This window comes from Arachis ipaensis, chromosome B8 (assembly GCF_059453495.1).
Source record: "Arachis ipaensis isolate K30076 ecotype BB chromosome B8, ASM5945349v1, whole genome shotgun sequence".
NCBI classification, from domain to species: Eukaryota; Viridiplantae; Streptophyta; class Magnoliopsida; order Fabales; family Fabaceae; genus Arachis; species Arachis ipaensis.
This window is the reverse complement of record NC_142443.1, coordinates 124404360-124476448: the sequence shown is the minus strand read 5'-3', so window position 1 is coordinate 124476448 and position 72089 is coordinate 124404360. Positions and strand designations below refer to the sequence as shown.

Below are 72089 nucleotides of genomic sequence, written 5' to 3'. Positions count from 1 at the left end.
CACCAATCTGTACATGGCCAAACTCTAAGTTTGGTATTGCAACCAAAACCAAGAATGACGATGAAAAGAGCAACAAGGATAAAGAATAATTATGGTAAAACTTGTGTATGATGGTTAGTATTTCTTTCTTTTAAGTTTCCTTTTTATTTTTTCTTCTCCTTGTCTTTGCATCATGCATGTTTCCCTATTGTAATATCCATGCCTATTACTATGTTTATCCTCTGAGCTTTCTAATCATCATGAAAAAGAATGGATTTGATAGAGGAATGTTAAATCTATTAAATAGAGTCCTGTTATATAAAGTGGTGGTCCATGACTTGTGATTGTATTCCATGGAATGTGATAACATGTGAATGGTCTCAAATGAACAGGAAGAATGATTCTTCATAAACAAAAGTTTAGAGAAGTATTATGAGCTCTCTGAAAAAATGAAATATGAAAAGAGACAGTAAGAAAAAAATGAAATATGAAAAGATCAAAAGAGATTCAAAGATTAATAAAGTTCTAAGCATCAACGGCAAAGAGCCTAGTATGTGCCTGTGGTGTTTATTGTCCAAGGAAAGGTTTGGGCAATTAGATCATAGAGGTGCTTCATCTCCCGATAACTTGGGCCTACTAGCTCGGGATTATCAATCGAAAGCTCACGATCAAGAGCCGCTTTGAGACAAAACATTTAGAAGTCCAAAGAGGCTCTTGACATCGATGTCTGGGATTAAATCTTTAGCTATATGCTTGTGGTACACCCGTGTCAAGGAGAGACTTGGGTAGTTAGATCTGAGGAGTGATTTATCACCTAGTAACTTGGGCCAACTGGCACGAGATTATCAATTGAAAGCTTATTATCAAAAGCTTCCTTGAGACGAAGCACTTAGGGCTAACAATTGAAAATTCTCTCTCGGTTATAAATGTAAAGTAAGTGATTCAAGGATGAATCAAAACTTAAAAGAAGGATCTCATAATTCCATCACCTAAGTTTTTAAGAATTCTTCACTCCCAACATTTCAAGATTCATTAAAAAGAAAAAAATTCTTTTATGATCACAAGGCTATTAAATCCCGTTGATTAAGATGGAAACAAGCTTTCAAGGAGATTTAATTCTTCTTCATTAAATCCAATTCTTTTCTTTTCTTTTTTTTTTTGCTTGGGGACAAGCAAAGTTTTAAGTTTGGTGTTATGATGCTTCTCAATTTTAGTAGTTTTTCTTGCTTTAATTTCTTGTTTTCTTAGATTTAATTACAGTTTTATCTTCTAATCTCATTACTTTTAAGTATCTTTTTGCTACTAAGGTATTTGTTAAGTGTTCTCACAGAAACATAGTTAAAAGAAAGAGAAATCAAGTAGCAAAGGAAGCTTGTTCAAAGGGGCAAGCATTGCATCAAAAGCCAAGAGCCAAGCATGTAAGGATCAAAGCTATGCAAAGCCATGCAACAAGACAGCTGAAGTAGTGTGTCGCACCTCAACAGGAGCGTACAACGCTCCAAGGAGATGCAGAACAAGGCATGCCATGCACAGGAACAAGGAGCAGAGGCGTGCCACGCCTTTGAGGAAGAAAATCTAGGCGTGCCATGCCTTAGAACCAAGTGGAAGGGGATGCCACGCCCAAGAACAAGGAGCGAGCAAAGGCGTGCCACGCCTTGGAGGAAGAGAAGCTAGGTGTGCCATGCCTTAGAACCAAGTGAAGAGGAATGCCACGCCCATGAGAAGATCAAGAAGGGCGTGCCACGCTTGAAGAGGGGGTGTGCCACGCCCTTCAGAAGCAAACCCCTGGGAAGCAAATTTATAAATGCTGTCAATTCTGACCTCTTCATACTCAAGTGATAATAAATTGAGCTAGAGATGTCCAAATGAGGCAGTTCTAGCGGCATTAGAATGCTAACATTTGGTACTTCAAAACCATATACATATGTTTATGGTGGACATTCAGTTTGAGCCATGAACGACCCTCACCTTTCAGCTCTTAAAATCAACAAAAATGGGCATGGTATGTAACTCCTAAAATAGGCGTGTAACGCCTTTGAAGAATACCCATAGGCTATGTTACAAGCCTAGACAGCAAGTGGCACGCTCAGACAATAAGTGGCATGCCCAAGAGCCCAAATTACATACCAAGCAAGCTCATTCTCCCCTGGAAGATGTAATTTTGGTTAAGATTGTAGAAAATTCTATAAGATAGGATTTGATTTGAATTAGTTTTGATTAGGCTTTGAATTATTGTTATCAGTTATTTTATTCTTCCAAAAGGATAAGATAAAGATTTAGTTTTTGAATTTGAAGTTTAGGTAAACCTAGGATATAAATAAGTGAATATTGTTCACAAGGAAAGGCATCCGGGGGGAGGATCATCGGATCCCTCACGTGCCTCTCTTCTTCTTCTTTTCCTTTTCTTTGTTTTTCAATTCACTATGAGTAACTAATCCTTTTATTAAAGGGTTAGGAGGTATGTTTATGATTCTATGAATTATTAATCTAAGTTTTCTTCCATTTTAAAGTATTGCATTGATCTGTTTTATGATTGAGTGCTTCGTGCTTCATCCCTAAAGGATCAGTAATGTCGACAGGCATGCTAATTCCGTTTTGAATTTGCTTATTGCTTCGACAGAACTAATATCCGAATTATGCTTGAAAACTCTTTCACATGAATTTTTGGATCAACTAGACATAGTGGTTTTTAAAGTGTGCGACATAATACATGATTTTCAATCACCCTATTTTTGAATACGTGACATATAATTCGGAATAGGACAACTTTTGAAAATTGTCTTTTCTCATAAGATTCAATCGGACAGGACTAGCTTGAATATGTGACATATAATCTGACCTAAGGACTACTTTTGAATCTTATGAGGAACTAAATCAGATTTTGCACTTAACCTCTTTGATTAATTTATTAACCAAGACATTGGCTGTTAGTTAACTGAAGAAAAACCGAGGAGTCAAGATATTGGAAATCGGTTAATTAAGATTTGTTGTGAAAAGATCTCTGCATGCTTTAGAATAGGAAAACAAAGTTTGGTCTTTCTAAGGACTTAAACATCTTCGAAACCCTTGACTTCTCCATTATATATTCTCTTTCAATCAACCATACGTTCACTGTCCTCAAGCATATCTAACATTCAAGCCTTTTAAGTTTTCAGCAAGTTTTAACATTCATCAATCCAGGTTTTATTGATCTAATTAGTTATTCAACTCGACATTTGTGTGCTCAATTCGTTAATCCTTGTGGGAACAATATTCACTCATTGTGGTATTACTTGAACGATCTGGTACACTTTCCAGTATCCGCGAGCTTTACTTTTAGCTCATCAGTGCTAGAGAAAAGATTTGTAAAATTTGAAGTTACATAATTGGAGGCATCAGTGTTAGGGTGTTAGACAGCATTAGAGACAGATGAAGGAACAATATAGCATGCTTGTGGATTGTGGAATGATAAAGATGGTAGAGGTGGAGTAGAGGAACGAGAAGATGATCTAAGGGAAGGATTTTCTCTTGATTTTCGAGAAGAGATATAGGTGCTAGAACTTTGAGCAAGGAAAAGAATGATCAAACCTGTGATAACAATTCTAAGCAAAATGACTAATCTTGTCACATAATTGACGTTGCGGTCAAGTAGAGGTGAAAGAATTTCTTCCATCACAAAAAATGAAAGCATATGTCATGGTTTTGAAAACTGAACCAATCATCAAATCGCTCTAACAACTTATTTATCGATTTAGAGTTTTAACCAATTTGAATATATTTCAATTGAAATAACCAAATTATAGTAATATATAAAATTATAAATAAATACACACAATATAAATATATTCCAATATAAATCTTTAAAAACCTACAAGAAAACAACGTTTTTGCTACGCTTTTAAAGTATGGACAAAAGTTGAAAAAAGCATAGCGATAGCCACTCGTTTTGAGCTACTGGCACACTTTTGATAAGGTCACATCTACAAGCATTCCCGTTGCTCTATCACCACGCTTTTGTTGATCTATTGACACGCTTTATTTTTTGCCATGCTTTTATCGATTGCCATGCTTAAAAGCGTGGTCGTATATGGAAGATATGGCTACGCTTTTGAAGCGTGCCAATAGTCGAAGATATGGCTACTTTTGAAGCATGCCAATATTGTGGTTATGGCTATGTTTTTCGAGCATAGCTGTTGATGACTACTATATAATATGACCACTCCTTTTAAGTGTAGCTATAAGTTTGTTCAGTAACCTATTGTTTTCCTTTCTTTAATCTTCCTAATAAAACCTTACAAAATTCATATATAATTTTAGATCATAGTTTGAAAGAGTAATTTAGACAACGACAAAAAAAATTATGTATATAATTTTTAATCAACCAATCAAACATATATAAACTTGTCACCAAAAAAATAGACTTTAATCACATGACAACATTCTAACAAAGTACCATAAATTAAAGTCATAACAACTACCCATGAATTCCTAATACATGAATTAAAATTCTAACAACTATCAAATATCTACTTCCTTTACATACTTCATTACAAAATATTAAACTTCATAATTAGTGTGAGAGTTGTAACACCCTCATCACCAAAATGTCACGCATCTGATTGGGCCACTCTGATAGCGAGGATATTACGTGACTTATATATATAATATGTAGGAGTCTAACAAAAAACAAAGCTTAGCTAGAAGACATTTTTTTTCTAAAGACAAATCATACAAATATACATATACACATAAATACAACCACATAATCATAATATTCTTTATTTACAGGAAGAGTAGCTTATACAAGTATTATACATACATATATTATATAATTATAATTCCTATCCCTCTTTACAATAATTTATAACAATAACAAAGGCGAGGGAACATCTAAGAAAACAAATAAAGCATACCCAATACTCCATAAATTCTTTGAAGGCAATGTCATCTGTTTCTTGAAAAATATTGGATATAGAGGTAAGAACTAAACCACACGGTCTTCAGTAGGAAAAGGAAATGCCACAAAAGTGATAGAAATAAATACACCTTGTCAATGCCTGTCTCAAGAAAGCTTATCTTTATAAAAGCTTGCGCTCTTTATTTCTTATTTTCAAATCACTTTTCACTTATATACAATTTCATATTTAAATGTTCCTTAGTCATATGTGATTCAGAAAAAACATAATAAATATTTAAATATTTTCTTTAGGGGTCAAAGAAACACCTAAGGATTTTTATCCAATAAACTACTATCTCTTTTTTCTAATACATTCAACACACAAACTAGTTTAAGGGGAATCCTAAAGTCAATCCGCCTTAACCTTCATCACCTCTGTACACTAGCAAACACAATCAAATCAAACAATCAAAGCACACAAAGCAAGAACACATAAAGCACATAACACGTAGCACATATTTAGATAAAACACATAAACACAATACAATAATCAAATGCACACCCAAATAATTCAAACAAATGCATATGATGCATGCCTGTCCTACTGGCTGTGAGCTCATGTGTCGGTTATATTGCCAGACCTGACACATTCGGTAATTAACCCAGATATAGTCTTTCTATCATGCATTCCCAAGAGGAAAATATCATATTTATCACAAATCAGTCTCCAAGGGAGAGTGCCTTGACACCTTCTCTTGGAGGCTAGCTAATCCAGGGATTTAATGCCCGGCCACCTTTACAATCAGAAAGAATGTGGGCGGGACAAAACCACCATCTCCACATCTCCACTGTAGCACTGAGCAAGCAGGACAAAATCACCATCCTTGCCAGGTGCAGGTGTCTCATCAGTGACGCAAGCAGGACAAAACCCAAATCCTTGCCAATCAATAGTCATATCTCAGTCAAAATCACGCAAGCGTGAAAAACCTCCATCCTTGCCAATCAATAGTCATCCTCAACCAAAATATCATAATTAAATTCATCATTATTACCTGAAGTTTTGTAAATGGCCTAGAGAAGGGAGGTTGAATCTATAGCCTCTTTTTTAACTTCTTTTGCTTTTCGCTTCTTACTGGATTTGGAACTTAGTTGCTGTTAAGTCTGCCAAGTTGACATTTTAGGAGAAAATTTTAATTTTGTCTTTTCATGATGCAATCAGGAATAGAGAAACTCTTTGCTTTTGAATAGATGTGACTTCTATGAACTAGGCAATGCAAGAGACACTTTTATTTTGTCTCACATCGAAGGAAAACCAAAAAAGAGTAGAGAAGAGAAAATCACACAGCCATGTATCCTGATTTAGTCACCATGTGCAATGTGACCTACATCTAGTCTCCTTCACAATAGTGGTGGAATTTTTACTAACATTTACAATGATTATAAACATTAATTTTGCTAGGATTCAACCCAATCCTATCTGGGATAGATCCATCTTTTACCCAAGCTAGATTTGGCTAGGTTCACTTTCTAGACTTTTAACCATGAAGTGCTCATCCAACATAGCAAGAAAATCCCCTCAGGATCATGTGTACAAAACAGAAAAACATATAAAAGAGTTTGGCATAATTTTCTGGCTTTTTCAAATAAATCTCTTTGCCTTTTCTATCAATGGCTTTTACTAATTCCTCACTTAATGCCTTTTTCCATTGAAAAGAAACAAAGAAAGATGAACACTGAATACCAAAAAATTTAATGTAAACTCATGAAGGAGAAGAAATGATAGATTGAAAGCTATGAAGACCTAAACTTGTTGTGCTCACTCCTACTCCAATCTCTGATTGTTTACCCTTTTAATAGAGGAGTAAAGTTTCTAGAGCTTGAAACTTGGTTTGAACAACTTTGACTTCTTCTTTTCCAAATAACACAACAGCAGCAGTGCAGAAGAGAGATGGGACAGCAACAGTGATTAAATTTAACGTGCATTCTTACCTAGCTGCTTCTCTTTCTTTCTTTTTCAAATTTCTTCAAGGATCTAAGCCATTCATCAAGACTTTGGCTCTAAGTTTGGTTCTTAACCCTTGACTTGTAGCAGAGCTTCATAACCTTCATTTTCTTCAAGTTTTTCGTTCGGTGCATGTAGGAGAAAAGCATCTTCAACAAGCAACAATAAGCATAGAAATGGAAACGATTTTCTGATTTACCTTTGCTTTTGTGCTCTAGCTTCTGACTTTCTTCTTCTTTCCCTTTTGTTTTTTGATTTTGGTAATCACATTTTCTTTTTTATTTGAGTCCTAGTTCGAGCTACCTTTTCTTGCTTACTTTTAGAAGTAATCACGTGGGTAGAGAAAAAAAAGAGAGAGATTGAGTTTGGTTACATAAGATTTGGTTCAGATGGGAATGTGTTGTTATGGTTAGTGATCAACAACTATTCCCTTGGGCCATGAATAAGTGAGTTGAGTGCTTATGGGCCTAAAGCATTATTGGGCCTTATGACGGAGAAAAAATGTCGGTAAAGAATTTCTCAAAATAACTTCATTGCAAGTATAGATCTAAACCGATAATTAAACCTCAATCAACATTTAATTAGGTTGTCATAAGTATAAACCCCAATAAAAATAAACCGAAGTATTCAAACCTCGGGTCATCTCTCAAGAAATTACAGGGAAGTGTGTTTATTATTGGTTATGATGTACTTCTTTTTGGGGTTTTGAAATAAGGAACAAGAAATATAAATAGCAAGAAGGTAAGGAAAACTCAAATGGTAAAAAAAAGTCGTGGCAAGGGTTAATGGTTAAGGATCTCTATCCTTGTCACTAACCACAATATGATAGTTGTAGGGATCAATCTCATTTAGTCATCCTCTAACAATTGAAGGAAGGTCAAATGAGCTTCATCAATCCCAATCCATAAGTCCTAGCCACTCACTAATCGAATTAGTGAAAGCTAGTGTCAATGGACATCAACCATCAATCACTTGGGCATTAGCAACTCAAGATCACCCAAATTACCAACCCAAGCCAAGAATAGAAAAATCAACTCTATAGCTAAAAGAGACATTTCATCAAACACATAAAATGCAATAAAGAAAAACATCATAAAATGCAAGAATTAATAAAAGCTATAACTAACACAAGCAAGAAAGCAATAAGAGAAACCAAGGCAAACATAAAAAAGACATGGAAACATAAAATTGCATTAAAAAGGAAATTGAAAGTAACACAAGAGTTCATAAACTAAATGGGTAAAATAAAGGAATCAATGAGAGAAGTAGATAACTAAAGTGCTAGAACAAATAAAAGTAAGAGAAAACTAAATTAAAATAGGAATGAAATCTAAACCTAAGGAGAAATTGAAAGAAGAAACCCTAAACCTAGAGAGAGGAGAGAGCTTCTCTCTCTAGAATTCTACATCTAAAACCTAATAATGCGTGAATGAAAAGGTGAATCGAATGCCTTCTCCCAGCTTCACTCTACAGCCTCTTGTCTTTATTTTCGGGCCTGAAACTGGGTCAAAAGCAGCCCAGAAAGCACCCCTAGCGTTTTCTGTTAATTGCAGCATGTGATGCTCGTCACACATACGTGTCAGCCACGCGTACACACCATTTGTCTACTACACCGGTCACACATACACGTCATCCATGCGTGCGCGTCGAGGCCAGCTTTTCAAATCTCCAAATTCTTGTGTTTCTTCCATTTTTGCATGCTTCCTTTCCATCCTCTAAGCCATTCCTGCACTATAAAACCTGAAAATACTTAACACACATATCACGGTATCGAATGGTAATAAGAGAGGATTACAAATTAGCAATTTTAAGGCAAAAGAAGTATGTTTTCAATTATAGCACAAAATTAGGAAGAAAACTTAAAAGCATGCAATTTACATGAATAAGTGTGAGAATAATTGATAAAATCCACTGAATTCAATCCAAGATATACCATAAAATAGTGATTTATCATTCTTCCCATACTTAAACATTAGCATGTCCTCATACTAAGCTCAAGGGAACCAAAAGAGTGAAGGGAAAATGGTGAGACTTATGCAATGTAACTTATCTATATGAATGCAACTACATGTTAAATGCTTCTACCTACTTGGTTAAAAGTCAATAAATCTTCCAAGAACAAATATGAGCTGGATTCCACTAATTCAAATCATAAAATGAAGTACAAATAGACTTGCAAGAAGAAAGCTCGTGAAAGCTAGGAATAAAGAATCGAGCATCGAACCCTCACCGGAAGTGTATAAACTTTAATCACTCTAGTGTTTGAGGGTCGATTCTCTCGGTTCTCTACTAACCTTGCTTTCTAAGGCTTGCTCTTCTTCTACCAATCAACAAAAATTTAATGCATGAATACACATATCAAGATGTCTTTTCAAGGGTTGTAATGGGGTTAGGGTCAAGGCAAGAATGTATTTGGTTAAGTAGACTAAAATCTGAATCCTTGATTAACCTAAATTTTCCACCTAATCTAAGACACTCCATGTAATCAAAATACAAAACCTAACTACCCATTAACTATCTTTTGCACATATTCATGCATCCCAAATTTGATTACAATACATATGCATTGCTACCACCATTTACTTTGGGACATTTTGTCCCCTTTTATTGATTTTTTTTCTTTTTTTTTCTTTATATATATATATATATATATATATGTGGTGGATATACATATATGAGAAATCAATGCCTATGATTAAGGTATTAAATGCATGTTCATGTGCTCAACTATCTTTTTCACATTTTCACAAAAAGTATAACATACCCAATTCCTAAACCAAATGTTCCCAAACCCAATTTCTCCACACTTAAATCATGAACACTCTCACTAGTCTAAGCTAACCAAGGATTTAAATTAAGAATATTCATTGTTTTCCGCTTAGAGTTAGTGATGAGCTAAAATAAAGAACGGATGGGGTCAAATAGGCTCAACGTTGGTTTGCAAAGGATAATAAAAGGGTAAGGCCGTTTGGGTATATGAGCTTAGTGAAACAAGGGCCTCAATCACATAAGTGCATGCATACATCAAACAATGAAAATATAGAATCAAGCAAGACAAAGATCACAATTTTAGAGAGAACAACACACACCAAAACAAAACATTGGTTGATAAGATGCAACCAATCAAATAGGTTCAAAATCTCACTGGGTTTGTGTGTTCGAGCTCTAAAACCATGTTCCAAAAAAAACTTCAAGCAAATTCAAAGATTTTAATTCAAATTAGTGAAGTGCCAGAAAATAGTTTCTTGGAAAAGAAATTATTACTTCAACCAAGTAGTACCTAAATGCAAGCAACTAACTACACATACAATCTATCATGCAATGTAACAACTCACTAACAAAGAAAATTAAGAATTGGTGTTGAAAATAAAGTAGTTACCCATGGAAGTCGGTCCTCGACCTTCCCACACTTAAAGATTGCACCATCCTCGGTGCATGCAAATACGAGCTAAGTGGAATAGGGTTGCTACAACTGATGAGCATCTGCAAAGGATTGTGCAGAGGAACTTATTTTTTGCCTCATTTAGAAGTGTTCCATTTCCTTTCTTGGTGGCCATCCTGAAAGGGGAGAAAAAGACGGAAGAATAAGCCCAAAAATAAAGCAAATAGAATGTGGGTGGGGCTAATGCCAAATAAGAATGGGGTTCTCAACTACATGGTAGCTACAACATGTCAGTGAGAAAACAATGGAAGCAAAGGGCATATCAACGGTGTAAGAATTGCAACAATGGGTAGGAAAAAGAAGGTCATGAAAGACAATGTGAGTTCATATCAATGCACAAAGAACACAAGTAGCAATAGAGATTAAGCATTGATCTAAAATTTTTATTACCCAATCAATATGAAACAAGTCATGAGGCACCAAAATAATGCATGTAGTATTCAACAGTTGAATAAGAAAATTCAACACCAATAGAAAAATAGCAAACTTAAAATGCAATGAATGAAAATATGCGAATGCAATAAGCAAAGGAAAAGAAAGAGGATAACAATGAGAAGTGGAATGTTGAAGAGAGGGAGAATAAAAAAGTAAGAAAGGGAGAAAAGAAATGGGAGGAAGGAAGAAGAAAGGAAGAAAGAAGCAGAAGAAGTAGGAAAGAAGTGAAGAAAAAAGAGAGAAGAAAGAAACGGGGAATGAAACAGCGCGGGGATGCGACGCGGACGCGTCACTCACGCGTACGCATGGGGTGCAAAAGAAGAAGGTAACACGTACGCTTCGCCCACGGGTATGCACGTCGCCCACGCGTACGCGTGGGAAGTAGAAAAGAGGAGACGACGCGTAAGCCTCGGTCATGCGTACGCGTGATAAGTGTTCGTGCTAGATGCACGAAAATGGAAGCATTCCAACACAACTCTCTGGTTTATGTACAAGGGATGGCAGCATTATCATACGACACGTGCGCGTCGTCCACGCTTACGCGTAGGTGGCCCGAAATGCAAATGACGCGTACGCGTCAGCGAGGCGCGCGGGTGGGTTGGGTTGTGCGCCTGGCACCCCACCCGCATGGTTCCAGCGCAACTCTCTGGTTTTTGTACCAAAGGTTGGAGCATTCAATATGACGCGTGCGCGTTGGCCATGCGCACGCGTGAGACTTTTTTTTTATAATAAACTAACAAGATATCAAAGTAATGCCAAACGTTAATAAACAAGCGAAATCACAATGTAAACTAAATAAACCTAACTAAAAATGAAAATTCAACTTATTATCAATATAAATAAAAGAGAAAATAGGAAGAATTTACCATGGTGGGGTGTCTCCCACCTAGCACTTTTAGTTATTGTCCTTAAGTTGGACATTTTGTGGGGTCCTTGCTAGGGTGGCTTATGCTTGAACTCTTTTTTGAATCCCCACCAATGTTTGCATTTCCAATATCAACCGGGATCCCAAACTAGGCACATCAAGCTTTCAAGAAAATTTGAACAAGTGACAAGGCCCCAGGATTGATGATGGTTGAGGTGTATTCCGCGGTCCCAAACCTTGTTTGTCATCACCCGTCCTTCTTTATCTTCATGCTTCCATTCGGGTGACAAAGTTGAAGAATTCTCATTTAAGCACCAAGACATCTTCCTAGACCCAATCAATTGAGAACTATACCTATCATTGCACTTAGACCATGAACTTCTAACCATAATGAACCTAGGATTGTGTTGCCAACTACTAACCATCTCCTTTTTACTCTTAAAACCACAAAGAGATCTAAGTTACTCATCCGTTTCTAACAAAGCATATTCAAGTGGAAAAGTAAAGTTTAAGGATAGGAATTTTACCCACTTGAATGTTGTGTTGGATGGTAATGGCTTGGGGAGAGGTGTTTCTAATGACCTTGCAAGCTCCACTCCCTTGTGCTCTTCTTTGAATTCTTCCACCTATTTGCAAGCTTCTTCTACTTCAACTGCTCCCTTTTTAAGTTCTTCTAATTCTTCCCTGTCACTCAAGTTATAAGTTGGAGGTTGAGAAAGGTCTACCTCAACATCACTTTCAAATTCAATCAGAGAAGGTTCTTCAAACTCAAGGAGTTCAATTGCAGATGCAAATTCATCACTATGAAGACTTGATTCATGGTCATCATCACCAAGGAAATTTGCCTCTTGATCTATTCCGCCCAATTCTTCATAGGGAACATGCCTCGGAGGTTGTGCCCTATTCTCCTCAACATCAATTTCAAGCTTCTTGGAGGGAGGTTCTATGACTTGGGATTCCCATGGAGGTTCCACATTTCCTAAGTCTTCAACCACTTCTTCCTCTTCAATAATTATAGCTTCCTCCAGTTGTTCCAATACAAAATCACACTCCTTGTTCTCCACCGGAGTTTCTAATCTCTCCTTCATGTTACACTCTTCTATTGATTCTCCACAATTGGCAATGGGAGTGCTTTGAGTGCATGAGTATTAGAAGGCCAAAGTGTTTACTACCTCGGTCAAGGTAGCCACGAATTCTAGTGTCCTCCTTTGAGTTTCACGTTGCTCTTGAAGTAATAAAGTGGGAGAATCATCCATTGGGGCTTGGGGTGGATAGGAGGGTTCATTATTTGGGAGAAAGAGTTCATAACAGGAAGGTGTTATTCTTCTTGGTGGAAATATGGAGGTGGTGTATATTGAGGTGGTAGTTCTTGGGAGTAATTGTGTTGGAATTGTTGTGGTTCTATAGATTTTCATTCATAATGGTCACAAGGGTGAGGTAAGGAAGGTTGGTTGTATGATGGATATGGGTCATAGGATGGTATTTGGTAAAATGGGGCTTGTGAGTATAGTGGTTGAGGGCTATATTGAGGAGAGGGTTCACAGGTATATGGTGGTGGTTGTTGATTATCACAAAGAGGTACACCATAACCGTTGTCTTGGTATGCATCATGTAATGGTTGTTGCTCATAGTACATTGGAGGAGGTCGTTGCCAAGAGGGTTGATCAAATCCTTGTGGCTCCTCCCATCTTTGATTGTCCCATACTTGATGCAAGCCTTCATTGTAATCTCCACTTCCTACAACATAATTATAACCACACTCATAGCTAAAGGGGTGAGAATTCATGATGGCGAGAGAAAATAAAAACAAATACTAACAAAAATTAAGCAAACAAAGTTCTAAAACTAGCAAAAACTAACAAACACACCAAAAAAATCAAGATATTTACAATATTAACATATAACCAATAACAAGGCACACGTTTGCAAGTCCCCGACGACGGCGCCAAAACTTGACGGAGGAAAAATGTCAATAAAGAATTTCTCAAAATAACTTCGTTGCAAGTATAGATCTAAACCGACAATTAAACCTCAATCAACGTTCAATTAGGTTGTCACAAGTACAAACTCCAATAAAAATAAACGAAGTATTTAGACCTCGGGTCGTCTCTCAAGGAATTACAGGGAAGTATGTTTATTATTGGTTATGATGTACTTCTTTTTGGGGTTTTGAAATAAGGAACAAGAAATGTAAATAGCAAGAAGGTAAGGAAAACTCAAATGGTAAAAAAAGTCTTGGCAAGGGTTAATGGTTAAGGATCTCTATCCTTGTCACTAACCACAATATGATAGTTGTAGGGATCAATCTCATTTAGTCATCTTCTAACAATTGAAGGAAGGTCAAATGAGCTTCATCATTCTCAATCCATAAGTCCTAGCCACTCACTAATCGAATTAGTGAAAGCTAGTGTCAATGGACATCAACCATCAATCACTTGGGCATTAGCAACTCAAGGTCACCCAAGTTACCAACCCAAGCCAAGAATAGAAAAATCTACTCTATAGCTAAAAAGACATTTCATCAAACACATAGAATGCAATAAAGAAAAACATCATAAAATGCAAGAATTAATAGAAGCTATAACTAACACAAGCAAGAAAGCAATAAGAGACCAAGGCAAACATAAAAAAGACAATGGAAACATAAAATTGCATTAAAAAGAAAATTAAAAGCAACACAAGAGTTCATAAACTAAATGGGCAAAATAAAAAAATCAATGAGAGAAATAGATAACTAAAGTACTAGAACAAATAAAAGTAAGAGAAAACTAAATTAAAATAAGACTGAAATCTAAACCTAAGGAGAAATTGAAAGAAGAAACCCTAAACCTAGAGAGAGGAGACAGCCTCTCTCTCTCTAGAATTCTATATCAAAAACCTAATAATGTGTGAATGAAAAAGTGAATCGAATACCTTCTCCTAACTCCACTCTGCAGCCTCTTGTCTTTATTTTTGCACCTAAAACTGGGTCAAAAGCAGCCCAGAAATCACCCCAGTGTTTTCTATTAATTGCAGTACGTGACGCTCGTCAAGCGTACATGTCAGCCACGCGTACGCATCACTGAACGAATTCCTAGTCACGCATACGCGTCATCCACGCGTGCGCGTCGAGGCCATCTTTTCAAATCTCCAAATTCTTGTGTTCCTTCCACTTTTGCATGCTTTCTTTCCATCTTCTAAGCCATTCCTAACCTATAAAACCTGAAAACACTTAACACACATATTACGACATCAAATGGGAATAAGAGAGGATTACAAATTAGCAATTTTAAGGCCAAAGAAGCATGTTTTCAATTATAGCACAAAATTAGGAAGGAAACTTAAAAGCATGCAATTTACATGAATAAGTGTGAGAATAATTGATAAAATCCACTGAATTCAATCCAAGATATACCATAAAATAGTGGTTTATCACCTTATCAACTTGTTGTTGGGCCTGTTTTGATTTCTATAATTTTCTGCACAATAAACAAATCAATCACACACATAATTGGGCTTTTAACCCAAGATAATCATGTTTAATCATCATCAAATAATTGTTCTTGTTTCCTTAAACTCAACATTACCAATCGTGTCATCAATAATATAATCATCACCATCAATCATAATCTCTTACATATATCTCAACTTAATCAAAGTTCCCATCATAAATCTGATGTCAGTCTCACTTTTCATGGTAAGCCTCTAATCAAATCTCATTTTTTATTATTAATCTCATAACCAACATCACAACTCAACTTCCTACTCCACATACTTTAATATCTGTCGGGTTAGGCTTAGGCCATTACATACGGTTTGCGGGTATGAGGTCTCTAATACAATACCCTTGACTTGAGGTTATGGTTGAAAACTAACTCAAATACAACATATTCTCATTCACTCTCATAACATCATTCTTTAATTATTTACTTTATGCACTAACAAATCAAACCTTCATGATTCTCAAGTTCCATTTAGAATAGACCTAAAGCTCCTTAATATTTATCTCATGACTCTTGGAAATCATAATCTTGTGATCACATTCTTTAAATAACTCTTTGATGAGCGGATAATTTATACGCTTTTTGACATTGTTTTTAGTATGTTTTTAGTAGGATCTAGTCACTTTTAGGGATGTTTTCATTAGTTTTTATGTTAAATTCACATTTCTGGACTTTACTATGAGTTTGTGTGTTTTTCTGTGATTTCAGGTATTTTCTGGCTGAAATTGAGGGACTTGAGCAGAAATCAGATTCAGAGGTTGAAAAAGGACTGCTGATGCTGTTGGATTCTGACCTCCCTGCACTCAAAGTGGATTTTCTGGAGCTACAGAACTCGAAATGGCGCGATTCCAATTGCGTTGGAAAGTAGACATCCAGGGCTTTCTAGAAATATATAATAGTCCATACTTTGGCCAAGAATTGACGACGTAAACTGGCGTTCAACGCCAGCCTTCTGCCCAAATCTGGCGTCCAGTGCCAGAAAAGGATCCAAAACCAGAGTTGAACGCCCAAACTGGCACAGAACTTGGCGTTCAACTCCACAAATGGCCTCTGCACGTGCTACACTCAAGCTCAGCCCAAACACACACCAAGTGGGCCCCGAAAGTGGATTTATGCATCAATTACTTACTCATGTAAACCCTAGTGACTAGTTTATTATAAATAGGACCTCTTACTATTGTATTAGGCATCCTGGATTGTATTTTGATCCTGTGATCATGTTTTAGGGGGCTGGCCATCTCGGCCATGCCTGGACCTTCACTTATGTATTTTCATACGGTAGAGTTTCTACACTCCATAGATTAAGGTGTGGAGCTCTGCTGTTCCTCAAAGATTAATGCAAAGTACTACTGTTTTCTATTCAATCCTTCTTATTTCGCTTCTAAGATATCCATTCGCACCCAAGAACGTGATGAAGGTGATGATTATGTGTGACGCTCATCATCCTTCTCCCTTATGAACGCGTGTCTGACAAACACTTCTGTTCTACATGAAATAAGCTAGAATGAGTATCTCTTAGATCTCCTAACCAGAATCTTCGTGGCGTAAGCTAGAATGATGGCGGCATTCAAGAGAATCCGGAAGGTCTAAACCTTGTCTGTGGTATTCCGAGTAGGATTCAATGATTGAATGACTGTGACGAGCTCCTAACTCGCGATTGCAGGGCGTTAGTGACAGACGCAAAAGGATAGTAAATCCTATTCCAGCATGATCGAGAACCGACAGATGAATAGCCGTGCCGTGACAGGGTGCGTGAGCATATTATTCACTGAGAGGATAAGATGAAGCCATTGGCAAGGGTGATGCCTCCAGACGATTAGCCGTGCCGTGACAGGGCATTGGATCATTTTCCCGTGAGATGACCGAAAGTAGCCGTTGACAGTGGTGATGTATCACATAAAGCCAGCCATGGAAAGGAGTAAGACTGATTGGATGAAGATAGCAGGAAAGCAGAGGTTCAGAGGAATGAAAAGCATCTCCATTCGCTTATCTGAAATTCCTTCCAATGATTTACATAAGTATCTCTATCCCTATTTTATTATATAATATTCGAAAACACCATTATCACTTTATATCTGCCTGACTGAGATTTACAAGGTGACCGTAGCTTGCTTCATACCAACAATCTCCGTGGGATTCGACCCTTACTCACGTAAGGTATTACTTGGACGACCCAGTGCACTTGCTGGTTAGTTGTATCGAAGTTGTGACAATTATGTATTGAGATCAGCGCACCAAGTTGCTCACGTTGCCAGGGATTGTTTGAGCCTGGACATCACAATTTCGTGCACCAAGTTTTTGGCGCCGTTGCCGGGGATTGTTTGAGTTTGGACAACTGACGGTTCATCTTGTTGCTCAGATTGGGTAACTTTCTTTTCGTTTTCTTTTCAAAAAGTTTTCAAAAACTCTTCTTTTGTTTTCGAAAAAAAAATGTTTTCAAAAATTCTATTCAAAATTTTTAAGAATGAATTCTAGTGTTTCATGAAGCATGTGAAGCCTGGCCGGCTGTAAAGCCATGTCTAAATTTATTTGGACTGAGGCTTGCAATTTGTTATCAAGAGCAAGCTAGTTGTTGCTAATCAACCTGCTGCTGATCCTCAATCACCTGCTGAAGCTTGGCTGGCCATTGGCCATGTCTAGTGTTTTGGACCGGAGCTTTCTTTGAAAAGCTTGGCTGGCTAGTGAGCCATGTCTAATTCCTGGACTGAAGCTTTAGACTAAGAATGCAAGATTCCTGGAATTCATATTAAAAATTTTGGAATCCTTATTTTCCTTTTTCAATTAATTTTCGAAAAAAAAAATCCAAAAAAAATTAGAAAATCATAAAAATCAAAAATATTTTTCTGTTTCTTGTTTGAGTCTTGAGTCATATCATAAGTTTGGTGTCAATTGCATGTGTATCTTGAATTTTTCGAAAATTTCATACATTCATAGTGTTCTTCATGATCTTCAAGTTGTTCTTGGTAAGTCTTCTTGTTTGATCTTGATGATTTTTTGTTTTGTGTCTTTTCATGTTTATCATATGGATTCTTGAATTCTTAGTGCCTAAGCATTAAAGAATTCTAAGTTTGGTGTCTTGCATGTTTTCTTTGCATTAAAAATTTTTCAAAATTATGTTCTTGATGTTCATCTTGACATTCATAGTGTTCTTGGTGTTCATCTTGACATTCATATCATTCATGCATGCATTCATTGTTTTGATATAAAAATTTCATGCATTGCATAATTTTCATGTTTTTCATAAAAATTTCAAAAATCAAAAAAATATCTTTCCCTTTTTCTCTCATCAAATTCGAAAATTTGGATTGACTTTTTCAAAAAATTTTTAAAATCAAATTGTTTCTCATAAGTCAAATCAAATTTTCAATTTGAAAATCTTATCTTTTTCAAAAAATTAAATCTTTTTCAAAATTCTTAGTTATTTTTGAAAATTCCAAAAATATTTTTCAAAAAATCTTTTTCTTATTTTTATACCAAATTTTCGAAAATAACATAATCAATTAATGTTTTGATTCAAAAATTTGAAGTTTGTTACTTGCTTGTTAAGAAAGATTCAAACTTTAAGTTCTAGAATCATATCTTGTGATTTCTTATGAATCAAGTCATTAATTGTGATTTTAAAAATCAAATCTTTTTCAAAACTAATTTCAATCATATCTTTTCAAAAATATCTTCTTATCTTATCTTTTTCAAAAATATCTTTTCAAAATATCTTTTCTAACTTCCTAACTTCTTATCTTTTCAAAAATTGTTTCAACTAACTAACTAACTTTTTGTTTATTTCTTAACTTTTTCAAAACCACCTAACTAACTCTCTCTCTCTAATTTTCGAAAATATCTTCCCTCTTTTTCAAAAATTTCTTTTTAATTAACTAATTATTTTTTTAATTTCAAAAATTTTCGAAAATTACTAACATTTTTCAAAAACCATTTTCGAAAATCACTAACTCTTTTTCAAAATAATTTTCGAAAATTATCCCTCCCACATCTCATTCTATTTATTCATTCATTACTAACATCTCATCTCACCTCTCTTCCATCCTCACAGTTGTGTTTCTTCCATTATATTACATTCTTTGTCTCCCCATCTTCTTCTACTCACACAGGGATCCCTATACTGTGGTATAAAGGATCTCTATTATTATTACTATTTTTCTGTGCCTTCTTCTTTGTCATATGAGCAGGAGCAAGGATAAGAACATTCTTGTGGAAGCAGATCCAGAACCTGAAAGGACTCTGAAGAGAAAATTAAGAGAAGCTAAAATACAACAATCCAGAGATAACCTTTCAGAAATTTTCGAACAGGAAGAGAAGATGGCAGCCGAAAATAATAATAATGTAAGGAAGATGCTTGGTGACTTTAATGCACCTAATTCCAATCTACATGGAAGAAGCATCTCCATTCCTGCCATTGGAGCAAACAACTTTGAGCTGAAACCTCAATTAGTTTCTCTGATGCAGCAGAACTGCAAGTTTCATGGACTTCCATCTGAAGATCCTTTTCAGTTCTTAACTGAATTCTTGCAGATATGTGATACTGTTAAGACTAATGGAGTAGATCCTGAAGTCTACAGGCTCATGCTTTTCCCTTTTGCTGTAAGAGACAGAGCTAGATTATGGTTGGATTCTCAACCCAAAGACAGCCTGAACTCTTGGGATAAGCTGGTCACGGCTTTCTTAGCCAAGTACTTTCCTCCTCAAAAGCTGAGCAGGCTTAGAGCTGATGTTCAAACCTTCAGACAGAAAGAAGGTGAATCCCTCTATGAAGCTTGGGAAAGATACAAACAGTTGACCAAAAAGTGTCCTTCTGACATGCTTTCAGAATGGACCATCCTGGATATATTCTATGATGGTCTGTCTGAGTTATCTAAGATGTCATTGGATACCTCTGCAGGTGGATCCATTCACCTAAAGAAAACGCATGCAGAAGCTCAAGAACTCATTGACATGGTTGCTAATAACCAGTTCATGTACACTTCTGAAAGGAATCCTGTGAGTAATGGGACGCCTATGAAGAAGGGAGTTCTTGAAGTTGATACTCTGAATGCCATATTGGCTCAGAATAAAATATTGACTCAGCAAGTCAATATGATCTCTCAGAGTCTGCATGGAATGCAAGCTGCATCCAACAGTACTCAAGAGGCATCTTCTGAAGAAGAAGCCTATGATCCTGAGAACCCTGCAATAGCAGAGGTAAATTACTTAGGTAAACCTTATGGAAACACCTATAACTCAACATGGAGAAATCATCCAAATTTCTCATGGAAGGATCAAAAGCCCCAACAAGGCTTTAATAATGGTGGAAGAAACAGGTTTAGCAATGGCAAACCTTTTCCATCATCAACTCAGCAACAGACAGAGAACTCTGAACAAAATGCTTCTAATTTAGCAAATCTAGTCTCTGATCTATCTAAGGCCATTGTAAGTTTCATGAATGAAACAAGGTCTTCCATTAGAAATCTGGAAGCACAAGTGGGCCAGCTGAGTAAAAGGATCACTGAAATCCTTCCTAGTACTCTCCCTAGCAATACAGAAGAGAACCCAAAAGGAGAGTGCAAGGCCATTGACATAAGCACCATGGCCGAACCTGCAAAGGAAGGAGAGGACGTGAATCCCAAGGAGGAAGACCTCCTGGGACGTCCAGTGATCAATAAGGAGCTTCCCTATGAGGAATCAAAGGACTCTGAGGCTCATTTGGAGACCATAGAAATTCCATTGAACCTCCTTATGCCCTTCATGAGCTCTGATGAGTATTCCTCTTCTGAAGAGAATGAGGATGTTACTGAAGAGCAAACTGCCAAGTTTCTTGGTGCAATCATGAAGCTGAATGCCAAATTATTTGGCATTGATACTTGGGAAATTGAACCTCCCTTGTTCATCAATGAACTAAGTGATCTGGATCAACTGACATTGCCTCAGAAGAGACAGGATCCTGGAAAGTTCATAATACCCTGTACCATAGGCACCATGATCTTTAAGGATCTATGTGACCTTGGTTCAGGAATAAACCTCATGCCCCTCTCTGTAATAGAGAAACTGGGAATCTTTGGGGTGCAAGCTGCTAAAATCTCATTAGAGATGGCAGACAGCTCAAGAAAACAGGCATATGGACAAGTAGAGGACGTGTTAGTAAAGGTTGAAGGCCTTTACATCCCTACTGATTTCATAGTCCTGGATACTGGAAAGGAAGAGGACGAATCCATCATCCTAGGAAGACCTTTCCTGGCCACAGCAAGAGCTGTGATTGATGTTGACAGAGGTGAAATATTCCTTCAATGGAATGAGAACTCCCTTGTGTTTAAAACTCAAGGATCTCCCTCTGCAACCATGGAGAGGAAGCAGAAAAAGCTTCTCTCCAAGCAGAGTCAACCAGAGCCCCCACAGTCAAACTCTAAGTTTGGTGTTGGGAGGCCACAACCAAACTCTAAGTTTGGTGTTGAACTCCCATATCCAAACTCTAAGTTTGGTGTTGGAGAGTTTCAACAAAGCTCTGCACATCTGTGAGGCTCCATGAGAGCCCACTGTCAAGCTATTGACATTAAAGAAGCGCTTGTTGGGAGGCAACCCAATGTTTATCTAATTCTTATTTTTATTGTTTTTCATGTTTTCTTAGGTTCATGATCATGTGGAGTCACAAAATAAATAGAAAAATTGAAAACGGAATCAAAAACAGCAGAAGAAAAATCACACCCTGGAGGAGCATCTGTCTGGCGTTCAGCGCCAGAACAGAGCATGGTTCTGGCGCTGAACGCCCAAAATGGGCAGCTTCTGGGCGCTGAACGCCAGAACAGGCATGGTTCTGGCGTTCAACGCCAGAAATGGCACACAAATGGGCGTTGAACGCCCAAAATGGTCACCAACCTGGCGCTGAACGCCCAGAGTTGGGTACAAAGGCATTTTTATATGCCTAATGGGTGCAGGGATGTAATTCCTTGAACACCTCAGGATCTGTGGACCCCACAGGATCCCCACTTACCTCTACTCACTTCTTCTCACCACTCTCTTTCACACAACCCCATAAACACTTTTACCCAAAAAAACCCTTCACCAATCACCTCAAACTCTCTTCCCCATCACCTCTTCACCACTCACATCCACCCACTCCTCCCAATAAACCTACCTCATAAACTCCACCTACCTTCAAAATTCAAAACCAATTTCCCACCCAAACCCACCCATATGGCCGAACCTTAACCCCCCCTCCATTCCCTATATAAAGACCTCCATTCTTCACCAAATTCACACAACACACCCCTCTACACCCTTCTTGGCCGAACCACATCACCCTCTCCCTCTCCTCCATTTCTTCTTCTTCTTCATCTATTCTTTTGTTTATTGCTCGAGGGCGAGCAATATTCTAAGTTTGGTGTGGTAAAAGCATAGCTTTTTTGTTTTTCCATTACCATTGATGGCACCCAAGACCGGAGAATCCTCTAGAAGAGGGAAAGGGAAGACAAAAGCTTCCACATCCGAGTCATGGGAGATGGAAAGATTCATCTCTAAAGCCCATCAAAACCACTTCTATGATGTTGTGGCCAAGAAGAAGGTGATCCCTGAGGTCCCTTTTAAACTCAAAAGAAATGAGTATCCGGAGATCCGACATGAAATTCAAAGAAGAGGTTGGGAAGTTCTAACAAATCCCATCCAACAAGTCGGCATCCTAATGGTTCAAGAGTTCTATGCCAATGCATGGATCACCAAGAACCATGATCAAAGTAAGAACCCGGATCCAAAGAACTATGTTACAATGGTTCGGGGGAAATACTTAGATTTTAGTCCGGAGAATGTGAGGTTGGCGTTCAACTTGCCATACATGGAAGAGAACGCACGCCCCTACACAAGGAGAGTCAAATTTGATCAAAGGTTGGACCAAGTCCTTATGGACATATGTGTAGAAGGAGCTCAATGGAAGATTGACTCCAAAGGCAAGCCGGTTCAACTAAGAAGATTGGACCTCAAGCCTATAGCTAGAGGATGGTTGGAGTTTATTCAATGCTCAATCATTCCCACTAGCAACTGGTCTGAAGTCACTATAGACCGGGCCATCATGATCCATAGCGTCATGATTGGAGAAGAGGTGGAAGTTCATGACATTATACCTCAAGAACTCTACAAGGTGGCTGACAAGTCCTCCACCATGGCAAGGTTAGCCTTTCCTCACCTCATTTGCCACCTATGCAATTCAGCTGGAATTGACATAGAGGGAGATATCCTCATTAAAGAGGACAAGCCCATCACTAAGAAAAAGATGGAGCAAGCAAGAGAGCCCAATCATGGAGCTCAAGAGGCGCAAGAAGCTCATTTCCATGAGATCCCGGAGATGCCTCAAATGCACTTTCCTCCACAAAATTATTGGGAGCAAATCAACACCTCCCTAGGAGAATTGAGTTCCAATATGGGACAACTAAGGGTGGAACATCAAGAGCACTCCATCATGCTTCATGAAATAAGAGAAGATCAAAAAGCAATGAGGGAGGAGCAACAAAGACAAGGAAGAGACATAGAAGAGCTCAAGGACATCATTGGTTCCTCAAGAAGGAAACGCCACCATCACTAAGGTGGATTCATTCCTTGTTCTTGCTTTCTCTGTTTTTTGTTTTCTGTATTATGTGCTTATCTATGTTTGTGCCTTCATTACATGATCATTAGTAGTTAGTAACTTTGTCTTAAAGATATGAATGTCCTATGAATCCATCACCTCTCTTAAATGAAAAATGTTTTAATTCAAAAAGAACAAGAAGTACATGAGTTTCGAATTTATCCTTGAACTTAGTTTAATTATATTGATGTGGTGACAATGCTTCTTGTTTTCTGAATGTATGCTTGAACAGTGCATATGTCTTTTGAAGTTGTTGTTTAAGAATGTTAAATATGTTGGCTCTTGAAAGAATGATGACTAGGAGACATGTTATTTGATAATCTGAAAAATCATAAAAATGATTCTTGAAGCAAGAAAAAGCAGCAAAGAACAAAGCTTGCAGAAAAAAAAAAAGAAAAAAATAGGCGAAAAAGAAAAAAAAAAGAAAAAGCAAGCAGAAAAAGCCAATAACCCTTAAAACCAAAAGGCAAGGGCAAATAAAAAGGATCCCAAGGCTTTGAGCATCAGTGGATAGGAGGACCTAAAGGAATAAAATCCTAGTCTAAGCGGCTAAACCAAGCTGTCCCTAACCATGTGCTTGTGACGTGTAGGTGTCAAGTGAAAACTTGAGACTGAGCGGTTAAAGTCAAGGTCCAAAGCAAAAAAAAAAAAAAAAGAGTGTGCTTAAGAACCCTGGACACCTCTAATTGGGGACTTTAGCAAAGCTGAGTCACAATCCGAAAAGGTTCACCTAGTTATGTGTCTGTGGCATTTATGTATCCGGTGGTAATACTGGAAAACAAAGTGCTTAGGGCCACGGCCAAGACTCATAAAGAAGCTGTGTTCAAGAATCATCATACTGAACTAGGAGAGTCAATAGCACTATTTGAAATCTGAAGTTCCTATAGATGCCAATCATTCTAAACTTCAATGGATAAAGTGAGATGCCAAAACTATTCAAGAGGCAAAAAGCTATAAGTCCCGCTCATATGATTGAAGCTCTGTTTCATTGATAGTTTGGAATTTATAGTATATTCTCTTCTTTTTATCCTATTTGATTTTCAGTTGCTTGGGGACAAGCAACAATTTAAGTTTGGTGTTGTGATGAGCGGATAATTTATACGCTTTTTGACATTGGTTTTAGTATGTTTTTAGTAGGATCTAGTCACTTTTAGGGATGTTTTCATTAGTTTTTATGTTAAATTCACATTTCTGGACTTTACTATGAGTTTGTGTGTTTTTCTGTGATTTCAGGTATTTTCTGGCTGAAATTGAGGGACTTGAGCAGAAATCAGATTCAGAGGTTGAAAAAGGACTGCTGATGCTGTTGGATTCTGACCTCCCTGCACTCAAAGTGGATTTTCTGGAGCTACAGAACTCGAAATGGCGCGATTCCAATTGCGTTGGAAAGTAGACATACAGGGCTTTCTAGAAATATATAATAGTCTATACTTTGGTCAAGAATTGACGACGTAAACTGGCGTTCAACGCCAGCCTTCTGCCCAAATCTGGCGTCCAGCGCCAGAAAAGGATCCAAAACCAGAGTTGAACGCTCAAACTGGCACAGAACTTGGCGTTCAACTCCACAAATGGCCTCTGCACGTGCTACACTCAAGCTCAGCCCAAACACACACCAAGTGGGCCCCGGAAGTGGATTTATGCATCAATTACTTACTCATGTAAACCCTAGTGACTAGTTTATTATAAATAGGACCTCTTACTATTGTATTAGGCATCCTGGATTGTATTTTGATCCTGTGATCACGTTTTAGGGGGCTGGCCATCTCGGCCATGCCTGGACCTTCACTTATGTATTTTCATACGGTAGAGTTTCTACACTCCATAGATTAAGGTGTGGAGCTCTGCTGTTCCTCAAAGATTAATGCAAAGTACTACTGTTTTCTATTCAATCCTTCTTATTTCGCTTCTAAGATATCCATTCGCACCCAAGAACGTGATGAAGGTGATGATTATGTGTGACGCTCATCATCCTTCTCCCTTATGAACGCGTGTCTGACAAACACTTCTGTTCTACATGAAATAAGCTAGAATGAGTATCTCTTAGATCTCCTAACCAGAATCTTCGTGGCGTAAGCTAGAATGATGGCGGCATTCAAGAGAATCCGGAAGGTCTAAACCTTGTCTGTGGTATTCCGAGTAGGATTCAATGATTGAATGACTGTGACGAGCTCCTAACTCGCGATTGCAGGGCGTTAGTGACAGACGCAAAAGGATAGTAAATCCTATTCCAGCATGATCGAGAACCGACAGATGAATAGCCGTGCCGTGACAGGGTGCGTGAGCATATTATTCACTGAGAGGATAAGATGAAGCCATTGGCAAGGGTGATGCCTCCAGACGATTAGCCGTGCCGTGACAGGGCATTGGATCATTTTCCCGTGAGATGACTGGTGCACGAAATTGTGATGTCCAGGCTCGAACAATCCCTGGTAATGGCTCCAAAGCTTGGTGCTTTGATCTTAATTCATAATTGTCACAACTTCGATACAACTAACCAGCAAGTGCACTGGGTCGTCCAAGTAATACCTTACGTGAGTAAGGGTCGAATCCCACGGAGATTGTTGGTATGAAGCAAGCTATGGTCACCTTGCAAATCTCAGTCAGGCAGATATAAAGTGATAATGGTGTTTTCGAATATTATATAATAAAATAGGGATAGAGATACTTTTGTAAATCATTGGTAGGAATTTCAGATAAGCGAATGGAGATGCTTTTCGTTCCTCTGAACCTCTGCTTTCCTGCTATCTTCATCCAATCAGTCTTACTCCTTTCCATGGCTGGCTTTATGTGATACATCACCACTGTCAATGGCTACTTTCGGTCATCTCACGGGAAAATGATCCAATGCCTTGTCACGGCACGGCTAATCGTCTGGAGGCATCACCCTTGTCAATGGCTTCATCTTATCCTCTCAGTGAATAATATGCTCACGCACCCTGTCACGGCACGGCTATTCATCTGTCGGTTCTCGATCATGCTGGAATAGGATTTACTATCCTTTTGCGTCTGTCACTAACGCCCTGCAATCGCGAGTTAGGAGCTCGTCACAGTCATTCAATCATTGAATCCTACTCGGAATACCACAGACAAGGTTTAGACCTTCCGGATTCTCTTGAATGCTGCCATCATTCTAGCTTACGCCACGAAGATTCTGGTTAGGAGATCTAAGAGATACTCATTCTAGCTTATTTCATGTAGAACAGAAGTGTTTGTCAGACACGCGTTCATAAGGGAGAAGGATGATGAGCGTCACACATAATCATCACCTTCATCACGTTCTTGGGTGCGAATGGATATCTTAGAAGCGAAATAAGAAGAATTGAATAGAAAACAGTAGTACTTTGCATTAATCTTTGAGGGACAGCAGAGCTCCACACCTTAATCTATGGAGTGTAGAAACTCTACCGTTGAAAATACATAAGTGAAAGGTCCAGGCATGACCGAGATGGCCAGCCCCCTAAACGAGATCACAGGATCAAAATACAATCCAGGATGCCTAATACAATAGTAAGAGGTCCTATTTATAATAAACTAGTCACTAGGGTTTACATGAGTAAGTAATTGATGCATAAATCCACTTCCGGAGCCCACTTGGTGTGTGTTTGGGCTGAGCTTAAGTGTAGCACGTGCAGAGGCCATTTGTGGAGTTGAACGCCAGTTTCTGTGCCAGTTTGGGCGTTCAACTCTGGTTCTGGATCCTTTTCTGGCGCTGGACGCCAGATTTGGGCAGAAGGCTGGCGTTGAACGCCAGTTTACGTCGTCAATTCTTGGCCAAAGTATGGACTATTATATATTGCTGGAAAGCCCTGGATGTCTACTTTCCAACGCAATTGGAAGCGCGCCATATCGAGTTCTGTAGCTCCAGAAAATCCACTTTGAGTGCAGGGAGGTCAGAATCCAACAGCATCAGCAGTCCTTTTTCAACCTCTGAATCTGATTTCTGCTCAAGTCCCTCAATTTCAGTCAGAAAATACCTGAAATCACAGAAAAACACACAAACTCATAGTAAAGTCCAGAAATGTGAATTTAACATAAAAACTAATGAAAACATCCCTAAAAGTAACTAGATCCTACTAAAAACATACTAAAAGCAATGCCAAAAAGCGTATAAATTATCCGCTCATCACAACACCAAACTTAAATTGTTGCTTGTCCCCAAGCAAATGAAAATCAAAATAGGATAAAAAGAAGAGAATATACTATAAATTCCAAACTATCAATGAAACAGAGCTTTAATTATATGAGCGGGACTTATAGCTTTTTGCCTCTTAAATAGTTTTGGCATCTCACTTTATCCATTGAGGTTCAGAATGATTGGCATCTATAGGAACTCAGAGTTCAGATAGTGTTATTGATTCTCCTAGTTCAGTATGATGATTCTTGAACACAGCTTCTTTATGAGTCTTGGCCGTGGCCCTAAGCACTTTGTTTTCCAGTATTACCACCGGATACATAAATGCCACAGACACATAATTGGGTGAACCTTCTCAGATTGTGACTCAGCTTTGCTAAAGTCCCCAATTAGAGGTGTCCAGGGTTCTTAAGCACACTCTTCTTTTGCTTTGGACCTTGACTTTAACCGCTCAGTCTCAAGTTTTCACTTGACACCTACACGCCACAAGCACATGGTTAGGGACAGCTTGGTTTAGCCGCTTAGACCAGGATTTTATTCCTTTAGGCCCTCCTATCCACTGATGCTCAAAGCCTTGGGATCCTTTTTATTTGCCCTTGCCTTTTGGTTTTAAGGGTTATTGGCTTTTTCTGCTTGCTTTTTCTTTTTCTTTCTATTTTTTTTCGCCTTTTTTTTTCTGCAAGCTTTGTTCTTTGCTGCTTTTTCTTGCTTCAAGAATCATTTTTATGATTTTTCAGATTATCAAATAACATGTCTCCTAGTCATCATTCTTTCAAGAGCCAACATATTTAACATTCTTAAACAACAACTTCAAAAGACATATGCACTGTTCAATCATACATTCAGAAAACAAGAAGCATTGTCACCACATCAATATAATTAAACTAAGTTCAAGGATAAATTCGAAACTCATGTACTTCTTGTTCTTTTAAATTAAAATAGTTTTTCATTTAAGAGAAGTGATGGATTCATAGGACATTTATAACTTTAAGACAAAGTTACTACTACTAATGATCATGTAATGAAGGCACAAACATAGATAAGCACATAACATAGAAAACGAAAAACAGAGAAGGCAAGAACAAGGAATGAATCCACCTTAGTGATGGTGGCGTTTCCTTCTTGAGGAACCAATGATGTCCTTGAGCTCTTCTATGTCTCTTCCTTGTCTTTGTTGCTCCTCCCTCATTGCTTTTTGATCTTCTCTTATTTCATGAAGCATGATGGAGTGCTCTTGATGTTCCACCCTTAGTTGTCCCATATTGGAACTTAATTCTTCTAGGGAGGTGTTGATGTGCTCCCAATAGTTTTGTGGAGGAAAGTGCATTTGAGGCATTTCCGGAATCTCATGGTGATGAGCTTCTTGCGCCTCTTGAGCTCCATGACTGGGCTCTCTTGCTTGCTCCATCTTTTTCTTAGTGATGGGCTTTTCCTCTTTAATGAGGATATCTCCCTCTATGTCAATCCCAGCTGAATTGCATAGGTGGCAAATGAGGTGAGGAAAGGCTAACCTTGCCATAGTGGAGGACTTGTCAGCCACCTTGTAGAGTTCTTGAGGTATAATCTCATGAACTTCCACCTCTTCTCCAATCATGATGCTATGGATCATGATGGCCCGGTCTATAGTAACTTCAGACCGGTTGCTAGTGGGAATGATTGAGCATTGAATGAACTCCAACCATCCTCTAGCTATAGGCTTGAGGTCCAATCTTCTTAGTTGAACCGGCTTGCCTTTGGAGTCAATCTTCCATTGAGCTCCTTCTACACATATGTCCATAAGGACTTGGTCCAACCTTTGATCAAAGTTGACTCTCCTTGTGTAGGGGCGTGCGTTCTCTTCCATGTATGGCAAGTTGAACGCCAACCTCACATTCTCCGGACTAAAATCTAAGTATTTCCCCCGAACCATTGTAACATAGTTCTTTGGATCTGGGTTCTTACTTTGATCATGGTTCTTGGTGATCCATGCATTGGCATAGAACTCTTGAACCATTAAGATGCCGACTTGTTGGATGGGATTTGTTAGAACTTCCCAACCTCTTCTTTGAATTTCATGTCGGATCTCCGGATACTCATTTCTTTTGTGTTTAAAAGGGACCTCAGGGATCACCTTCTTCTTGGCCACAACATCATAGAAGTGGTCTTGATGGGCTTTGGAGATGAATCTTTTCATCTCCCATGACTCGGATGTGGAAGCTTTTGTCTTCCCTTTCCCTCTTCTAGAGGATTCTCCGGTCTTAGATGCCATCAATGGTAATGGAAAAACAAAAAGCTTATGCTTTTACCACACCAAACTTAGAATATTGCTCGCCCTCGAGCAATAAACAAAAGAATAGAAGAAGAAGAAGAAGAAATATGGAGAGGGAGAGGGAGATGTGGTTTCGGCCAAGAGGAGTGTAGAGGGGTGTGTTGTGTGAATTTGATGAAGAATGGAGGTCTTTATATAGGGAAGGGAGGGGGGTATTGGTTCGGCCATATGGGTGGGTTTGGGTGGGAAATTGGTTTTGAATTTTGAAGGTAGGTGGAGTTTATGAGGTAGGTTTATGGGGAAGAGAGATTGATGTGAGTGGTGAAGGTTTAATGGGGAAGAGAGATTGAGGTGATTGGTGAGGGGTTTTTAGGGAAGAGTGTTTATGGGGTTGTGTGAAAGAGAGTAGTGAGAAGAAGTGAGTGGAGGTAGGTGGGGATCCTGTGGGGTCCACAGATCCTGAGTGGATCCTGTGGGGTCCATAGATCCTGAGTGGATCCTGTGGGGTCCACAGATCCTGAGTGGATCCTGTGGGGTCCACAGATCCTGAGGTTTTTAAGGATTTACATCCCTGCACCCCTTAGGTATGTAAAAATGCCTTTGTATCCAACTCTGGGCGTTCAGCGCCAGGTTGGTGGCCATTTTGGGCGTTCAACGCCCATTTGTGTGCCATTTCTGGCGTTGAACGCCAGAACCATGCCTGTTCTGGCGTTCAGCGCCCAGAAGCTACCCATTTTGGGCGTTCAGCGCCAGAACCATGCTCTGTTCTGGCGCTGAACGCCAGACAGATGCTCCTCCAGGGTGTGATTTTTCTTCTGCTGTTTTTTGATTCCGTTTTCAATTTTTCTATTTATTTTGTGACTCCACATGATCATTAACCTAAGAAAACATAAAAATAAGAATTAGATAAACATTGGGTTGCCTCCCAACAAGCGCTTCTTTAATGTCAATAGCTTGACAGTGGGCTCTCATGGAGCCTCACAGATGTGCAGAGCTTTGTTGAAACTCTCCAACACCAAACTTAGAGTTTGGATATGGGAGTTCAACACCAAACTTAGAGTTTGGTTGTGGCCTCCCAACACCAAACTTAGAGTTTGACTGTGGGGGCTCTGGTTGACTCTGCTTGGAGAGAAGCTTTTCCTGCTTCCTTTCCATGGTTGCAGAGGGAGATCCTTGAGTTTTGAATACAAGGGAGTTCTCATTCCATTGAAGGAATATTTCACCTCTGTCAACATCAATCACAGCTCTTGCTGTGGCCAGGAAAGGTCTTCCTAGGATGATGGATTCATCCTCTTCCTTTCCAGTATCCAGGACTATGAAATCAGCAGGGATGTAAAGGCCCTCAACCTTTACTAATACATCTTCTACTTGTCCATAAGCCTGCTTTCTTGAGCTGTCTGCCATCTCTAGTGAGATTTTAGCAGCTTGCACCCCATAGATTCCCAGTTTCTCTATTACAGAGAGGGGTATGAGGTTTATTCCTGAACCAAGGTCACACAGAGCCTTAAAGATCATGGTGCCTATGGTGCAGGGTATTATGAACTTTCCAGGATCCTGTCTCTTCTGAGGCAATGTCAGTTGATCCAGATCACTTAGTTCATTGATGAACAAGGGAGGTTCAACTTCCCAAGTATCAATGCCAAATAATTTGGCATTCAGCTTCATGATTGCACCAAGAAACTTGGCAGTTTGCTCTTCAGTGACATCCTCATTCTCTTCAGAAGAGGAATACTCATCAGAGCTCATGAAGGGCATAAGGAGGTTCAATGGGATCTCTATAGTCTCTAGATGAGCCTCAGAGTCCTTTGATTCCCCAGAGGGAAGCTCCTTATTGATCACTGGACGTCCCAGGAGGTCCTCCTCCTTGGGATTCACGTCCTCTCCTCTCCTCAGAGGTTCGGCCATGGCGCTTATGTCAATGGCCTTGCACTCTCCTTTCGGGTTCTCTTCTGTATTGCTTGGGAGAGTACTAGGAGGGATTTCAGTGATCCTTTTACTCAGCTGGCCCACTTGTGCTTCCAGATTTCTAATGGAAGACCTTGTTTCATTAATGAAACTTACAGTGGCCTTAGATAGATCAGAGACTAGATTTGCCAAATTAGAAGCATTTTGTTCAGAGTTCTCTGTCTGTTGCTGAGTTGATGATGGAAAAGGCTTGCTATTGCTAAACCTGTTTCTTCCACCATTATTAAAGCCTTGTTGGGGCTTTTGATCCTTCCATGAGAAATTTGGATGATTTCTCCATGTTGAGTTATAGGTGTTTCCATAAGGTTCACCTAAGTAATTTACCTCTGCTATTGCAGGGTTCTCAGGATCATAGGCTTCTTCTTCAGAAGATGCCTTTTGAGTACTGTTGGATGCAGCTTGCATTCCATGCAGACTCTGAGAGATCATATTGACTTGCTGAGTCAATATTTTATTCTGAGCCAATATGGCATTCAGAGTATCAACCTCAAGAACTCCCTTCTTCATAGGCGTCCCATTATTCATAGGATTCCTTTCAGAAGTGTACATGAACTGGTTATTAGCAACCATGTCAATGAGTTCTTGAGCTTCTGCAGGCGTTTTCTTTAAGTGAATGGATCCATCTGCAGAAGTGTCCAGTGACATCTTTGATAGCTCAGATAAACCATCATAGAATATATCCAGGATGGTCCATTCTGAAAGCATGTCAGAAGGACACTTTTTGGTCAACTGTTTGTATCTTTCCCAAGCTTCATAGAGAGATTCACCTTCTTTCTGTCTAAAGGTTTGAACATCAGCTCTAAGCTTGCTCAGCTTTTGAGGAGGAAAGTACTTGGCTAAGAAAGTCGTGACCAGCTTATCCCAAGAGTTCAGGCTGTCTTTGGGTTGAGAATCCAACCATAATCTAGCTCTGTCTCTTACAGCAAAAGGGAAAAGCATGAGCCTGTAGACTTCAGGATCTACTCCATTAGTCTTTACAGTATCACATATCTGCAAGAATTCAGTTAAGAACTGAAAAGGATCTTCAGATGGAAGCCCATGAAACTTGCAGTTCTGCTGCATCAGAGAAACTAATTGAGGTTTCAGCTCAAAGTTGTTTGCTCCAATGGCAGGAATGGAGATGCTTCTTCCATGTAAATTGGAATTAAGTGCAGTAAAGTCACCAAGCATCTTCCTTACATTATTATTATTTTCGGCTGCCATCTCCTCTGCCTGTTCGAAAATTTTTGAAAGGTTATCTCTGGATTGTTGTATTTTAGCTTCTCTTAATTTTCTCTTCAGAGTCCTTTTAGGTTCTGGATCTACTTCCACAAGAATGTTCTTATCCTTGCTCCTGCTCATATGACAAAGAAGAAGGCACAGAAAAATAATAATAATAATAATAGAGATTCTCTTTACCACAGTATAGAGGTTCCCTTATGTAAGTGGAAGAAGAGGGGGAGACAAAGAATGTAATGTAAAGGAAGAAGCACAACTGTACGAATGGAAGAGATGTGAGATGAGATGTTAGGATATGAATGAATAAATAGAGTAAGATGGGGGAGGGAAATTTTTCGAAAATTATTTTGAAAAAGAGTTAGTGATTTTTGAAAATAGTTTTTGAAAAATGTTTAGTAATTTTTTTTCGAAAATTTTTTTGAAATAAAAATTAAAAATAATTAGTTAATTAAAAAGAAATTTTGAAAAAGGGGGAAGATATTTTCGAAAATAGAGAGAGAGAGAGAGAGAGTTAGTTAGGTAGTTTTGAAAAAGATAAGAAACAAACAAAAAGTTAGTTAGTTAGTTGAAACAAATTTTGAAAAGATAAGAAGTTAGAAAGTTAGAAAAGATATTTTGAAAAGATATTTTTGAAAAAGATAAGATAAGAAGATATTTTTGAAAAGATATGATAGAAATTAGTTTTTGAAAAAGATTTGATTTTTAAAATCACAATTAATGACTTGATTCATAAGAAATCACAAGATATGATTCTAGAACTTAAAGTTTGAATCTTTCTTAACAAGCAAGTAACAAACTTCAAATTTTTGAATCAAAACATTAATTGATTATGTTATTTTCGAAAATTTGGTATAAAAATAAGAAAAAGATTTTTGAAAAATATTTTTGGAATTTTCGAAAATAACTAGGAATTTTGAAAAAGATTTGATTTTTGAAAAAGATTTTGAAAAAGATAAGATTTTCAAATTGAAAATTTGATTTGACTCATGAGAAACAACTTGATTTTTAAAAATTTTTGAAAAAGTCAATCCAAATTTTCGAATTTGATGAGAGAAAAAGGGAAAGATATTTTTTTTTATTTTTGAATTTTTATGAAAAACATGAAAAATATGCAATGCATGAAATTTTTAGATCAAAACAATGAATGCATGCAAGAATGCTATGAATGTCAAGATGAACACCAAGAACACTATGAATGTCATGATGAACATCAAGAACATATTTTTTTGAAAAATTTTTAATGCAAAGAAAACATGCAAGACACCAAACTTAGAAATCTTTCATGTTTAGACTCTAAGAAACGAAAAATGCATATGAAAAACAATAAAAGACACAAAACAAAAAATCATCAAGATCAAACAAGAAGACTTACCAAGAACAACTTGAAGATCATGAAGAACACTATGAATGCATGAATTTTCGAAAAAATGCAAGATGCATATGCAAGTGACACCAAACTTATAATGTGACTCAAGACTCAAACAAGAAACAGAAAATATTTTTGATTTTTATGATTTTCTAATTTTTTTGGATTTTTATTTATATTTTTCGAAAATTTAAAAGAAAAAATAAGGATTCCAAAATTTTTAATATGAATTCCAGGAATCTTGCCATGTTAGTCTAAAGCTTCAGTCCAGGAATTAGACATGGCTCACTAGCCAGCCAAGCTTTCAATGAAAGCTCCAGTCCAAAACACTAGACATGGCCAATGGCCAGCCAAGCTGTGATATATGGAATTACATGCATTGAAGTTATTAGTTGAAGCCTCAGTCCAAAAGAATTTAGACATGGCTTTACAGCCAGCCAGGCTTCAACATGCTTCATGAAACACTAGAATTCATTCTTAAAAATTCTGAAGAAAAATATATTTTTTTTTTTGAAAACATTTTTTGTTTTCGAAAACAAAGGAGAAAATTTTAAAATATTTTTGAAAAAAATTTTTTTTTTGAAAAGAAAACGAAAAGAAAATTACCTAATCTGAGCAACAAGATGAATCGTCAGTTGTCCAAACACGAACAATCCCCGGCAACGGCGCCAAAAACTTGGTGCACGAAATTGTGATGTCCAGGCTCGAACAATCCCTGGTAATGGCTCCAAAGCTTGGTGCTTTGATCTTAATTCATAATTGTCACAACTTCGATACAACTAACCAGCAAGTGCACTGGGTCGTCCAAGTAATACCTTACGTGAGTAAGGGTCGAATCCCACGGAGATTGTTGGTATGAAGCAAGCTATGGTCACCTTGCAAATCTCAGTCAGGCAGATATAAAGTGATAATGGTGTTTTCGAATATTATATAATAAAATAGGGATAGAGATACTTATGTAAATCATTGGTAGGAATTTCAGATAAGCGAATGGAGATGCTTTTCGTTCCTCTGAACCTCTGCTTTCCTGCTATCTTCATCCAATCAGTCTTACTCCTTTCCATGGCTGGCTTTATGTGATACATCACCACTGTCAATGGCTACTTTCGGTCATCTCACGGGAAAATGATCCAATGCCTTGTCACGGCACGGCTAATCGTCTGAAGGCATCACCCTTGTCAATGGCTTCATCTTATCCTCTCAGTGAATAATATGCTCACGCACCCTGTCACGGCACGGCTATTCATCTGTCGGTTCTCGATCATGCTGGAATAGGATTTACTATCCTTTTGCGTCTGTCACTAACGCCCTGCAATCACGAGTTAGGAGCTCGTCACAGTCATTCAATCATTGAATCCTACTCGGAATACCACAGACAAGGTTTAGACCTTCCGGATTCTCTTGAATGCTGCCATCATTCTAGCTTACGCCACGAAGATTCTGGTTAGGAGATCTAAGAGATACTCATTCTAGCTTATTTCATGTAGAACAGAAGTGTTTGTCAGACACGCGTTCATAAGGGAGAAGGATGATGAGCGTCACACATAATCATCACCTTCATCACGTTCTTGGGTGCGAATGGATATCTTAGAAGCGAAATAAGAAGAATTGAATAAAAAACAGTAGTACTTTGCATTAATCTTTGAGGGACAGCAGAGCTCCACACCTTAATCTATGGAGTGTAGAAACTCTACCGTTGAAAATACATAAGTGAAAGGTCCAGGCATGGCCGAGATGGCCAGCCCCCTAAACGAGATCACAGGATCAAAATACAATCCAGGATGCCTAATACAATAGTAAGAGGTCCTATTTATAATAAACTAGTCACTAGGGTTTACATGAGTAAGTAATTGATGCATAAATCCACTTCCGGGGCCCACTTGGTGTGTGTTTGGGCTGAGCTTAAGTGTAGCACGTGCAGAGGCCATTTGTGGAGTTGAACGCCAGTTTCTGTGCCAGTTTGGGCGTTCAACTCTGGTTCTGGATCCTTTTCTGGCGCTGGACGCCAGATTTGGGCAGAAGGCTGGCGTTGAACGCCAGTTTACGTCGTCAATTCATGGCCAAAGTATGGACTATTATATATTGCTGGAAAGCCCTGGATGTCTACTTTCCAACGCAATTGGAAGCGCGCAATTTCGAGTTCTGTAGCTCCAGATAATCCACTTTGAGTGCAGGGAGGTCAGAATCCAACAGCATCAGCAGTCCTTTTTCAACCTCTGAATCTGATTTCTGCTCAAGTCCCTCAATTTCAGTCAGAAAATACCTGAAATCACAGAAAAACACACAAACTCATAGTAAAGTCCAGAAATGTGAATTTAACATAAAAACTAATGAAAACATCCCTAAAAGTAACTAGATCCTACTAAAAACATACTAAAAACAATGCCAAAAAGCGTATAAATTATCCGCTCATCAATGACCGAAAGTAGCCGTTGACAGTGGTGATGTATCATATAAAGCCAGCCATGGAAAGGAGTAAGGCTGATTGGATGAAGATAGCAGGAAAGCAGAGGTTCAGAGGAACGAAAAGCATCTCCATTCGCTTATCTGAAATTCCTACCAATGATTTACATAAGTATCTCTATCCCTATTTTATTATATAATATTCGAAAACACCATTATCACTTTATATCTGCCTGACTGAGATTTACAAGGTGACCATGGCTTGCTTCATACCAACAATCTCCGTGGGATTCGACCCTTACTCACGTAAGGTATTACTTGGACGACCCAGTGCACTTGCTGGTTAGTTGTATCGAAGTTGTGACAATTATGTATTGAGATCAGCGCACCAAGTTGCTCACGTTGCCAGGGATTGTTTGAGCCTGGACATCACAATTTCGTGCACCACTCTTTTTCCTCCAACTCTTATGTTTAGTCCTATCAAAATCTCATACTCACACTTTCTATTCCCAAACCCTTCAATTGATAAATAATTAACATTTAAACCTTTTGTTTGTCAAATCTTTTTCAAGTTAACTCTAGTTATTCATTTGTTCTTTTCGTTGTTAATCCAATCAATAAGTTAACTCACCAAACTATTTCACAAATTAACACAAAAAATCACTTTGTTTAACCAAGATTCTAAAACACAATTCTTCAATTAGAATCAATCAAATTAAATACAAAGATAAAATCTCTAGTCGTTATACAAGCAACAAGAATTCTCATCATTCTCATTATTCAATTTCATTCAAATTTTTATAAAATTTTGGCAAAACCTCTCCTAAAATTGAAAGGGTTCCATCCAAACTAACACTTTCCAACCTTTTCTCAATTTCTCATATACAAATCAAATTTTCAGTATCAATATATTTATTTTCTTATCTTAATTTATCTCTACGTTATTAAATTTTCACACATTAGGGCAACAAATAATTTGTCCAAATTCTATACCCACCGAAGCTTCAAGCATTGTAACTAATTAATTTTATTATTAGAGTTATTAATCTCTTTTTATTCCGTTATCGATTTCAATCAATTATGAAAAATAATAAAGATAACCAAGCCATAAGACATTAATCAACTTGTGCACCTATTTGGTAAACTTTCAAAGCATTCTAAATTTGTAAAACAAACATCTCCTACCTCAATGTGACTCAACTACGCAACTAGACTAGCATCAACAACATTCACAACAGCTCCACTAGAGCAGTAACAACACGAGGCAGCCACGATAACAACACTGGCAGTGAATCCAAAAACCTACGGTGGTTCGAGGCTGAGCAAAGTCATAAAGGGACATCAAGCAAAGTAGGACAGAGTCAAATAATGGAGCATTATGGCAAAACAAGGCAGAATAGAATCAGTCTTACCATAGGAAATAAGGGAGAATGAAGCAGTAGCAGCTCTGGCAGTCACAATCTGGTGACAATAGCATCGACAGACAGACAAGGTAAGACCAAAAGAGGGCAGAGTTAGGGTTATGTAATGGATGCAGAAGCTCAATGGAAAGGAGGATGACAGCTCGGCGATGGCGTCAGAGCAGTTTGGAATGGCGATCCAATTGCTCCTTCCTCCCCGTTAGCCTTCTTCCTTCTCCCTCTTCCGTTCTGTTCACACTTCTCTCTCCTTGTTCGGCCTTCATCCATGGACAACGATAGTGAGGTTCCCCTCTAGCGACAACGGCGATCTTAAAAGAGACGGCTTGGCAGTAACATAAACGGCCCTTCCTTCCTCTATTGTGTCGCGTCGTCTCTCTCAATGTCTCTCTCTCTTCCTGCTTGACGTCAACGGCTACGAAGGCTCCCAACCCCTCCAACAACATCTCTCTTCCCCCTCTCATTCCTTTCTTTTTCTTTCTTCCTTTGCAACTCTCTGCCTTTCTTTCTGTGATTCTTTCTTCTTGTGAAGAAAACAAGAGAGAGTTTAATAAAGTTAGGGTTAGGGTTTTAAAAAGGGGTAAGGGACAATATAGGTATTTTGATAAAATTAGAGAGTAGGGTAGTAATTAAAAATCAAATGTTATCCATTAGAATTACTTAAAGAACACTATGTATTTATCAACTGACTAATTGGTTTTCATATAAGTCATCTAATTTGAAACTAGAGATAATTTAATTAATTTTCTTTGAGTTCATAAATTAAACTAAAACTCTTAATTATTCAAATTAAATTATCAACCCCTCATTATTTCTTAATTACTAAAACTTTAAATTTTAAATAAGAAAATACTTAATTATTATAAAATTTATGAGTCCAAAATAATTCTAAACTTAAAGTATCATAAATTTAATTTAATTACTTAGTAAAATAATTTTTTGAAGATAAAATCTAAAATGAATATAATAAATCATAAATAACGCATTATTTAATTTTTAAAAAATTTGGAGTCTTATAAGAGTAAATTCTTATAATGGTTCATGAGATTCATTTGGACCCAATTTAATCCTTCTCCTATTTTATAACCATAATCCCAAATGTGTAGAGCGTGTTTTTCATTTTCTTCATCTCTTTTTTTCTTCTTCATGTTGTTGATATTGATGTAAGAAATACTTTTTTTGCAAACATAATAACCAACTTCCTCAGAACCTTTTTCATGCTCTACTTGCTCGGTGGCTTCTTAGCTGATACTTTTATTGAAAGGTAAAACGTTGCTTGCTTAATGCTTTATGTTCAATGATACTTCAATATCCTTGGAATATTTTACTTCCAAAAGAGAAAAAAGTTCTTGAAAGACAAGAGATGGATTTAATTATTTATTTATATATAATTTTCTTTATTCAGATTAACTTGACAGATACTTTACCATAGCCATCTTCACAGCCATTCAAGCAACTGTAAGATATTCCATTCCATCTCATATCTTTTAATCATCTTTCCAGTATGTTTATATTTATTTCCCAGGATATTAATCACTTTGCTTTGCTTTCACCACCAACCAAAATTGGATTCTATGAGCGAAGAGTATGGTCAAGGAGAATACTTTCGGGACTTGTTTGTGAGTTGGAGTTTAAAAGTTTGTACTAATAGAATTCGGACTCGTAAAGAAACCCTTAAAAAAATTACTTCGCTTTTGTTGGTGAAATAGAGCATGTCCTGCTTTCAATATCAACATCACAAAGAAGAAAAAAAGAGACAAAGAAGAAGATGAAAAACACATTCTACACATTTGGTATTAATGTTATAAAATAGTAGAGGGACCAAATTGGGTCCAAATTAGAATGAATCTAAGTCATCTAGCCATTGAGACTGTCCAGCGTGACAAAAGATGGCCATATCAGCATTCTGACAGCCGACTCAGCACTGAAAATAATGCAGGGACTACTATGGTACCCAGAGCTCTATCTAGGGAACTACTATAGGGAATTTATTTAGATCTCGAGGACCATTTCAGGTAATTGCATAAATATCAAGTACCAATATAGAAATTTACTCTTAGTGTGATCATCCATTGTGAGCTCCATTATTTTCACCACTGTCCTACATAATTTTTAGTATTATTATGTTAGTGCATCTTATATTTTACCAAAAACTGAGAGAGAAAATATTGAAAACCACGTTGTATTCTCCAATACACAATATTTATCAGTTTTCCATGAATAATACTACACAATATCTCTCTTTAATACCTCTCTTCAATATATCATCTTTTTAATTGTCCTATGTATACACTAACTACTAACACAGATTCTACCACATAATCTAAAGACATCGCTAACTAACAACTAACTGATTCCTAACAGAATCAACTAATAGAAGCAGTTGCACAATTTAATCCACTTTCTTGATTTTTTTTAATACATTAATACGAGTTACTTACATCATCGTTGGCTGGAAAGTGTATTGATTCGGAAGAATGGAGAGTATTTCTTCGTCTACTACTTGAAGCGTCCAAAGGAGAATTTTGGGCAGCTTACGCTAAGGCTGCTACCACTTCGTCATTCATTTCAGGGTTAATTTGGTGTAATATTACCTTCAATAGACCAAATACACCATCCATCTTCTTCTCTAATTATAAGACTTTGTCGTTGTATTCAACTTTGACTTGGCGAATCTCCTCATTCTTTTTAAGAGAGTTTTTTGTAATCGAAGCCCCCATATTAACGAACTCAACCTGGTTGGCCCTTCCCTAGCATTATTACAAATGCATCCTCATCATTTTCTCCTACCTTTATGTAGTTATAAAGTTCCGTTTATCAAAAGTGACAACCAATAAAAATACAAAGTCACATTAACTTAATAAAAATACAAATCTATTTAGAATATATTGTACAAATCCAAAAATGAATACAAATAACTCACAATTGTTGTTTCTATTTTAGCATCATTTTTTCCCTTTTTTACTTGTGTGAGCTGCTACGAAAACTTCAGCCCTTGATGGTTCTTCATTTCTCTCTATAGAGTTGCGCTAGAGTATGAAAAGAAAGGTTTACATGAACTAAACAACCACAACATGGATATAAAGGAAAAATCACAAAAAAAATAAGTTATATTACCAGCTGCTTGCACACTATTCCAAAATTTGTGAATCCCGTTCGATGAGGACATGTTTTCTTTGGCCTATTTTCAGTATTCTTAGCAAACATAACCTAAATATAAACATGAAGAAAGGATATTATTATTCTTAGCAGATATGTATTTTTTTTCTCTTTCAAAATCACATCACCTTTTTTGAAACACCAATTTTAATCACATAAAGTGATGCGTCCGCACCTTTAGTAGTTTTTCTTGCTTTAATTTCTTGTTTTCTTAGGTCTAATTACATTTTTATCTTCTAATCTCATTACTTTTAAGTATCTTTTTTTACTAAGGTATTTGTCAAGTGTTTTCACGAAAACATGGTTAAAAGAAAGAAAAATCAAGTAGCAAAGAAAGCTTGTTCAAATGGGCAAGCATTGCATCAAAAGACTAGATCCAAGCACGTAAGGATCAAAGCAATGCAACAAGGCAGGTGGAATGGTGTGCCGTGCCTCAAGAGAGGCATGCAACACTCCTAAGAGATGCAGGACAAGGCATGCCATGCCCAAAGGGAACATGCAGGGGAGTTCCACGCCCAGGAACAAGGAGTAAGGGCGTGCAACGCTTGGTGCAAGGCGTGCCACGCCTTAGAAGCAAGTGAAGGAGCATGCCATGCCATGAGAATATCAAAGGAGGGCACGTCACGCTTGAAGAGGGGCGTGCCACTTCCTAGAGAAGTAAACCTCTGGGAAGCAAATTTACAAATGCTTTCGATTCTCACCTCTTCATACTCAAGTGATCATAACTTGAGCTAGAGATATCCAAATGAGGTGGCACATCTAGAGCTTCAATTCACCATGAGTAACTAATACTTCTGTGAAAGGATTAGGAGTGCTATTTATGATTTTATGAATTATTAATCTAAGTTTTCTTCTATTTTAAAGTATTGCGATGATCTGTTATATGATTGAGTGTTTCGTTCTTCATCCCTAAAGGATTAGTAATGTCGACAAGCATGCTAATCCCGTTTTAAATTTATTTATTGCTTCGATAGAACTAATATCCAAATTATGCATGAAAACTCTTTCACATGACTTTTTGAATTGACTAGGCATAGTGGTTTTTAAAGCGTGCAACACAATACATGATTTTCAATCACCCTAGTTTTGAATACATGATATATAATTCAGATTAGGGCAATTTTTGAAAATTGTGTTTTCTTATAAGATTCAATTGGACAGGATAAGCTTGGATACGTGACATATAATTCGACCTAAGGACTACTTTTGAATCTTATGAGGATCTGAATCGGATTTTGCACTTAACCTCTTCGATTAATTGATTGACCAAGACATTGACGGTTGGTAAATTGAAGAGAAATTGAGGAGCCAAGACATTGAAAATTGGTTAATTAAGATTTGTCGTGGAAAGATCTCTACATGATTTAGAACAAGGAAACAAAGTTTGGTTTTTCTAAGGACTTAAATATCTCTGAAACCCTTGACTTCTCTATTATATATTTTCTTTCGATCAACTATACGTTCACTGCCCTCAAGCAATCCAACATTCAAGCCTTTGAAGTTTTCAACAAGTTTCAACATTCATCAATTCCAGGTTTTGTTGATCAAATTAGTTGTTTAGCTCGATATTTGCATGCTCAATTCGTTAATTCTTGTGGGAACGATATCAACTCACTATGGTATTACTTGAGTGATCCTATACACTTGCTGGTATCCGTAAGCTTTAGTTTTCGCTCATCAAGTTTGTGGTGCTATTGCTGGGAAATAACTGAGATTGACATCAAATGTTGGGTTAAATTGCAAAATTAGATCTTGTCTTTATTTTGTTTTCGTTTTTATTTTATTTCCTTTTCATTATTAGGTTTTATTTAATTCTGTTCTTTTTATTCCACACGTTTTTTTAATCAAGTTTGGTGTTCTTGTGTAAAAGAATGATGGAGTTTGATCCAATCCTAGAGCAAGTAAACTATATGGGATATTTCTCAAGGCTAGAGAATGAGCCATACTATCTTCGATGGAGGAATCACTCCAACGATGGCTGGTGGAACTAAAAACAAGCATTCTCCAATGTAGAGAAATTAGCTCAGACTGTGGTTGAGTTTTATCTTGAGAATAAAATAGAAAATTATCCCAAACCATTGCTAAGTTTGTTCAAGAAATTCAAGATTTTATGCAAGAAACAAGAATAAACTACAAAAACTAAGAAAGCTCCATCAACAATTTGGAAATGCAAGTGGGACAAATTGTCAAGCAATTAGCAAAGCAAGTAAATTCCTTTCCAAGTGACACAGTACCTAATCTTAGAGAAGAATACAAGGCTATCAACATTGAGAGTCCACACCCTAGTGGAGTGGAAGGTTGCATGAAGATTAAATTAATTAACCCATCAATCCTAGAAATTCTCAAGGAAGAATCCATTGAAAATTTTCCACAGCACTCAATGGTTGAAAAGAAGGGAATGAAGCCCACGATGCGCATGCACAAAATATCACTGAAAGAAGATTCAAAACCTGCAGTGCAAGCATAGAGAAGGCCTAATCCAACAACAACTGAGGTTGTTCACAATGAGGTAGTAATATTGTGGGAGGCAACCCAATCAATGAGTACTTTCTTCTCTCTCCCATTAAGGTCCTTTCTTTTAATCAATTGGAAAAAAATGAAAAAAAAATGGTTTAACGAATAAGTCAAGTCTTAGTTAAATTCTGCCTTCTACTCATGGTTTCGCTACCTTGATTGTTTTCTTCTTCTTCCTCTACATACATCACATAACACAATACATACTTTGCATTCTATGTTCCTCCATACTTTTCACCACCTGATAATATGTTCAAACCCTACGTTTGGTGTTTACCAATCTATACATGGCCAAACTCTAGGTTTGGTGTTGCAACTAAAACCAAGAATAAGGATGAAGAGAGCAACAACGACAGAAAATGAATATGGTAAAACTTGTGTTTTGTGGTTAGTATGTCTTTCTTTTAAGTTTCTTTTTTTACTTTTCCTTCTCCTTGTCTTTGCACCATGCATGTTTCCCTACTGTAATATCCATGCTTATTAATATGCTTATCCTCCGAGTCTTCTAATCATCATGAAAAAGAATAGATTTGATGGAAAAATGTTTAATCTATTAAATAAAGTCCTATTATATATAGTGGTGGTCCATAACTTGTTATTCTATTCCATGAAATGTGATAACATGTGAATAGTCTCGAATGAATAGGAAGAATGATTCTTCATAAACAAAGGTTTAAAGAAGTATTATGAGATCTCTGAACATTTAAAGATCCTTGAGTTGAATTGAAAAAAGAAAAAGAGAGAAAAGAGATAACAAGAAAAAAAATGAAATATTGGTCCACGAAAATTGAACTCGCACAACTTCACTGGCAAGTGCACCGGCCTATCCAAGTAATACCTCAGATGAGTGAGGGTCGATGCCATGAGGATTGTTGGATTGAGAAAGCAATAGCTATCTTGTTGAACTTAGTCAGGTAAATAGAAAAAGAGTGGTTGTTGTTGAATTTGCATAAAACGAAATAGTAGCAAAGAATTGGTGTAGAAACAGTAATGGGAAAATAGTTAAGGTCTGGAAGATATTTACCTTTCCGGATTAAGATTTCTTACTAACTATTTTAACAATGAATGATTCATTCTATAGCAAACTGTAAGTGATTAAAACCTATTTCCCTAGCAAATTAATCTCCCCTAATCCTGCTCAAAACGCTACAGATAAGGTCAGATCTTTCGGATCAGAGGGTGAAGTTCAGAAAACTAGTTTAGCGCCACAGAAACCTCAATTACCCAAAACTAACAAGATTATATGTCACATATCCTAATTAGCCTAGATAATTGCGATTTAGGAGGAATGTTTTCAAGCAGTAGCTCAAGTGACCTTGTTCTGAGTATCACAAGAACTCATGTAGAAAAAGGGACATACCCAGTCTCACTTGGATGAAGAACGAAAACACACCTTAGAACTGAATTAAACATATATTAAAATAAAATAGTAATGATATTAATCCATAGAGATAAGTAGAGCTTCTAACCTTAACCAGGAGGTTTAGTTGCTCATGATTTACAAAAGTAAAACTAAGATCTGAAAAATAATAATCTTTCCTCGTGTAAACCTTAGTGATCTCCTCTTTAAATAGGAGATGCTAACCCTAAAAGATGTTAATTTAAATTTAAAAAGTACAAAGGTAAGACTAGATAAGCTAAAGAGTGCTAAAATTCACTTTGGGGCCCATTTTGCTGTTTGCTTCGGTCAAGGCTTGGCATCCAACTTGGGAAGTGGGCGTTGAATGCCCATTAGGGGGTGAGCGTGTTGTTTCCTTGCTCCCTGGCTGGCGTTGAACACCAGCTTTGGTTATTCAACGATGGGCTTGCTCCTCTTTGGGCGTTGAACTCCAGATGTAGACGTTCAACGCCAATTCTGGGCAATGATTCTGGAAGCGAAGCATAGACTGTTATATAGCTGAAAAACTCTAGAAGTTAGCTTTCCAACACCGTTGAGACTGCATCAATTGGACCTCTGTAGCTCATATGCTCATTGGAGTGCACGGAGGTCAGGATTGACAGCATCTGCTGTCTTTTCTTCATCTCTGAACAAGAGTTTGCCAAATTTTCCCAAAAGTCTCCTGAAATCATAGAAAAAACACAAAAACTCAAAGTAGCATCCAAAAGATAAATTTTGCACTAAAACATACTAAAACTTAATAAAATATAACTAAAAACACTATGAAATGCTATGAAAAAAGGGTATAAGATATTCACTTATCACAACACCAAACTTAAAATGTTGCTTGTCCTCAAGCAACCAAAAACAAGATAGGACTAATTAGAAGAGAGAAAATTACATCAGGTTCTAGAGTTGTCAATGAAGCTCAATTCTAATTACTAAATGGGGCCATCAACTCTTTATTTCTGAACATCCTTGGCATCTCACTTTCCTTTGAAGCTCAGAAATATTGGCATCCTTTGGAACTAGAATCCGGATGATATTATTGATTCTCTTCTTTTTAGTTTTTCTTGATTCTTGAACACAGCTTCTTTTTGGCGCTTTGCACCTTTGAGTGTAGCCGTGACTCTATGCGTTTTGTTTTCAAGTATTATCACCAGATACATAAATGCCACAAGCACTTAACTGGGGAAACCCTTTGGGTTCGAATTTAGCTTTGCTTAAATTCCCAGATAGTGGTGCTCAGAGTTCTTAAGCGTACTCTTTATTGTATTGGATCACGACTTTAAATGCTTAGTCTCAAGATTTTCTTGACACCATCACACCACAAGCATATAGTTAGGATAGCAACTCATTTGAGCTTTTTAAGCCAATTACCCTCCTAACCATTGATGCTCAAAGCCTTGGACCCTTTTCTTGGTTTTCTTTTTCTTCTTGCTGCTTCTTTCGCTTCAAGAATCAATCTTTTTTTATTTTTCAGAGAATCAATAATACTTTTCTAAATTCACTATCCTTCAAGAGACAATATGCTCAACTTCAATGTTAATTATGCATAGTTAATTTATACATTCAGAGAATACAGATAAGACCATCACTTTGAGATAAGTAGAACGACTTGTAATAGAACTCAAGACCTTTTGTATTTTATTTCTTCTTAATTAAAATTTTATTTAAGTCCAATGGAGGATACATGAAACATCTTAAAATTTAACTAACAAAAATTGAAATTAACTACTGATGAGCGGATAATTTATACGCTTTTTGACATTGTTTTTAGTATGTTTTTAGTAGGATCTAGTTACTTTTAGGGATGTTTTTAATAGATTTTGTGTTAAATTCACATTTCTGGACTTTACTACGAGTTTGTGTGTTTTTCTGTGATTTCAGGTATTTTCTGGCTGAAATTGAGGGACTTGAGCAGAAATCAGATTCAGAGGTTGAAGAAGGACAGATGATGCTGTTGGATTCTGACCTCCCTGCACTCAAAGTGGATTTTCTGGAGCTACAGAACTCGAAATGGCGCGCTTCCAATTGCGTTGGAAAGTAGACATCCAGGGCTTTTCAGAAATATATAATAGTCCATACTTTGGCCAAGAATTGACGACGTAAACTGGCGTTCAATGCCAGCCTTCTGCCCAAATCTGGCGTCCAGCGCCAGAAAAGGATCCAAAACCAGAGTTGAACGCCCAAACTGGCACAGAAACTGGCGTTCAACTCCACAAATGGCCTCTGCACGTGCTACACTTAAGCTCAGCCCAAACACACACCAAGTGGGCCCCGGAAGTGGATTTATGCATCAATTACTTACTCATGTAAACCCTAGTGACTAGTTTATTATAAATAGGACCTCTTACTAGTCTTTTTGACCATCTTTGGACGCCTGGTTCTTAGATCAGAGGGGCTGGCCTCTCGGCCATGCCTGGACTATCACTTATGTATTTTCAACGGTAGAGTTTCTACACTCCATAGATTAAGGTGTGGAGCTCTGCTGTTCCTCAAAGATTGATGCAAAGTACTACTGTTTTCTATTCAATTCTTCTTATTTCGCTTCTAAGATATCCATTCGCTTATCTGAAATTCCTACCAATGATTTACATAAGTATCTCTATCCCTATTTTATTATATAATATTCGAAAACACCATTATCACTTTATATCTGCCTGACTGAGATTTACAAGGTGACCATAGCTTGCTTCATACCAACAATCTCCGTGGGATTCGACCCTTACTCACGTAAGGTATTACTTGGACGACCCAGTACACTTGCTGGTTAGTTGTATCGAAGTTGTGACAATTATGAATTAAGATCAGAGCACCAAGCTTTGGAGCCATTACCAGGGATTGTTCGAGCCTGGAGATCACAATTTCGTGCACCAAGTTTTTGGCGCCGTTGCCGGGGATTGTTCGAGTTTGGACAACTGACGGTTCATCTTGTTGCTCAGATTAGGTAACTTTCTTTTTATTTTCTTTTCAAAAATTTTTCAAAAATATTTCAAAATTTTCTCACCTGTTTTCTAAAAAAAAAAAAAAAAGAGGGTTTTAAAATAAAAATGTTTTCAAAAATATATTTTCTTTTCAGAATTTTTAAGAATGAATTCTAGTGTTTCATGGAACATGTTGAAGCCTGGCTGGCTGTAAAGCCATGTCTCAATTCTTATACTCAAGAGAAGAGCTTCTTTATCTTTCTTAGCCAATTGGCTGTTGAATGTAAGGAATGTCAGGCGTGTCATGTCTGAGTTACATACTAAAGCTTGGCTGGCTATTAAGCCATGCCTGACCCTTTGATTGGAGCTTTAGAGCATAAGATTCCTGGAATTCATATTAAAAATTTTGGAATCTTTATTTTCTTTTCCAAAATATTTTTTCGAAAAATATAAAATAAAAATCCAAAAAAAAAAATTAGAAAATCATAAAAATCAAAAATATTTTTGTGTTTCTTGTTTGAGTCTTGAGTCATATCATAAGTTTGGTATCACTTGCATATGCATCTTGCATTTTTTCGAAAATATCATGCATTCATAGTGTTCTTCATGATCTTCAAGTTGTTCTTGGTAAGTCTTCTTGTTTGATCTTGATGATTTTTTGTTTTGTGTCTTTTCATGTTTATCATATGCATTCTTGAATTCTTAGTGCGTAAGCATTAAAGAATTCTAAGTTTGGTGTCTTGCATGTTTTCTTTGCATTAAAAGTTTTTCAAAATTGTGTCTATGATGTTCATCTTGGCATTCAAAGTGTTCTTGGTGTTCATCTTGACATTCATAGCATTCTTGCATGCATCACATGTTTTGATCTAAAAATTTCATGCATTGTATAATTTTCATGTTTTCATAAAAAAAATTCAAAAAAAAAATAATAAATATCTTTCCCTTTTTCTCTCATCAAATTCGAAAATTGAGTTGACTTTTTCAAAAATTTTTAAAAATCAAATTGTTTCTCATGAGTCAAATCAAATTTTCAATTTGAAAATCTTATCTTTTTCAAAATCTTTTTCAAAAATCAAATCTTTTTCAAAATTCTTAGTTATTTTCGAAAATTCCAAAAATATTTTTCAAAAATCTTTTTCTTATTTTTATACCAAATTTTCGAAAATAACATAATCAATTAATGTTTTGATTCAAAAATTTGAAGTTTGTTACTTGCTTGTTAAGAAAGATTCAAACTTTAAGTTCTAGAATCATATCTTGTGATTTCTTGTGAATCAAGTCATTAATTGAGATTTTAAAAATCAAATCTTTTTCAAAAACTAATTTCTATCATATCTTTTCAAAAATATCTTCTTATCTTATCTTTTTCAAAAATATCTTTTCAAAATATCTTTTCTAACTTCCTAACTTCTTATCCTTTCAAAATTTGTTTCAACTAACTAACTAACTTTTTGTTTGTTTCTTAACTTTTTCAAAACCACCTAACTAATTCTCTCTCTCTAATTTTCGAAAATATCTCCCCCTTTTTCAAAAATTTCTTTTTAATTAACTAATTATTTTTATTTTTATTTTTGATTAAAAAAAATTTTCGAAAAAAATACTAAACATTTTTCAAAAACTATTTTCAAAAATCACTAACTCCTTTTCAAAAATAATTTTCGAAAATTCCCTCCTTCTCTCTCATCTTATTCTATTTATTTATTCATCTACTAACATCTCTTCCTCACATCATCACCAAATTTGAACCCCCTCATCTATCTGTGTTCGAATTTCTTCTTCTTTTCTACTAACAATAAGGAACCTCTTTACTGTGACATAGAGGATTCCTCTTCTTTTCTTTTTCTCTCCTCTTTCTTATGAGCAGGGACAGAGAAAAAGGCATTCTTGTTGAAGCTGATCCAGAACCTGAAAGGACTCTGAAGAGAAAATTAAGAGAAGCTAAATTACAACAATCCAGAGACAACTTGATTGAAAATTTCGAACAAGTAAAGGAGATGGCAGTCGAACCCAACAACAATGCAAGGAAAATGCTTGGTGACTTTACTGCACCAAATTCCAATTTACATGGAAGAAGCATCTCCATTCCTGCCATTGGAGCAAACAACTTTGAGCTGAAACCTCAGTTAGTTTCTCTGATGCAGCAGAACTGCAAGTTTCATGGACTTCCATCTGAAGATCCTTTTCAGTTCTTAACTGAATTCTTGCAGATATGTGATACTGTTAAGACTAGTGGAGTAGATCCTGAAGTCTACAGGCTCATGCTTTTCCCCTTTGCTGTAAGAGACAGAGCTAGATTATGGTTGGACTCTCAACCTAAAGACAGCCTGAACTCGTGGGATAAGCTGGTCACGGCTTTCTTAGCCAAGTACTTTCCTCCTCAAAAGCTGAGCAAGCTTAGAGCTGATGTTCAAACCTTCAGACAGAAAGAAGGTGAATCCCTCTATGAAGCTTGGGAAAGATACAAACAGTTGATCAAAAAGTGTCCTTCTGACATGCTTTCAGAATGGACCATCCTGGATATATTCTATGATGGTTTATCTGAGCTATCAAAGATGTCACTGGACACTTCTGCAGGTGGATCCATTCACCTAAAGAAAACGCCTGCAGAAGCTCAAGAACTCATTGACATGGTTGCTAATAACCAGTTCATGTACACTTCTGAAAGGAATCCTATGAATAATGGGACGCCTATGAAGAAGGGAGTTCTTGAGGTTGATACTCTGAATGCCATATTGGCTCAGAATAAAATATTGACTCAGCAAGTCAATATGATCTCTCAGAGTCTGCATGGAATGCAAGCTGCATCCAACAGTACTCAAGAGGCATCTTCTGAAGAAGAAGCTTATGATCCTGAGAACCCTGCAATAGCAGAGGTAAATTACTTAGGTGAACCTTATGGAAACACCTATAACTCAACATGGAGAAATCATCCAAATTTCTCATAGAAGGATCAAAAGCCCCAACAAGGCTTTAATAATGGTGGAAGAAACAGGTTTAACAATAATAAACCTTTTCCATCATCCACTCAGCAACAGACAGAGAACACTGAACAAAATGCTTCTAATTTAGCAAATCTAGTCTCTGATCTATCCAAGGCCACTGTGAGTTTCATGAATGAAACAAGGTCTTCCATTAGAAATCTGGAAGCACAAGTGGGCCAGCTGAATAAAAGGATCACTGAAATCCCTCCTAGTACTCTCCCAAGCAATACAGAAGAGAATCCAAAAGGAGAGTGCAAGGCCATTGACATAAGCGCCATGGCCGAACCTATAAGGGAAGGAGAGGACGTGAATTCCAAGGAGGAAGACCTCCTGGGACGTCTAGTGATCAATAAGGAGCTTCCCTCTGAGGAACCAAAGGACTCTGAGGCTCATCTAGAGACCATAGAGATTCCATTGAACCTCCTTATGCCCTTCATGAGCTCTGATGAGTATTCCTCTTCTGAAGAGAATGAGGATGTTACTGAAGAGCAAACTGCCAAGTTTCTTGGTGCAATCATGAAGCTGAATGCCAAATTATTTGGCATTGATGCTTGGGAAGTTGAACCTCCCTTGTTCATCAATGAACTAAGTGATCTGGATCAACTGACATTGCCTCAGAAGAGACAGGATCCTGGAAAGTTCATAATACCCTGTACCATAGGCACCATGATCTTTAAGGCTCTGTGTGACCTTGGATCAGGAATAAACCTCATGCCCCTCTCTGTAATAGAGAAACTGGGAATCTATGGGGTGCAAGCTGCTAAAATCTCACTAGAGATGGCAGACAGCTCAAGAAAACAGGCTTATGGACAAGTAGAGGATGTATTAGTAAAGGTTGAGGGCCTTTACATCCCTGCTGATTTCATAGTCCTGGATACTAGAAGGGAAGAGGATGAATCCATCATCCTAGGAAGACCTTTCCTGGACACAGCAAGAGCTGTGATTGATGTTGACAGAGGTGAAATAGTTCTTCAATGGAATGAGAACTCCCTTGTGTTTAAAACTCAAGGATCTCCCTCTGCAACCATGGAGAGGAAGCAGAAAAAGCTTCTCTCAAAGCAGAGTCAATCAGAGCCCCCACAGTCAAACTCTAAGTTTGGTGTTGGAAGGCCACAACCAAACTCTAAGTTTGGTGTTGAACTCCCATATCCAAACTCTAAGTTTGGTGTTGGAGAGTCTCAACAAAGCTCTGCACATCTGTGAGGCTCCATGAGAGCTCACTGTCAAGCTATTGACATTAAAGAAGCGCTTGTTGGGAGGCAACCCAATGTTTATCTAATTCTTATTTTTATTGTTTTTCATGTTTTCTTAGGTTCATGATCATGTGGAGTCACAAAATAAATATAAAAATTGAAAACGGAATCAAAAACAGCAGAAGAAAAATCACACCCTGGAGGAGCATCTGTCTGGCGTTCAAACGCCAGAACAGAGCATAGTTCTGGCGCTGAACGCCCAGAATGGGAGCATCCTGGCGCTGAACGCCCAGAACAAGCATGGTTCTGGCGTTCAACGCCAGAAATGGCAGCAAAGGGGCGTTGAACGCCCAAAATGGGCACCAACCTGGCGCTGAACGCCCAGAGTTGTGTGCAAGGGCATTTTACATGCCTAAATTGGTGCAGGGATGTAAATGCCTTGACACCTCAGGATCTGTGGACCCCACAGGATCTCCACCTACCTCATCATCTCTCTTTCCATTCATGATCATCCCTTCTTTTTTTTCCATTTACCACTCACATCCATACAACCACTACCTTCAAAATTCAACATCTCTCTCCCACCCAATCCCACCCATATGGCCGAATACACACTCCCATCCATCTCCTCCATATCTTCTTCTTATTCTTCTATTCTTTCTTCTTTTGCTCGAGGGCGAGCAACATTCTAAATTTTGTGTGGTAAAAGCATAGCTTTTTTGTTTTTTCCATAACCATTGATGGCACCTAAGGCCAGAGAAACCTCTAGAAAGAGGAAAGGGAAGACAAAAGCTTCCATCAAGGGTCTATAGCTCAGTGGTAGAACATTTGACTGCAAATCAAGAGATCCCTGAGATACCTCAGGGGATACATTTTCTTCCACACAATTATTGGAAGCAACTAAGGGTGGAACATCAAGAGCACTCCATCATCCTTCATGAAATCAGAGAAGATCTAAAAGCAATGAAGGAGGAGCAGCCAAGGCAAGGAAGAGACATAGGAGAGCTCAAGGACATTACTAAGGTGGACTCATTCCTTGTTCTTACTTTCTCTGTTTTTCATTTTCTATGTTATGTGCTTATATATGTTTGTGTCTTCATTACATGATCATTAGTAGTTAGTAACTCTGTCTTAAAGTTATGAATGTCCTATGAATCCATCACCTCTCTTAAAATAAAAACTGTTTTAATTCAAAAGAACAAGAAGTACATGAGTTTTGAATTTATCCTTGAACTTAGTTTAATTATATTGATGTGGTGATAATGCTTCTTGTTTTCTGAATGTATGCTTGAACAGTGCATATGTCTTTTGAAGTTGTTGTTTAAGAATGTTAAATATGTTGGCTCTTGAAAGAATGATGACTAGGAGGCATGTTATTTGATAATCTGAAAAATCATAAAAATGATTCTTGAAGCAAGAAAAAGCAGCAAAGAGCAAAGCTTGCAGAAAAAAAAAATTATAGGCGAAAAAAAAATAGAAAGAAAAAGCAAGCAGAAAAAGCCAAAAGCTCTTAAAACCAAAAGGCAAGAGCAAAAAGCCAATAACCCTTAAAACCAAAAGGCAAGGGCAAATAAAAAGGATCCCAAGGCTTTGAGCATCAGTGGATAGAAGGGCCTAAAGGAATAAAATCCTGGTCTAAGCGGCTAAACCAAGCTGTCCCTAACCATGTGCTTGTGGCGTGTAGGTGTCAAGTGAAAACTTGAGACTGAGCGGTTAAAGTCAAGGTCCAAAGAAAAAAAAGAGTGTGCTTAAGAACCCTGGACACCTCTAATTGGGGACTTTAGCAAAGCTAAGTCACAATCTGAAAAGGTTCACCCAATTATGCGTCTGTGGCATTTATGTATCCGGTGGTAATACTGGAAAACAAAGTGCTTAGGGCCACGGCCAAGACTCATAAAGAAGCTGTGTTCAAGAATCATCATACTGAACTAGGAGAGTCAATAACACTATTCAACATCTGAAGTTCCTATAGATGCCAATCATTCTGAACCTCAATGGATAGAGTGAGATGCCAAAACTATTCAAGAGGCAAAAAGCTATAAGTCCCGCTCATATGATTGAAGCTCTGTTCCATTGATAGTTTGGAATTTATAGTATATTCTATTCTCTTTATCCTATTTTGATTTTCAGTTGCTTGGGGACAAGCAACAATTTAAGTTTGGTGTTGTGATGAGCGGATAATTTATACGCTTTTTGACATTGTTTTTAGTATGTTTTTAGTAGGATCTAGTTACTTTTAGGGATGTTTTTAATAGATTTTGTGTTAAATTCACATTTCTGGACTTTACTACGAGTTTGTGTGTTTTTCTGTGATTTCAGGTATTTTCTGGCTGAAATTGAGGGACTTGAGCAGAAATCAGATTCAGAGGTTGAAGAAGGACTGCTGATGCTGTTGGATTCTGACCTCCCTGCACTCAAAGTGGATTTTCTGGAGCTACAGAACTCGAAATGGCGCGCTTCCAATTGCGTTGGAAAGTAGACATCCAGGGCTTTCCAGCAATATATAATAGTTCATACTTTGGCCAAGAATTGACGACGTAAACTGGCGTTCAATGCCAGCCTTCTGCCCAAATCTGGCGTCCAGCGCCAGAAAAGGATCCAAAACCAGAGTTGAACGCCCAAACTGGCACAGAAACTGGCGTTCAACTCCACAAATGGCCTCTGCACGTGCTACACTTAAGCTCAGCCCAAACACACACCAAGTGGGCCCCGGAAGTGGATTTATGCATCAATTACTTACTCATGTAAACCCTAGTGACTAGTTTATTATAAATAGGACCTCTTACTAGTCTTTTTGACCATCTTTGGACACCTGGTTCTTAGATCAGAGGGGCTGGCCTCTCGGCCATGCCTGGACTATCACTTATGTATTTTCAACGGTAGAGTTTCTACACTCCATAGATTAAGGTGTGGAGCTCTGCTGTTCCTCAAAGATTGATGCAAAGTACTACTGTTTTCTATTCAATTCTTCTTATTTCGCTTCTAAGATATCCATTCGCTTATCTGAAATTCCTACCAATGATTTACATAAGTATCTCTATCCCTATTTTATTATATAATATTTGAAAACACCATTATCACTTTATATCTGCCTGACTGAGATTTACAAGGTGACCATAGCTTGCTTCATACCAACAATCTCCGTGGGATTCGACCCTTACTCACGTAAGGTATTACTTGGACGACCCAGTGCACTTGCTGGTTAGTTGTATCGAAGTTGTGACAATTATGAATTAAGATCAGAGCACCAAGCTTTGGAGCCATTACCAGGGATTGTTCGAGCCTGGAGATCACAATTTCGTGCACCAACTACTAAACTAGAAAGTGGGATATCCTAATAGTGATCATGTAACTTAGAATTGAAAAACAGAAAGCAAAGTGCTGAAAATAGGGATAGGATAGGGGAGATGGAACTCAACCACCTCACTCATGGTGACCGCCGCCCTCCCCGAAGAATTTCTGGCGCTTTAACTCCTTTAATTCTTGTCCCTGGCTCTCCTGCCCTTTGGTCAGCTTGTGAAGAATTCGAGACTGGTCTTTTTGCTCCTCTTTTAGTTAGTCCATAGTGGATCTCAACTGTTCAATAGATGATGCCAGTTGAGTCCAATATTCGCTTGGAGAGATGCTCTGTTCTTGAGGCCACTCAGGCATTTTCCTCTTAGAGGGAGAAGCTGGCTTTTGAGTTTTGGCTTGCGCCGGTTCCCTAGTGTGCTCCATGCTCTCCTTGGTGATTGGGTTGTCTACTGCAATGAATTTATCTCTGTCAATCAGGATTCTTGCATTGTCACACAAGCGAGAGATAAGGTGTGGAAAAGCCAGCATGGATTTCTGATCCCTTTCTGTCCCTGATCTCTATGTCGAATTCTTGAAGAAGCAATATCCATCTGATTAACCTTGGTTTAGAATCTTGCTTGGTTAGGAGGTACTTGAGAGCAGCATGGTCAGTGTAAACAATAACCTTAGAACCAATTAAATAGGATCTGAACTTATCGATTGCATAGATAATTGTGAGTAGTTCCTTCTCAGTTGTGATGTAGTTCCTTTGAGCATCATTTAAAATGCAACTAGCATAATAAATGACATGCAGAAGCTTATCATATCGCTGTCCCAGAACTACTCCTATGGCATAATCACTGGCATCGCACATCAGCTCGAACGGTAGGGCTTAGTTGGGTGCAGAAATGATAGGTGCAGCGACAAGCTTTGCTTTTAAAGTTTTGAAAGCATGCAGGCAATCCTCATAAAAAAACAAAAGGAGTGTCAGTAACTAGAAAATTGCACAAGGGTTTTGCAATTTTGGAAAAGTCTTTGTTAAACCTGCTGTAGAATCCTGCATGTTCCAAGAAACTTCTGATTGCCTTAACATCAGTGGGTGGTGGTAATTTTTCAATGAATTCCACCTTAGCTTGATCGACCTCTATTCCCTAGTTTGAAATCCTATGCCCAAGAACAATTCCTTCAGTTACCATAAAATGGTATTTTTCCCAGTTTAAAACCAGGTTTGTTTTTTGGCATCGTTTCAGCACCAGGGCTAGATGGTTAAGGCAAGAGTTAAAGGAATTGCCAAACACAGAGAAGTCATCCATGAATACCTCTAGGAATTTTTCGACCATATCTGAGAAGATGGAGAGCATGCACCTTTGAAAGGTTGCTGGTGCATTGCAGAGAACAAACGGCATCCTCTTGTAGGCAAACACTCCATATGGGCATGTGAAAGCTGTCTTTTCTTGGTCCTGAGGGTCTACTACAATTTGATTATAGCCCGAGTAGCCATCCAGGAAGCAGTAGAACGCATGACCAGCCAGTCTTTCCAGTATCTGGTCTATGAAGGGTAGGGGAAAGTGATCCTTTCTTGTGGCGTTGTTGAGTCTCCTATAGTTGATGCACATACGCCATCTTGTGACAGTTCTTGTAAGGATCGCTCATTCTTTTCATTGTGGACACTGTCATCCCTCCTTTCTTGGGTACCACTTGTACAGGGCTTACCCAGGGACTATCTAAAATAAGATATATGATCCCAGCCTCCCATAGTTTTGGAACCTCCTTTTGGACTACTTCCTTCATAGCTAGATTCAATCACCTCTGTGGTTGCACAACTGGTTTAGCATCACCTTCAAGTCTGATTTTATGCATACATCGAGTTGGATTGATTCCCTTTAAGTCACTTATGGTCCATCCGAGAGCTGTCTTGTGGGTCTTGAGTACTTAAATAAGTGCTTTTTCTTCTTGGTGCTCTAGGGAAGAGCTTATGGTCATTGGATAGGTGTCACCATCTCCTAAGAACATGTATTTCAAGGATGGTAGAAAAGACTTGAGCTCGAGTTTAGGAGGTCCATCTTCCACTTTAGGGGTGTTTAGCTTCTCCACCTGCTCTTCAGGTGCATCCAATTCAGGCATGGCATCTTCAAGAATGTTATCCAGCTCCTCCTTGAGTCTTTCAATCTCACATACCTCTTCAACCAGGGTTTCTATGATATCAATCCTCATGAATTCCACTGGGGGGGTCAGGGTGTTGCATGGCCTTAACAGCGTTTAGCACGAACTCATCCTTATCGACTCTCAGTGTCACTTTCCCTTTCTGAACGTCAATGATTGTTCTCCCTGTAGCCAGAAAAGGTCTTCCTAGAATGATGAAAACACTCTTGTTCTCTTTCATATCTAGTATCACAAAGTCTGTGGGAAATGTAGAGGGTCCAACCCTTATAATCATGTCCTTAACCACTCCTGATGGGAACTTGACGGAGCTGTCAGCAAGCTAAAGGCAAATGCGGGTAGGCTTGACTTCTTAGATCCAAAGCTTCTTCATTAATGATGCTGACATTAGGTTGATGCTTGCTCTAAGATCACATAGGGCTATCCTTATGCAAGTGTCTCCAAGGGTGCATGGTATCACAAAACTCCCAGGGTCCTGTAGTTTCTCCGGTAGGTTCCTCTGGATGACCGCACTGCATTCCTTGGTGAGGAGGACTATCTCTTCCTCCTTCCAATCCTTTTTGTGGCTTAGTATGTCCTTCAAAAACTTGGCATAGGAAGGTATTTGTTCAAGGGCTTCTACAAATGGGATCTTGATCTCAAGTGTCTTGAGGATGTCTAAAAACCTGGCAAATTGGTTATCCTTTTTTGCCTAACAAAGTTTCTGAGGATATGGTAGCTTGGTCTTGTACTCAGGGGTCTTGAGTGGTGCAGAGTGATTATCCATAGTGATTATCCTTTTTTCCCTCTCTTGGAGTTGAATGCCCCTGTTGATCCTTTATGGGCATTGAACGCCCCTGTTGCTCCCTTCTAGGCGTTCAACACCAGGATTAGTAGTCTAAGGTGCTGCGCATTCTTCTTCTAGCGTGATATTGCATTGAGATGGAGTAGTCAATGTTCTGCCACTCCGTAGCTTAATTGCCTGGCATTCTTCAGTTGCCTGCTTGGATATTCTTTGATTTGTTTGGCGCATTTCTATTTTCAAACTCTGGAGGGAAGCGTGGGTCTCCTGGACTATGTTGTGCTAGCTCTTTATGAATTCCTGCATGCACTCTAACTGTCTTGTCAGAAGGTCTAACCTTTCAGCCATTGCTTTATTCTGAGCTAGGATTACATCTGTGGCAGATTCCTCCTTAGGCTCCTTCTGGATTTGGGTCTTTTTGCTGTGTATAAGTGTTGATTGTTAGCCACTATTTCAATGAGCTCCTGGGCTTTTTCAGGTGTTTTCATCATGTGTAGGAAGTCACCTGTAGAATGATCCAGGAACATTTGAGCTATATCAAGGAGTCCGTCATAGAAAATATCCAGCTTGATCCAAGGGGTGAACATCTCTACGGGGCATTTCCTGAGCATTGACTTGTATCTCTCCCAAGCATCATAGAGAGACTCGCCCTCCTCTTGTTTGAAGGCTTGAATATCTTTTCGTAGTTTTATCAACTTTGTTGGGGGGAAATATCTGTTCAGGAACTTGTTGGCCACCTTACTCCAGGTGTTCAGGTTCTCTTTAGGTTGATCATCCAACCAGTCCTTGGCCTGATCCCTCACAACAAACGGGAAGAGCAGCAGCATGTAAATGTCAAGATCCACTCCATTGGTCCTTACAGTATCACAGATTTGCAAGAAGTCACAGATGAATTTGGTGGGTCTTCTTGGGGGTGTCCATGAAACTGACAGTTTTTTTGTACTAATGTGATCAATTTTGGGTTGAGCACAAAGTTGTCCGCTCCTATGGGAGGCACACTAATGCTTCTTCCATAGAAGTCGGGAGTGGAAGATGTATATGAACCTAAGGTTCTTCTGGCCTGTGCACCTCCATCGAGATCCATAGTGTTTCTAGTGTTCCTGAACAGACAAGAAACAGAGAAGAGTGGGAGTCTCTATGCCACAGCCTAGAGAGCTTCCCAGTGAGATGTCCGCAGAGGAATAAAACAAAATAGATTAATTAAAAAGATTAAGTTAAAATTTCAAAAGTTAAAAGAAAGGGTTTTGAAAATTTTGAAATTCAAAAAGAAAAAGAAAACACTAAAGAAACACCAAACTTAAAAATTTTGAAATCAAATAACACTAATTTCGAAAAAATTGAGAGAAAAATACTAAAAGACACCAAACGTAGAAATTTTGAAATCAAATAAGGGAGAACACCAAAAAATTCGAACACTAAGAAAGAAGGAAAAAGGTAAAACAAGATAGAAATCAAAAGTTCAAGAGAGTAAACAGGAACAATTTTCAAAAATTAAGAGAGAAAAATAATTGACCAAAACTACCAAGAAACACCAAACTTAAAATTTTGACACAAAATTCGAAAGAAAAATGAAACATGACTAAGACGAATTTTTGAAAAAAAATAAACACGATTGAAAGAAAAACCAGTAAAAAGTACCTGATCTAAGTAACAAGACAACTGGTAGTTGTCAATCACGAACAATCCCTGGCAACGGCGCTAAAAACTTGGTGCTCAAAAATTGAACTCGCACAACTTCACCGGCAAGTGCACCGGGTTGTCCAAGTAATATCTCAGGTGAGTGAGGGTCGATCTCACGAGGATTGTTGGATTGAGCAAGCAATAGCTATCTTGCTGGACTTAGTCAGATAAATAGAAAAGGAGTGGTCGTTGTTGAATTCGCATAAAACAAATAGTAAAAAAGGCAGTAAAGAATTGGTGTAGAAACAGTAATGGGAAAATAGTTAAAGTCTCGGAGATATTTACCTTTCCGGATTAATAATTCTTACCAACTATTTTAATAATGAATGATTCATTCTATGACAAACTGTAAGTGATTAAAACCTATTTCCCTAGCGAATTAATCTTCCCCAATCATACTCAAAATACCATAGACAAGGTCAGATCTTTCGGATCAGAGGCTGAAGTTCAGAAAACTAGTTTAGCACCACAGAAACCTTATTTACCCAAAACTAACGCAATTATATGTCACATATCCCAATTAGCCCAGATAATTGCAATTTAGGAGGAGTATTTTCAAGCTGTAGTTCAAGTGACCTTGTTCCGAATATCATAGGAACTCATGTAGAAAAAGAGACATATCTAGTCTCATTTGGATGAAGACTGAAAACACACCTTAGAACTGAATCAAACATATATTAAAATAGAATAGTAATGATATTAATCCATAGAGATAAGCAGAGCTCTTAACCTTAACCAGGAGGTTTAGTTGCTGATGATTTACAAAAATAAAACTAAGATCTAAAAAATAATAATCTGTCCTCGTGTAAATCTTAGTGATCTCCTCTTTAAATAGGAGATGCTAACCTTAAAAGATGTTAATTTAAAATTTAAAAAGTACAAAGGTAATACTAGATAAGCAAATGAGTGCTAAAATCCACTTTGGGGCCTGCTTTGGTGTTTGCTTCGGTAAAGGCTTGGCGTCCAACTTGGGAAGTGGGCGTTGAACGCCCATTAGGGGGTGATCGTGCTATTTCCTTGCTCCTCTTTGGGCGTTGAACTCCAGATGTGGACGTTTAACGCCAATTTTGGGCAGTGATTCTGGATGAGAAGTATAAACTATTATATATTGCTGGAAAGCTCTAGAAGTTAGCTTTTTAACGCCATTAAGATTGATTCAATAGGACCTCTGTAGCTCAAAATATGCTCGTTGGAGTGCACGGAGGTCAGGATTGACAGCTTCTGCTATCCTTTCTTCGTCTCTGAACAAGACTTTGCCAAATTCGCTCAAAATTTTCCTAAAATCATAGAAAAAACACAAAAACTCAATGTAGCATCCGAAAGATGAATTTTGCACTAAAAAATACTAAAACTTGAGAAAATTTAACTAATAATACTATGAAAATGCTATGAAAAAGGGTATAAGATATTCACTTATCAAATATCAAAATATCAAAAGAGATTCAAAGATTAATAAAGTTCTAAGCATCAATGGCAAAGAGCCTAGTATGTGCCTGCGGTGTTTATTGTCCAAGAAAAGGCTTGGGCGATTAGATCCGAGGGGTGCTTCATCACCCGATAATTTGGGCTAACTAGCTTGGGATTATCGATCGAAAGCCCACGATCAAGAGCCTCCTTGAGACAAAACATTTAGAAGTCCAAAGAGGCTTTGGCCATCAGTTTTTGGGATTAAATCTTTAGCTATATGCTTGTGGTGAAGCCGTGTCAAGGAGAGACTTGAGTAATTATATCCGATGGGTGCTTTATCACCCGGTAACTTAGGCCAACTGACCCAAGATTATCGATTGAAAGTCTATTATCAAAAGCTGCCTTGAGACAAAGCACTTAGGGCTAACAAATAGAAATTCTCTCTCAGTTATAAGTGTAAAGTAAGTGATTCAAGGATCAATCAAAACCTAAATGACGAATCTCACAATACCATCCAAACCTAAGTTTTTAAGAATTCTTCACTCCCAACATTTTAAGATTCATTAAAAAGAACAAAATCTATTTTTCTTGCTTTTATTTCTTATTTTCTAAGGTTTAATTACAGTTTCATCTTCTAATCTCATTACTTTTAAGTATCTTTTGCTATTAAGGTAAGTGTTTTCATGAAAACATGGTTAAAAGAAAGGGAAATTAAGTAACAAAGGAAGCTTGTTCAAAGGGGCAAGTATTGCATCAAAAGCAAAGAACCAAGCACGTAAGGATCAAAGCCATGCAACAAGCCAGTTGGAATGGCATGCAAAGCCATGCAACATGCAATGTTCCTTGGAGATACAAGACAAGACATGCCACGCCCAAAGGGAACAAGAAAGGGTGTGTCATGGCCACGAATAAGGAGCAGGGGCGTGCAACGCTTGGTGCAGGGCATGTCATGCCCTGGAGGAAGAGAAGCTAGGCGTCCCATGCCTTAGAACAAAGTGGAGGGGCGTGCCACGCCCATGAGAAGATCAAAGAAGGGCGTGCCATGCTTGAAGAGGGGTGTGCCACGCCCTAGAGAAGCAAAACCCTCACAAGTAAATTTATAAATGATGTCAATCATAACCTCTCCATACTCAAGTGATCATAACTTGAGCTAGGGAGGTCTTAATGAAGCGGTTTTAGTGGCGTTAGAATGCTAACATTCAGAGCTTCAAAATAATATGCATATGTCCATAGTGAACGTTCAGTTTGAGTTACAAACAATCCTCAACTTTCAGCTCGTAAAATCAGCAAAAATGGGCATGGTGTATAACGCCTTTGAAGAGTACCGAGAGGCTGCGTTACATGCCCCGACAGCAAGTGGCATGCCCAGATAGTAAGTGGCATGCCCAAGAGCCCAAATTACACGCCAAGCAAGCTCATTCTCCCTTGGAAGATGTAATTTTGGTTAAGATTGTGGAAGATTCTATAAGATATTATTTGATTTGAATTAGTTTTGGTTCGGATTTGAATTATTATTATTATTATTATTATTATTATTATTATTATTATTATTATTATTATTAGTTATATTATTCTTCTTAAAAGATAAGATAAAGATTTAGTTTTTGAATTTGAATTTTAGGTAAACCTAGTATATAAACAGTTGAACATTGTTCAATAAAAGGCATTCGAGGGGAGGATCTTCAGATCCCTCACGTGTCTTTCTTCTTCTATTCTTTTGATTTGGTTTTCAATTCACCATGAGTAACTAATCCTTATGTCAAAGGATTAGGATATCTGTTTATGATTCTATGAATTATTAATCAAAGTTTTCTTTCGTTTTAAAGTATTACTTTGATTTGTTTTATGATTGAGTGTTTCGTTCTTTATCCCTAAAGGATTAGTAATGTCGACAGGCATGCTAATCCTGTTTTGAATTTTTTTATTGCTTCGACAAAACTAATATCCGAATTATGCTTGAAAACTCTTTGATGACTTTTTGAATCGACTAGACATGGTGGTTTTTAAAGTTTGCAACACAATACATGATTTTCAATCACCTTAGTTTTGAATACGTGACATATAATTTGGATTAGGACAACTTTTGAAAATTGTGTTTTCTCATAAGATCCAACGGAACAAGACTAGCTTTGGTACGTGACATATAATCCGACCTAAGAACTACTTTTGAATCTTATGAGGAATTGAATCGGATTTGGCACTTAACCTCTTTGATTAATTGATTGACCAAGACATTGGCGGTTGGTTAATTGAAGAGAAACCGAGGAGTCAAGACATTAGAAATCGGTTAATTAAGATTCATCGTTAAAAAATCTCTCCATGCTTTAGAATAGGAAAACAAAGTCTGATTTATCTAAGGACTTAAACATCTCCAAAATCCTTGACTTCTCTATTATATATTTTCTTTCAATCAACCACATGATCACTGCCCTTAAGCAATCCAACATTCAAGCTTTTCTAGTTTTCAGCAAGTCTCAACATTCATCAATTCCAGGTTTTATTGATCTAATTGGTTGTTCAACTCGATATTTACACGCTTAATTTGTTAATTCTCGTGGGAATGATATCCACTCACCGTGGTATTACTTGAGTGATCCGGTACACTTGCTGGTATTCGTGAGCTTCAGTTTTTGCTCATCATAAAGAACCAATGAATGAACTAACTAATAATAATAGTATGCTTGATGGTACATAGGAAGATACAAAAGACATATAATATTACCTTGATAGCTGGAAGACTCCCATACTAAATTAGTTTGCAAAATTGAACCTCAAGGTTCTCCAATGGTCAGTTCTTTATTATTTTTTTCTCTGTGTTGTACTTCAAGAAATGTTCCTTTTTTATTTCGCCCTAGTATTTTTACATGCAAGACAAAATTCCCGCATTACCCACGGCCGTAACTTATTAGAAGAATGAACTTTTGCTATCCAACACAATACTTTAGAATGTCAAAGGTTAGCACAAAGAATAAAAAAGTTATCCATAATGTCATATTTACATACATTGGCATACTCCCACATGTTCTCTTTGAGTTTTACAGGCACACCATACCAACTAGTATATAGCAAAGTCACAAAATGAGTGTTTCTAACTGTTGTGCCCAAAACTTGGTTGAGGTCAGATACGACCTCCTTGATTGGACCTATAGGCTGTCCTTGAAAAAACTTCACCTCTTGTCAATCATTAAAATCAGTGATGAAGCTTTTTACACATAGTCTTGCCACAAGTTTTCTTCTTTATTGTGCCTAAGTCCATTAAAATAATAGAATTTTAAGTCAAACCAATTGAGAAGTAATATAAGCTATAATTATACAATAAGGTAAACAAGAAAAGTTCTTCATTACTAGCTTGTCCTCATCTAGTGACTTGAAATTTCTAACCAAAAACTTTTTTGAATGTTTTTATGATAGAAATAACTTAATTTATGATAGTAGTTAGCATCATTAAAAACTTTAATGTTTATTTTATGATTATTTTCTCTTTTATATTTCTAACAAGATTTAAATAGATATAATAGAATAAAGAGTATAAAACTATAAATAGAAGGAATGTGCATTAAATGCCATTGAAGGAATGTGCTCTACACATTTTTTTTTCTTTCTATCTAAGTAATTCTTTTTGGGTGTTAAAGATGAATTCTATTATATATATGTTGTCTAACTCCAGGTAACGTGACCTGTCAAATAGGCAGAAAATGATAGAAAACGCAAGCTAAAGCATGTTGAAACAAGGGGCTATAGTTTCATCATTTGACAGAAACAAACTTTGAAAATGGGCACCTCACTTAATTGAATACATAATCTATCCTTACACATCCCCCATATTATTTGATTTATTTCTCTACAAAACTAAATTATACTAAAAGCAATCCAGCAACAAATTAATTAAGTACCACAACAGCAAAGCAGAAGCAAAATAAGAGGTAGCAACAGCAATGAAATAGCAATTTGGCAGCAGATAATTAGTACCACAGTAGCAGCAAGGCAGCAAGGCAGAAAAGAAGTTTCATAGGAGCAGCAGAATAAGAGAGGTGGCAACGGAAATGAATAAAGAACTATCAAAAGACTGAAATAAAATAAACTTAGACTTAGGTAAATACTAATAACTAATAAGTAACTTTATTAAAAATAAATGGAGCATAACAGCAAAACTCAAACAAATTTTTAATTGTTAAATACAAGACCAGACCAGCAGAGCCATTTACAGGATCATGCATATTGCATTCCCCTAGACTAGATGACAATAGATTATTAAAAATGCATATTGCAAGACCAGTCCAAACCATATTGCATATACAACAGGCCTTATATATCCATAAGTAAATGGAAATTTACCACTTTTAATAAACCAAACCAGCAGATTATTAAAAACTAATAGAACAGTATTTTGAATTACAACAATCAATAACGAATTATTTAAATAACTCATCTTATGTAACATGGTAAAATAAAAGAACTAAAGTATATTATGCTCAAATTTCTGTATAATGTGCTTAACTCACCAACACCTGTTCTCCTCCACTTTGATATCTTAGAAAGAACAGAAGTTACAAACGTCACATCCTCAAAGCCAGTAACTGTGTCGCAAGAAAAATAATGAACACACCAAAAAATTCAGAGATTTTGAAGATAAGCATAATGACAAATATCCATAACAGTTTTTTTAATTACAACAACAATCAATAACAAATTATTTAATTTTGTGACAACTCACAAAATGAATTAAAAAAACTAGCTAGAACAACAAACCTTCCCCAATGCATAGCGGAAATGCTCTACAGGGGTTAGGGGTTTGCAGCAACAGGGGAGGTATTGCGAGAGAGAAAAGACGGAAGGTTAGGGATTTGCAGAAACGGAAAAGAGCAACGGCGGAGGGAGCGTCGACAGAGAATTTGTAAGATAGAGTGAGCATCGAGGAAGGATGCCTTGCCAGGGAGAATCACCGCCAAAAGTGGGTTAGGGTTTACAACATTAGAGCACAGACAAAGAGAACAGCAGCGGAGCGAGCGTCAACAAAAGGTTTGTGAGGGACAGTGAGCGCCAAGGGAGGCCTTATCAGAGAGAGTCACCGTCGAAGGAGGGTTAGGGGTTTAATGCATACAGGGAAGACGGAAGGAGCACCGATGGTGGGAACGCCAGAAGAGGGCGAGCGCCGGCGATAAGCTCTTTGTTAGGGTTCTTCAAAGATTTTCAAGGCAGTGTTTGGAAGAAAAGAAAAAGTAGTGTTAGGCATTGTTGTGTAATACATATATTAAAAGCAGTGCAACACTAACTAAAATTTCATGGGCACGGATTCCACGTGCCGTGGATCTTTGGCACACCAGTGCGCATAGCACTTATTTTTGACTGATTGGTGCGTTTTTAGATGTTGTCCGTCGGATCTCTCTCGTTCTTTTAATCCAATAGTAAAGATTATCTTTTTTCTTTCCTCCTTTGATTGGTTTATAGATATCTTGTGTCAAAGGGGCTATTTTACAAATTTATTTTGTTATTGGTTAGTTTTATTAGATCTGAAAACTATTTGGATTTATGTAAAATTAGTTAACGATTTTTAAGATGGAATTATTTGAAGTTAATGATTTTGCGTTACGATTAATCAGAGACGATGGGGTTGAGCTGGAAAGGAAGGAGTTTCACCGTTGACGTCATTTGACGCATACTAAAATCGCGCGGACGTTTACGATTTTCGTCACTGACCATCAATAGAGTTGCAGGAAGTTCCCCCAGCCAATCCCCTCGCGGAATCACACTGCAAAGCTGCCTACTCTTCGAATGGCGCATCTGTCGCAACTCGTTGGTTCGGAGGATGAAGATCTGCATAGTGTCCTCGCCGGATCTCAAAAAGATCACCGTCGGATAACAATGGGAAGTAAACAGTCGCGTGTCGTGGCAAGTGTAGTTTGGTGGCCAGCGAAGCGAAGATTACTGTGTAAACTGATGGGTACCAGTAACTGGCGAGACCACGGGCACACGTTACGGAGGACCTCTGTCATTTAATATATATATATATATATATATATATATATTAGACACGTTAATTTTTACCATATTTTGAATGTGAATTTATGTATATTTACATTGATTAACCTTTGGCTTTTATTATAGATTTAAATTCAATTAAATATTAAATTTCAGTTTTCAAATAGTTTTAAATTTAATTTTAAATTTATTTTGGAGCTAATTCAAGATTCGGATCATACTCGCATTGACCACATTGATATTTTCAATACTCAGCGTTGATAATTACGTTTGCAGTTTTTTCGATGTCCGTGCGAACTCAGCGTTAATTAATTATTTGGAATTCTAATGAATAATAGTGTTCGATTTGTTGGATGATTACCATTTTGAATTTTTTGTTAAACAAAAAGTCAAAAATAAGGTTGGTCAGATTCGTCTACTGGTCATTAATTTTTGAAGTTTTGATAAGAATGGAACACTTTATGAAAAAAAAAAATCATAAATGAATTTACATTTTAAATTAATTTTATATTCTAAACCAATTATTATAAGCTAAATAATTCGGTTCAATTAATTTTATTAATTATAGTTATATGATATCGAAAATAATTTTATTAACTATAGTAAGATATCATATAAAATTAGTATTTTTTTAGAATAATTGTATAGATTATAATAATATAATTTAAAAAATTAGTTATTTTTTTAGTAATTTTATAAATTATAGAAATATGATATGAGAAATTAGTAAATTTTTAAAGTAATTTTATTAATTATATTAATATGATGAGAAATTAATAATTATGTTAAATTAATTTTATTAACTAGTCACCAAAAATATGTATAAAGAGTCATCAAAAAAATTAATTTTATTAACTATAGTAATATGTCATGAAAAATTATTAATTATATAGAATATTAATCATAGTAAGATACTATAAAAATTAGTACAAATAGAGAGTACAAAGAGAAGACAGAGAATACATAAAAAATTAATTTTTTTAATAATTTTATTAATTATAATAATATGATCTAAGAAATTAATTTTTTTTAAAACAATCTTATTAATTATGTTAATATGATATAAGAAATTAATTATTATGTTAAATTAATTTTATTAATTATAAAAATATGTCATGGAAGATGATTAATTATATAGAGTATGAATTATAGTAAGATGCTATAAAAATTAATAAATAAGATAAATATATTTTAACTAAGATAGACTAGTCTAGTCATCTAGTGGTTAGGTCAATAATTCCAAACCTTTAACTCTAACCTCTAACCTCTAACTCCCAAACTCTCGTAATTAGTGTTTTGTGTTTTTAAAAAAAAAAAAAAAAGATAAATATTTTTTGTTACACAAATAAAAACCTCATCAACCTTGATCAATGTTAAAAAAATTAGTCTAATTATGTACATAAAATCCTAAAAAATACGATTCTATCTTTTTTTTAATTAAGTTAGCTTTAAAATATCAATAATATTTTTTCATGTGCTGCTTTTAATCTAAAATCCTAGAAAAAAATTGATTTAAAATGTTATAATCTTATTATATTGACACAATACTTTATTTTTGTATGATAAATACAAGTATATTTTTATATAAAGTATTTAAAATATATAAAAATGTACTCCTATTATAAAAAGAATATTTAAAAAATCATTAAATTTTTATATGTTATTAAAATTTAATAAATACAAGTACATTTTTATATGTTATTTTTAATTCAATGTACTAATAGGAGTTAAACTTAATTTATATTTAATAATTTTATACTAAAATTAATTTCCTATAATCATGTTTTATACCTCTTTTAGTATATTTTTTATATTATATAGTATTTTTTCTAGTATCTTATTGTAATTCGAATCAACATCATATGTAATTCGAACCAGCTCCATTCGAATTATGCTTAGTTCAGGTTTCATAGTAATTCAAATTGACTCAATTCGAATTATGTATGTTTCAACTTTGCATGTAATTCGAAGTAGCTCAATTCGAATTACATTCAATCCAAGTTCGAAACGGTTTGATTCGAACTACATATATTTGTGCATTAGTTGATTCGTGAACCAGATTTTGTTTTGGCTTATTCACGTAATTTCTTTCTCCCCATGGCTTATTTTTATTTTTTACCCAAAATACAATGATATATGTAAGTGAACATAAAAAAAATTATAAACAAAAATATTCATACTATTAATAAAAAAATAAATAAATAAGTGATAAAATTAAAACTTAACAAAGAGTATTAATAATAATATTAAAAAAATATTTGTTTGTAAAGCATAGTTATGAAAAAAATTCAAGAACTCTATGATTGTTTTTGGTATTTTTTATTGTAGATGAAATTGAATGGCAAAATTGGTAGAATGTCAATTAATTTTTTAATTTATGAAGTGAATGGGAAAACTAAACGCAAAAGCTACAATTTATTGCTTCTGGTAAACGGGAGTTCAAACCCAAAATCATGTTCGCGCGTTTAGAAGAAAAAAATTAGCCAAACAAAAATTACAGCGTTAAAAAAGATTGAACGTACTTCTTGTATAAATTATAATAATATAATTTAAAAAATTAGTTAATTTTTTAGTGATTTTATATGAGAAATTAGTAACAATAGTTAATTTTTTAGTTAATTGTTTTAACAGACCTAATGTATAATTTATTGAGAATTGATTTATTGTCTAAATTTTTTTTATAAACTTTGTAGTATGTAAAAATAGTAATCTTATTATTATTTAAAAAATTAATCATAATTTTTTATTATGTAATTAACTTAATTAATAATCTTTATTATTGTTTTTCTAAAAAAAAATCATGTTTATATTATTTGTATATTTTTTAATACTAATAAATATGTAGGTATTTGTACTATTATATTTATTGTCTTAGATAATGGCTTAAGTTACTTATTTTGAATGTTAAATAATATAAATTATATTTTATATATTAAATTCATCAATTTATTCATATTAAGAGGAGAAAAATTATACAATAGATCGTATGTTATAAAGATGAGTTAATTTATATATAAATTATCTTTAGAAAAATAAAAAAAATAATTTATCACATATAATAATCTTTGATATATGTAGTGTCATATATATATTAGGATGATCTATTTTAATTATGTGAGTGATTATTATTATTCACTTTTTTATTAAGATAGTAAATAATATTTAAAATTAAAAAAAAAAGATAATTAGAATTTTTTTACTTTGATTATAAAATCTATTGTAAGTTTGTCTAACTTTTGTATATACTAAATTATTATTTACTAAAATAATTTGATATTTACTCCAATCAAATCAAATCATTAATATAATTAACTAAATTAATTAATTGACATAATTAATTATAATTAATCAATTTATATAAATTACAATAAATTGTGAGATTTGAATGTTTAATCAAATTAATTAATTGATATTATTAATTAGTTATAATTGATTTACTTTATAAAATTGATAGAAATAAATTGGGAAACACTCTCAGAAGCATGCCACGTCAGTTCCATCATTAAGTGCAGAAATCCGATTTTTATATAATAAAATAGAATAGATAGATAGATAGATAGATATAGAATATTAATCATAGTAAGATACTATAAAAATGAGTACAAATAAAGAGTACATAGAGAAGACAGAGAATACATAACAAATTATTTTTTAATAATTTTATTAATTATAGTAATATGATATAAGAAATTAATTTTTTTAAAAATAAACTTATTAATTATGTTAATATGATATGAGAAATTAATTATTATGTTAAATTAAGTTTATTAATTATAAAAATATGTCATGAAAGATGATTAATTATATATAGTATGAAGTATAGTAAGATGCTATAAAAATTAATAAATAAGATAAATATATTTTAACTAAGTTGGACTAGTCTAGTTATATAGTGATTAGCTCAATAACTCCAAACCTTCAACTCTAACCCTTAACCTCTAACTCCCAAACTCTCATAATTAGTTTTGTTACGGATCCGGCCTAACATCCCGGATCCAAGACCGAACCCAACACCGGTTCCCCGGGTCCGACCCGTTCCTCACTTCTAGAAGGCCCGAAAACGGCATTCTCAGACTCCTAACCGACTTTCGAATTCAAATGCCCCCCTTATCTTAACCAAATAAGATAAGATAAGATATCCTCCATCACCTATAAATAGAGGGCTCAGGCCCCTCCAGGTATTCATTCATTCCACACACTTTCTACCTCTTAGATCCATTCTGACTT

The 72089-nt window shown here is 36.6% G+C and overlaps 1 long non-coding RNA gene and 3 other non-coding genes across 4 annotated transcripts; 1 reads left to right on the top strand and 3 right to left on the bottom strand.

The window, feature by feature from the left end:
- Nucleotides 1-19791: 19791 nt before the first annotated feature.
- On the bottom strand, nt 19792-19899 carry LOC148549734 (small nucleolar RNA R71). The gene has a single exon (XR_015897354.1). It is a non-coding gene; the product is annotated as a small nucleolar RNA R71 (small nucleolar RNA).
- A 12825-nt stretch (nt 19900-32724) lies between these two features.
- LOC148549733 (small nucleolar RNA R71) lies at nt 32725-32832 on the top strand. The gene has a single exon (XR_015897929.1). It is a non-coding gene; the product is annotated as a small nucleolar RNA R71 (small nucleolar RNA).
- A 17966-nt stretch (nt 32833-50798) lies between these two features.
- LOC148549732 (small nucleolar RNA R71) lies at nt 50799-50906 on the bottom strand. The gene has a single exon (XR_015897557.1). It is a non-coding gene; the product is annotated as a small nucleolar RNA R71 (small nucleolar RNA).
- A 13896-nt stretch (nt 50907-64802) lies between these two features.
- LOC148549731 (uncharacterized) lies at nt 64803-67128 on the bottom strand. Its single transcript, XR_015895998.1, has 3 exons — nt 66633-67128; nt 66386-66460; nt 64803-65129 (listed from the first exon to the last, which is right to left on the bottom strand). It is a non-coding gene; the product is annotated as an uncharacterized LOC148549731 (long non-coding RNA).
- Nucleotides 67129-72089: the final 4961 nt, after the last annotated feature.